We start from the raw sequence: 72,089 nt of genomic DNA on the forward strand, positions 1-72,089 counted from the left end.
TAACAACTGAAAAAAATCCTCAAAGGATGTGAATCTAAAAGACAAAAGAATAACTGTTTTTCAAATTACAAGGAAAGATAACACAATATTGATAAAATGAACATACTTGCTTGATCCATCTATTGTTTTTCCTGCTTCTATGAAAAACTCATAAGGACTTAAACAACTTTGGGTTCCTAAATCTTCTTAATTTTCACAGGTGATACGTGACGAACAATTCGATTCGGAATGGTATATCGACAGTGGCTGCTCACGTCACATGACTTGTAGGAAGGAGGAACTGCGAGATTATAGGGCATTAAAGGATGGAGGCAGAGTAAAGTTTGGAATAAACTCTCTTGGGGTAATCAAAGTTTTTGGAATGATCACGAATGGCGAATTCTATAACGCCCGTAGATCCGGGCTAGTCAATTTAAAGACGATAGGCGTCAAAAATGAATTTTTGATGAAAGATTATTTAGAATGAATAATCCTAACTAAGTTATAGTATATGTTACAAGGTTTCCGTGCATATATAGAATGCCGAAATCCTAGTTATAATGAAGAAGTTATGACCTGTCGAAGTTTCGCGACAGAACCGGCACGACGCAGAATGACGTAAAAAGTGAATTTACATTATAGTGATATCTAGCCATAGCAATCTAAACGAAATTCATAGAGTTAGTTAAAACATGAGCGTGTATAAAAAGAATGTCAAAATCTGACTTCGTATGAGGAAGTTATGATTTTTCGAAGTTTTGTGAAGATCTTCCAGATCTACCAAAGGATACTACTTCTACAAGTCGTAGTGCTGTCCGATCATCTTCTAATCAAGTGAGTGTGTGGTTACTTTCTTCTAACGCATAATTATGAAGTATTTTATACGAAATACGTGTTATGTGTATAATTTTGTTGCTATGTGTGTGAATGTATATTCACTTTCTTCTATCTCATAGATCTGATTTATTTTCTATGAAATACGTGTTATGTGGGTGTGCCTCATCTGTTATGTGGAATAGACATTGAATGAGAATGTTATATAGGTTGTTAACTATGTATAAAAATATATATTTTTATCTACTAATATGTTGGGTAGAACATGGGTAGATAGTTTATGTGTGATAAACAGATGAGAGGCCCCGATGTTGTTATTGTTGATCTAGTTATTCAGCGAGTATGGATTAGACCAAGAGGTTAGTTTTAGATCCGGGAGTATGGATCAGGTAAAGAGATAAAACTTGTTATTAGTCCGGGAATATGGATTAAGACTAAGTTAATTGTCCCTAGTCCGGGAGTATGGATTGGGCACAGTTATTGATCCGGGAGTATGGATCAGATCAGGATTAGGGTATAGTTAATTGTCCTTATTCCGGGAGTATGGATTGGGTACAATTATTGATCCGGGAGTATGGATCAGATCAGGAGGTTAGTTTTAGATCCGTGAGTATGGATCAAGGGGAAAAGGTTAGTTTTAGATCCGTGAGTATGGATCAGGTGTAAAGGTTAGTTTTAGATCTGTGAGTATGGATCGGGTGAAGATAATAGTTTTAGATCCGTGAGTAGGGATCGGGTAAAGAGGAAAATTTTAGATACGAGAGTTTAGATCGTGTCGTTGTGAGGATCGATGGGGTGGGATAAGAGTTGCCTTTATATGATGAAATTGTACAAGTTTGAATGTTCTATATTTATAAATATATGATATAACATTGTGGGATGAAAACCCTATATGCTCACCAGGCTCCCAAGCCTGACCCACTCAGTTTTCTTTGTATCACAGGTATTAATACGAAGACATATTTCACAGAGATTTAAAGGAGATATAAATCAATTGTGTAATTAAATGTAAGTTCTGTTTATGCTTATATGTCTGTATCGGAACATGACATCCCGAGGTTTTATTATTAAATGAAAATACATTCTCTTCGAGAAATTTTTTGATAAGTTATTATCATATCTTGTTTTGGGAACAAATTCCACAACTGTTTTCTTTAAAAGAGTACTCTGATTTTAAAAAGAAGCATAAACAAATCGGTCTTTTCTGGCCATGAAAATGGGGATGTCACAGTTGGTATCAGAGCATTAGTTTAAGAGAACTAGGAATTTGTAGGAAATTTATAGACTTAAACTTAGAATGCTAAGTAATGATTGTGAGCAATGTGTCTAAAATATGTTAGGTAGTACACCTAAATTGACACAAGCACTAGTTTATTTTAGGAATGATGCCTAAAATGCTTTTATTTGCTAAATGTTTTGTGTGATAGCTATATTGGTGCTATTATTTGTTTGGATCTATGGTCTGTTGCCGACCGGATCTAGAAACCTTGTGTGTTTAGGATTCTAAGCGTATGTCTATGATATTAGAACTAGCATGTAAACGTTTCGGAGTGATAAGGATGATTTGAATATCTATCGTGAATAAGGATCTAATTTCACCTTATTCGGTGTATAGATAAAAAATGGTGAGAACAAGAAGTGGAGTTGGAAATGCTGATGAAAACAGGAATCAACCACCAGTGATTGAGCAAATACATGTCATAGCAGCAACACCTGAGCCGATAACAATGGCCAGTGTACAATTGATGATTCAGATGATGTTGGATCGTCAGATGGATGAAACGAGACGTTTGCTTCAACAGAATCGTGAAGAACTTTTAATTCAAGTGGAAGATCCCGAAGTGAATGAAGGACACTCGGAAGGTGGAAAGTTTAGTGGATCTGTTGGTCAAGCCAACCCACCGATAGTTAGGCAAAACAACCAGAATGGAAGGAATGATGGAATGGGATGCAAGTATAAGGATTTTCTGACTTGCAAACCATCGACCTTCACTGGAAAGGAAGATCCGATCGGAGTTATGGATTGGATATCGGAAATGGAGCTAGACTTCATGACTTGTGGCTGCAGAGGCAGGTTGCAGACTATCTATGCAGTGCGTCAGTTCCGAGGTGGATCCGTTCGATGGTGGAACACTCTAGGGAAGATCCTAAGCCCTAACGATCCACTACAACTGTCTTGGGCAGAGTTCTTGGTGCAGTTCAAGCGCAAGTTCTGCTCGGCCCAAAACCTGCTAGAGTTAGAGAACAAACTTCTGATATTGAAGAAAGGCAGCATGTCAGTGGATGAATACACGAATACCTTCACAGACAAGATGGAGTTTGCTTTGCGCATCGTCCCAGACGAACTGACAAAAGTCGACCGGTACGCAAAGGGACTCCCTTGGGAGTATGCGGTGCCAGTGCGTCAGGCACCTACTCTAGAGGCAACTATTTGGGCTGCCAAGTCTGTTGAGAATATAATCAAGGGGAGGACTGACAGTAAGGTTGAAGTTGGCGAGAAGAGAAAGTTAGAAGGAACTTCAGGTTCTAATGAGAAAAGAAAATTTTCGAAGTCTGATTCGAAGAAGCTCGAAGAAGGAGCACAATGGTGTGACAAGTGCAAAAGGAAGCGCATTGGGGAATGCTCTAAAGATATGACCTGCTTCAAATGCGGGAAGACTAGTCATTACGCCAGCAAATGCCCAAACAAAAGAGAAGCCTGCTTTAAGTGTGGTGAAGAAGGACACTTCAAGCAAAACTGCCCAAGAAGAGAAGAGGCTATAAAGACAAATGCACCACCAAAGCCAAGAGCATTCCACATGATCCTCGGTGAAGCAGAAAACAATGCGAGGATTCAAGGATGAAGACTTCATGTCAATATATAAAGTCTGTATCAGGAAGTGTAGCCTACTAGAGGCGTAGTATAGGGTGAACTTGAACTTTTGTGTAATCGTTTCAAGGAATTAATATAAACCCTAGTTTTGCTAACTGATGTGTTGAATGATTGTCTGATTTTCTTGTATGGTGACTTGGTCGACTGCGGGACAATACTTGGGACGAGTATGAGTTGGTGTGAAAGGTAGTAGATGCATATACTACCGGAAGCACAGGACTCACACTTGATTCCACTTTATTCTAGTATGTCATTACCATTGTTTCGGTAATGACTAGTAATATGGTTCTTGTTCCGACCCTAGTGGTCATATTTAAATTTGAGTTCGACTACGAGGAGTATGTTACGTGGTCTAAAGGACCAAGTTAGATGTAACATCTGACTTAAGTCAGAAGGTTGAAGTTCATGCGATTGATAGTGTCGCGCTCGTTGTTCAAAGAAGTTTGCAGGTAGAAATGCTACATGCTGAAATGTGATTATATCACATTAGAATATGAAGAAAAGTATATTCCATTCTGGAATTTAACTTCATTAAAGACCGAGTCTAAGCGTCGCATCGTGCGATGAGAGGTCAATAGAGCACGACCCATCGATTTGTTACAATAGATAAATGAAAGTACTTATCCTGAGAAGAAGAAGGAGTCCACAATAAGGAATTATTTGGTAACTTTAAGGTTACGATTGAAAATACAACATAGTACGATAAGCAAATGCAAGATTGGGCATCTTCTGCCATCAAGAAAGCCATAGAGTTAAATACTCTTTCGAGGAAACATAGAAGTTACGGTTATTACCTTGGATGAATAAATAACGTGTGGAATCATTATGAAAGTCCTATTTCGTTGATGCTTCCGGGACGTAATCATCCTAAGGGGGAGATAATTGTAACGCCCGTACATCAGGGCTAGTCAATTTAGATACGATAGGCGTCAAAAATGAAATTTTGATGAAAGATTATTTAGAATGAATAATCTTAACTAAGTTATAGTATATGTTACAAGGTTTCCGTGCATATAAAGAACGCCGAAATCCGAGTTATAACGAAGAAGTTATGACCTGTCAAAGTTTCGCGACAGAACCGGCACGACGCAGAATGATGTAAAAAAGTGAATTTACATTAGAGTGATATTTAGCCTTAGCAATCTAAACGAAATTCGTATAGTTAGTTAAAACATGAGCGTGTATAAAAAGAACGTCCAAATCTGACTTCGTATGAGGAAGTTATGATTTTTCGAAGTTTCGACTTAGCAGTATGCAGCCCAAATACTCGATTTGAGATCGAACGGTTTTTTGCTGAAACAATATAAATGAGAATCGAAGATCTCATTAATTGTAGTAAAACGATAAAAAGATAGGCGAAAACGGACGTCGGATGAAGAAGTTATGACTTTATAACGGAATTTTCTTGTCCCGGCATACTAAAAATAATTAATAAAAATAAATTCAAAGTTAGCCGACAGAGTCTAAACGAACGTTGTACATCGTGGTCTCACCTAGGTGGGGATATAAAGAACGTCGAAAACGGAGCTCGTATGAGGAAGATATGAATTTTTGAAGTTTATTAAATAATTAAAGTATTTAAATTAAATAAAAATTCTGATATTATCCAAAGGGGGCGGGGAGTCACCGGGCTTATCCTCATTACGCCTAGTGTAATGTAGATTTACGCCCAGCGTAAATGAGCTTCCATCCCCGTATAAAAGGTTGTTGAGGGCAACCGACTTCTTTGCTCATTTCTTCCCCTTTTTTCGCGTTTTTGCATCGTTTTTCGTGCAATAATTATCCCGAAGCCCTGGTATCATTCCCGAGCCCTGAAGCAAGTCCCGAGGTCCCGATGATCCCGAGAAGTGCGATTCCCAAGACGAAGCTCTACCCGCGAGGAGCCCGGTTTTTGTGAAGATCTTCCAGATCTACCGAAGGATACTACTTGTACAAGTCGTAGTGCTATCCGATCATCTTCTAATCAAGTGAGTGTGTGGTTACTTTCTTCTAACGCATAATTAAGAAGTATTTTATATGAAATACGTGTTATGTGTATAATTTTGTTGCTATGTGTGTGAATGTATATTCACTTTCTTCTATCTCATAGATCTGATTTATTCTCTATGAAATATGTGTTATGTAGGTGTGCCTCATCTGTCATGTGGAATAGATATTGAATGAGAATGTTATACATGTTGTAAAGTATGTATAAAAATATATATTTTTATCTACTAATATGTTGGGTAGAACATGGGTAGATAGTTGATGTGTGATAAACACATGAGAGGCCCCGATGTTGTTGTTGTTGATTTAGTTATTCAGTGAGTATGGATTAGACCAAGAGGTTAGTTTTAGATCCGGGAGTATGGATCAGGTAAAGAGATAAAACTTGTTATTAGTCTGGGAGTATGGATTAAGACTAAGTTAATTGTCCCTAGTCCGGAAGTATGGATTGGGCACAGTTATTGATCTGGGAGTATGGATCAGATCAGGATTGTTAATTGTCCTTATTCCGGGAGTATGGATTGGGTACAAATATTGATCCGGGAGTATGGATCAGATCAGGAGGTTGGTTTTAGATCTGTGAGTATAGATCAAGGGGAAAAGGTTACTTTTAGATCTGTGAGTATGGATCAGGTGTAAAGGTTAGTTTTAGATCCGTGAGTATGGATCGGGTGAAGATAATAGTTTTAGATCCGTGAGTAGGGATCAGGTAAAGAGGAAAATTTTATATACGAGAGTTTAGATCGTGTCGTTGTGAGGATCGATGGGGTGGGATAAGATTTGCCTTTATATGATGCAATTGTACAAGTTTGAATGTTCTATATTTATAAATATATGATATAACATTGTGGGATGAAAACCCTTTATGCGGGCTCTCAAGTTGGACCCACTCAGTTTTCTTTGTATCACAGGTATTAATACGAAGACATATTTCACAGAGAGATTTAAAGGAGATATAAATTAATTGTGTAATTAAATGTAAGTTCTGTTTATGCTTATATGTCTGTATCGGAACATGACATCCCGAGGTTTTATTATTAAATGAAAATACATTCTCTTCGAGAAATGTTTTGATAAGTTATTATCATATCTTGTTTTGGGAACAAATTCCGCAACTGTTTTCTTTAAAAGAGTACTCTGATTTTAAAAAAAAGCATAAACAAATCGGTCTTTTCTGGCCGTGAAAATGGGGATGTCACAAATTCTCTATTCGCAAAGTGGTATACGTGGAAGGCTTTCAACACAACCTGATCAGTGTTTCACAACTAGTGATTGGAACATGATTGAAAGTATCATTTGATGATGATGGTTCTAAACTTATTGAGAAGAAAATGAAGAACATTCTCATAAGATCAAAATGAAAAAAGCGAGATGTTTCCTCTTGATTTAATGCCCATTACAGGGAAGCCAACCATTTGTCTATTTGCGGAAGCTTCTTCGGACAATAGCTGGTTATGGCATCGTAGACTTTTGCACTTGAACTTCAAAGACATCAACAAGCTAGTTCTTGATGACCATGTGCGAGGACTACCGCTTTTGAAGTACGATAACGAGCATCTTTGTGCGGCATGTGAGATGGGAAAACAGAGTAGGAAGAGTCATCCCACAATCATTAATATGAAAGTTTTTAAATCGCTTGAACTTTTGCATCAGTCTTTATGGTCCTTCGCAATCGAAGGTGTGGGTGGTAATAAATTTATTCTTGTTATAGTGGATGATTTTTCTAAATTCACATGGGTTCATTTTCTTAGACAAAAATTTGAAGCCACTCCCAAGCTCAAAGACTTCATAAGGTAGATAGAGCTACAACTACGAAAGCTGGTTCGCAATGTACACAATAATAATGGGTTGGAATTCGAAAACCAGGTGTTTGAAAAAATTCTGATTGCTAAAGGAGTTCCAGATAACTTTTCATCCCCTTATACTCCACAACAGAACAGAGTTGTTGAAAGGCGAAACCGGTCCTTATGTGAAGCTGCAAGGACCATGCTCTCATTCGCAAATCTGCCGCTCTACTTCTGGGCTGATGCAATTGCTTCCGATTTTTTAAAACAAAATCGCTCTATTCTCAACAAGCAATTCTCAGTTGCTCCTTATTAGATCTTGAACAAACTCAAACCCAACATTAATTTTTTCCACGTTTTTGGCACTCGTTTCTTTATTTTCAATTCTAAGGACTAGAGAAACAAATTCGAAGTTAAGGCTGATTACGGTATTTTCTTGGGATATTCGCTGACCTCCAAAGCATAGAGGGTTCTCAATAAGAAATCCAAAAGGAGTGAAGAAACCTATTATGACATCCCCAAAATCACGGCCAGAAAAGACCGGTTTTGTTTATACTTTATTTCAAAATCAGAGTAATCTTTTAATAAAAGAGTTGTGGAATTTGTCCCAAAACAATATTATGATAAAGATTTATCAAAAGCATTTCCATATAAATGTATTTCATTAAAAAGACTCGGGATGTCATGTTCGATACAGTACATAAGTATAAGCAATACAACATAGGCCTTACTGCATTATTCCGTATTTACAGGCCTAAAATCCATTAATCTCTTATCCCAAGACATCACATCTATGCTCATGCGCCACTACCTGTAATACAAGAAACTGAGTGGGTCATGATTGGGAGCCTGGTGAGCACATAGGGTTTTCAACCCACAATAAATAAGTTTATTAACTTTATCAAACCAAACAAACCCGATTACCCATTCCCGTTATCCTCACTTTACGTCCCTAAAACATCTAAAACAAGGGACCTAGTCTATGGATTATCATCGGGATGGACACTACTGCTAAGGGAATTCCTCAGCAATAAATGTCCTTAAGGCAACCATGTGGGGGATGGAGTATATCTGGTGAGCACACAGTTCAAATAAACACCTACAGGTTGCGAGCCTGCTAGTGTTCCACTGAACTGTCTAGAATAGTCCGTGGTCGTCATCTATACTCCGCTAGATGACTGGATCATCAATAACATCTATAACGAGGCCTCTCATTATTTTATTTTGTCACACATCAACTATTACATCTACCCATGTTTTACCCAACATATTTTGTAGATATAAAATCCATATACAGTTTAAATCATTGAAAACATGTATAAAACGTTCATCCAGCATAGATAGCAAGTATTCAGATAATATGCACACATAGCATGTAATTAATATAAAATACTTCATATCTATGTGTAAGCTGAAAGTAACTATGCACTCACCTGAGAAGGTGGTGACTCGGTACTCGGACAACGCTTCGTTTACTTTAAAATAATTTCCTTCGACGAAACATAGTATTATCACCACTAGATTTTAGTCTAATATTATCGTGACTAATTATTAGTCTTATTATTATTATTATTATTATTATTATTATTATTATTATTATTATTATTATTATTATTATTATTATATAAGCGTTTAAACAATGTTTTCCAACCACTATGTATAGACAGGGGCCAGACATAAAACACCGGAGGGTAGGACCAGTTTGGCGTATAGCACTTCTGAAATCCAACAACTCTATGCGGCCCTTTAAACCAAATTCTCCGTACCGCGAGTAGTTAAAAAGATATTATAACGACACTTACATAAGTCATAATAATAGGTCAAATATTTATTATAAATTTATAATAACAATACTAATTTTAAATATAAACTATATTTAAAATAGGGTAAGCATAACTTACTTACAAGGGGATTTTAGCTAGGAGTCGGGCTCTGCAGGGGCAGAACTTCATTACTGAATCTTTCTAAGAAAGATTCGTGCAGCGCTCACCTTATTATACTAAAACTACAGAAAGAGAAGTCGAATCACGAGGGACTGAAATGCTCGGGGGATAAGGAGAGAAAGACTCTTGAATCATGAGAATGGTGCAAGAAATATGAGAGCCCAAGCCTCTTATTTATAGTAATTAGATTTACAAAAACTACCCTCCATAATTACTTAATGACCTTATAGTTATATAAACAACTAAACACCCCTTCATAATACTATTTTAAATAGATTTAACGATATTTGCACTAAACTAATGTCGAAAGAACTCAACATTAGTCTTATAATGACCGCATCGTCGATACCTTTCTAATGATATATACATATATATATATATATATATATATATATATATATATATATATATATATATATGTACGTATATATGATTTATACTTTATTTTAATACGTAAATATGCTATTATAATTTGTAACTCGTTCATACGAACTTCGTTTTTGACGTTATCTATATCCACGCGTAGGTGGAGTCGTACTCTACAACTTTCGTTTAGACTCCGTCAGCTAATTTTGACTTTATTTTTAAAGTTATATTTTTAACAGGCCAGCACAGGATTGGTCCGTTAAAATCTCATAACTTCTTTATCCGATGTCCATTTTCGTCTATCTTTTTATCGTTATGCTACTAATAACGAGATCTTCGATTCTCGTTTAGGTTGTGTCGGCTAAAAACCGCTCGATCTAATACTCGAACTTCGGGCTGTACACCGCTAAGCTGAAACTTCGAAAAATCATAACTTCCTCATAAGAAGTCAGATTTGGGCGTTCTTTTTATGGACGCTCTTAGGTTAACATATTCTATGACTTTCATTTAGATTACTAAGGCTAAAAGAAGCTGTATCATAAATTCACTATTTACGTCTCCCGGTGTCGTGTCGGTTTTGCCGTAAAACTTCGACGGGCCATAACTTCTTCGTTATAACTCGGATTTCGACGCTCTTTATATGTACGGAAACCTTGTAACATATAATAAAACTTGGTTGAGATTATTTATTCATAATAATATTTTGTCGAAAAGTCATTTTCGACCCCTATTGCCTCTAAATTGACTAGTCCGGATCTACGGGCGTTACAATTATGTCCCTCTTAGGATGATTACGTCCACGAATCATCAACGAAACATGATTGTATAATGACTCCATACATTATCTCTTCATCCTAGGTAATAACTGTAACTTCTATGTCACTTTGAACGAGTATCTAACTCTTGGACTCCTTGACTGCAGGTACCTGCTCATTGGACTTTCAATCATGACCTTCATGTCACAACCTAATTCTTTATCAGAGACTCCTTCTTCTTCTTAACAAACTTAGGATAAGTTAATTTGATTACTAAAATTGACCGATGTGTCATATTGTAATGACCTATCATCGTATGTAGCACTGCTTAGACTCAGGTATCTTAGAGTCAAATTCCGGAATGGAATAAGTCTTCCTTCATCATCTAATGTGATATAATCACATTTTAACATGTAGCATTTCTAGCTACCAACTTATTTAACAACGAGCATGATACTTCTATTGATCGCTTTGATTTCAATCGTTTGGTTTAAGTCGGTGCTACATCAAACTTGGTTCTCTGAACCACATAACCTACTCATCATAGTCGGACTCAATGTGATATGACCACTAGGGTCGGGATAATAACAATCTTCTTAGTCATTACCGAAACAATGGTAATGACATACTTGAATAAAATCAATTACTAGTTTCTTGGTAACCTTGTGACTTTCCCTGATCCAAGTGTGAGTCCTATGCTTCCGGTAGTATAGGTCTCTACTACCTTTCACACCTACTCATACTCGTCCCAAGTATTGTCCCGTAGTTTTCCAAGTCACCACACAAGAAAATCACATAGAAACTTAACACATAAAATATCAAAACGAAGGTTTTATATTATTCCTTGAAACGATTACATGGGTGTTGAAGTTCACCCTAGATTATGCCTCTAATAGGCTACACCATATGACACTATCTACATGGCTTCTTCATAACTTGATCTCCATGTATCCATCCTCACTCCTGATTCCTTGCATCGTCAGCTGCTTCGTCTTGGATCATATGAAATGCTCTTGCCTTTGGTTTTGGCGGAATGTTTGGTCTTGCCACCTCTTTCTTTTTTGGGCAATCCTTAACAACATACCCTTCTTCACGACATTCATAACACACCCTTTTTCTGGCGGTGCACTCGTTGGCGTAATGTCTGGTCTTCCCGCACTTGTAGCAAGTCACTTTTTTGCTACATTTCCCAAAGTGATTCTTCTTGCACTTCTCTCACCATTTCACTTTGTTTCCTCCTCCGCTAAACTCCTTTGAACCAGACTTGATCTTCTCATTGGGCCTCGTAGACCCCTCAAACTTCCTCTTTTCGCCAACCTCAATCTTGTTGGCAGCTCTTCCCTTAATCATATCTTCCACAGACTTGGCAGCCCAGATAGCTGCCTCCAGAGTAGGTGCCTGATGTACCGGCACCCTGTACTCCCATGGAAGCCCCTTTGCGTACTTGTCGATTTTCGTCAGCTCATCCGGAACAAGGCACAAGGGGAACTCCATCTTCTCTGTGAAGTTGTTAGTGTATTCATCAATTGACATGCTTCCTTTCTTCAAGGTCAGGAACTGTTTCTCTAGCTCGAGTAAGTTTTGAGTTGAGCAGTACTTTCGTTTAAATTGCACCAGAAACTCTGCCCATGCCAGTTTCAGGGGCTCATTGGGGCTCAAAGTCTTCCCTAGGGTATTCCACCAGCGAACAACGCCTCCTCTGAATTGACGTACTGCAAACGTGGTTTGTCGCTTGCCTTTGCAACCACATGTCATGAAGGCCAATTCCATCTCTGAGATCTAATCCATGACCCCGATCGGATCTTCCTTCCCAGTGAAAGTCGATGGCTTGCAAGTTAGAAAATCTTTGTACTTTCATCCATTCCTCTCGACTCCTTCATCATGATTGTTCCTCCTAATCACCAGGGGATCAGCTTGACCAATGGTCCTGCTGTCGTTCCCTTCCTCAGATTGCCCGTCATTCAGCTCGGGCTGTTCAATAGACATCGTAATTTCCTCTCGAGCTTATTGAAGTAAACACCTTGTTTCCTCCATTTGACGATCCAACATCATCTGGATCAATGCTTGCACTCCGGCCATCGTGATTGGCTCGGGTGCAACTTCTACTACGACTGGTATTTGCTGTATCACTGGGGGCTGATCTCGGTTCCCATTTGCATTCACGTTTCCGCTACGGGTCCTTGCCATCTTGATCTATACACCGAATAAGGTGAATCCAGATCTTTATTTAGGATTGACGTTTAAATCATCCTTATCACTCCGAAACATTTATATGCTAGTTCTAATAACGTAGTTAAACGCTTAGAATTTTTAAACACATAAGGTTTCCAGATCCGGTTGGCAATAGACCATAGATCCGAACAAATAATAGCATCTCAGGAACAAAGCATTTAGCACATAAAAGCATTTTAGGCATAATTCCTAAAATAAGCTAGTGCTCACACCTCACAATCATCGCTTAGCATTCTAAGTTTAAGTCTAGAAATCCTACAAATTCCTAGTTCGCTTAAACTAATGCTCTGATACCAACTGTGACATCCCCAAAATCACAGCCAGAAAAGACCGGTTTTGTTTATACTTTATTTCAAAATCAAAGTAATCTTTTAATAAAAGAGTTGCGGAATTTGTCCCAAAACAATACTATGATAAAGATTTATCAAAAGCATTTCCATAGAAATGTATTTCATTAAAAAGACTCTAGATGTCATGTTCGATATAGTACATAAGTATAAGCAATACAACATAGGCCTTACTGCATTATTCCGTATTTACAGGCCTAAAATTCATTAATCTCTTATCCCAAGATATCACATCTATGCTCATGCGTCACTACCTGTAATACAAGAAACTGAGTGGGTTAGGCTTGGGAGCCTGGTGAGCACATAAGATTTTCAACCCACAATAAATAAGTTTATTAACTTTATCAAACCAAACAAACCCGATTACCCATTCCCGTTATCCTCACTTTACGTCCCTAAACCATCTAACACAAGGGACCTACTCTAAGGACTATCATCGGGATGGACACTACTGCTAAGGGGATTCCTCAGCAATAAATGTCCTTAAGGCAACCATGTGGGGGATGGAGTACATCTGGTGAGCACACAATTTAAATCAACACATAGTTCAAATAAACACCTACAGGTTGTGAGCCTGCTAGTGTTCCACTGGACTGTCTAGAATAGTCCGTGGTCGTCATCTATACTCCGCTAGATGACTGGATCATCAATAACATCTATAACGAGGCCTCTCATTATTTTATTTTGTCACACAACAACTATTACCTCTACCCATGTTTTACCCAACACATTTTGTAGATATAAAGTACATATACAGTTTAAATCATTAAAAACATGTATAAAACGTTCATCCAGCATAGTTAGCAAGTATTCAGATAATATGCACACATAGCAAGTAATTTATATAAAATACTTCATATCTATGTGTAAGCTGAAAGTAACTATGCACTCACCTGAGAAGGTGGTGACTCGGTACTCGGACAACGCTTCGTTTACTTTAAAATAATTTCCTTCGACGAAACCTAGTATTATCACCACTAGATTTTAGTCTAATATTACCGTGACTAATTATTAGTCTTATTATTATTATTATTATTATTATTATTATTATTATTATTATTATTATTATTATTATTATTATTATTATTATTATATAAGCGTTTAAACAATATTTTCCAACCACTATGTACAGACAGGGGCCAGACATAAAACACCGGAGGGCAGGACCATTTTGGCGTATAGCACTTCTGAAACCCAACAACTCTATGCGGCCCTTTAAACCAGATTCCCCGTACCGCGAGTAGTTAAAAAGATATTATAACGACACTTATATAAGTCATAATAATAGGTCAAATATTTATTATAAATTTATAATAACAATACTAATTTTCAGTATAAACTATATTTAAAATAGGGTAAGCATAACTTACTTACAAGGGGATTTTAGCTAGGAGTCAGGCTTTGCAGGGGCAGAACTTCGTCGCTGAATCTTTCTAAGAAAGATTCGTGCAGCGCTTCAGCGCTCACCTTATTATACTAAAACTCAGAAAGAGAAGTCGAATCACGAGGGACTGAAATGCTCGGGGGATATGGAGAGAAAGACTCTTGAATCTAGAGAATGGTGCAAGAAATATGAGAGCCCAAGCCTCTTATTTATAGTAATTGAATTTACAAAACTACCCTCCATAATTACTTAATGACCTTATAGTTATATAAACAACTAAACATCCCTTCATAATACTATTTTAAATAGATTTAACGATATTTGCACTAAACTAATATCGAAAGAACTCAACATTAGTCTTATAATGACCGCATCGTCGATACCTTTCTAATGATATATATATATATATATATATATATATATATATATGTACGTATATATGATTTATACTTTATTTTAATACGTAAATATGCTATTATAATTTGTAACTCGTTCATACGAACTTCGTTTTTGACGTTATCTATATCCACGCGTAGGTGGAGTCGTACTCTACAACTTTCGTTTAGACTCCGTCAGCTAATTTTGACTTTATTTTTAAAGTTATATTTTTAACAGGCCAGCACAGGATTGGTCCGTTAAAATCTCATAACTTCTTTATCCGATGTCCATTTTCGTCTATCTTTTTATCGTTATGCTACTAATAACGAGATCTTCGATTCTCGTTTAGGTTGTGTCGGCTAAAAACCGCTCGATCTAATACTCGAACTTCGGGCTGTACACCGCTAAGCTGAAACTTCGAAAAATCATAACTTCCTCATAAGAAGTCAGATTTGGGCGTTCTTTTTATGGACGCTCTTAGGTTAACATATTCTACGACTTTCATTTAGATTACTAAGGCTAAAAGAAGCTGTATCATAAATTCACTATTTACATCTCCCGGTGTCGTGTCGGTTTTGCTGTAAAACTTCGACGGGCCATAACTTCTTCGTTATAACTCGGATTTCGACGCTCTTTATATGTACAGAAACCTTTTAACATATACTAAAACTTGGTAGAGATTATTTATTCTGAATAATCATTTGTCGAAAAGTCGTTTTCGACCCTTATTGCCTCTAAATTGACTAGCCCGGATCTACGGGTGGTACACCTATAATGTTACGTTCGATGATACTTATCTAAAAAGGTATCAACACATTGTGAATCATTCAGAGGAGATCTTCCCACAAGAGAACCATCAACCAGTCCACTATCGAATCTCTACGAAGATTTCATGCTATTATTTGACGAGCCAGCGAAAGCAATATCATCAGAATCTCATGCAACAGACAACAAAGAGGATGAATTGAAGAAGATAATTGTTAAAGATATGAATGAATTGAACAAAGAGCCAAAAAATGTGAACGTGCCTCATGACACGCACGCTACATTTGAGGATGAGTTTTCTAAATTACCTTCCGGTACAACTTTTTAGGGGGAACTCTACTCCACAAGAAACCCACGAATGTCCGCCCCAGGGAGGGATTCAACACCTGAAGAAGAGAAACTCACATCATTCAAGGGGGAGAAAGACTATACGAATGATGATTTAGATTCACAATCTAAATTTAAAGATGTGAATGCTGAAATGGATCCTGCTTATGATCCAAATTATCCTCCATTGACTAAGTGTACCAAAGATCATCCGAAATCACAAGTCATTGGTGAGTCATCTGTAGGGGTTCTTACAAGATATCAACAAAAGCAAAACAAACAACATTATTCTCTAAAGTGTAATATTGCATGTTTAATTCGTTCGTTTCAAAAATTGAACCCAAAAAACTAAATGTTGCTCTCAATCACTCTGATTAGGTGAAAGAAATGCAAGATGAGCTCCATGAGTTCGAAAGAAATAAATTATGGAGATTGATTCCCACTCCACCGGATGCATCTGTTGTTGGTCTTAAGTGGGTGTTTCGTAACAAGTTAGACAAAGAAGGGAACGTAATAAGAAACAAAGTGCTACTTGTCATTAAGGGATATTGTCAGGAAGAGGGCATAGACTACAAAGATACCTTCGCACCCGTTGCAAGGTTGGAATCTATTCACATATTTCTAGCATACGCTGCACACAAAAACTTCGAAGTATGTCAAATGGACATTAAATGTGTATTCTTGAATGGGGAACTAGAGGAGATCGTGTACGTCGAGAAACTACCTGGATTTGTAATGAGAAGTATCGTAATCATTGCTACATCCTAGAAAAAGAAGTTTATGGTCTAAAGCAAGCTCCAAGAGCCTAGTATGAAACTCTCACTCGTTTCTTAAAAATGTCTAAATTTAAACAAGGCTCTGTTGAGCCAACATTTTTCGTAAGAAAGAGGGTGACCACTTAATGATCGTCCAAATTTATGTTGATGACATTATCTTTGGATCCACTAATCCCAGCCTAATAGCCGAATTCCGAGAGCTAATGGAATCAAATTTGAGATGAGTTCAATGGGTCCTATTAACTTTTTCCTTGGATTGAATATAAGATAGAGCCAGGAAGGTATTTTTTTAAATCAGGAGGAATATACGAAGACCATGCTCACCAGGTTTGGGATGTTAGGAGACTTAATGGTGAAGATTCTAATGGAATTCGGAACAAAACTAACTCCGTCTCTAGATAAACCGGCTATAGATATGACACTCTATCGTCAAATGATAGGTTCTTTAATGTACATAACTTCTAGTCGACCAGATATTATGTTTTCCATTTGTTCTTGTGCTAGGTTCCAAGCAAATCCTAGAGAACCACACATGGTAGCGGTCAAGAACATATTCTAGTACTTCAAGCGAACATATTCACTTGGAATATGGTATCCATTTAAGTCTGGTTTCTTTGTACAAGCATTTTCAGATGCTGATCTTGGAGGATGTGGACTAGATAGGAAAAGTACAACCACGGGATGCCAATTTTTGGATTGCAAGCTCGTAAGTTGGCAATCCAAAAAGGAAACTTGCGTTTCTTTGTCCACAGCTGAAGCCGAGTACATTGCTGTTGCTTTGTGTACTTCACATGACATATGTATTCAAATTCAACTTCATGACTATGGCCTAAACATGAAACGAATCCCACTATATTGTGACTCTGAAAGTGCCAGTCACATTTGTCACAACCCAGTGCAACACTGAAAGACGAAACACATAGCACTAAGGTATCACTTTATCAAGGATCATGAGGAAGATGGCAATGTTGAGATACATTTTGTATGATCTGCTGATTAGTTAGCTCACATATTCACGAAAGACTTACTAGAAACGACCTTTAATAGAATACTTCAAGGCCTAAGAATGATGGAAGTTGAGTCTGTTCCGAAACCACTTTCACATTCATAAACTTTGTCACTGCGAATTGGTGCGAACGCTCGCAGTGATTCGTAGTCAACTGCTTATTCGTGGTTTGGATCCTCTTATATCCTTTTGTATAACTTGTACATTATTTCCTTTTCTTGTTTTATTATTAATTTCTTTCCTTTTTATTCTTTTTCAGAAAAAAAAATACAAAAATATTTTTCTTTGATTTTTATTTTATTTTATTTTGTTTCTCAAAATTATAAAATTCCAAAAATATTAGATCATTGAGAAGCTCGCAAAAGGCACACATTCGTAGTCATTCTCAGTTCGTAAGAAGGGGCAGGTATACATTTCTTTACCTTTTTATTAGCTAAGTGTCCCTAAAAGCATGCTGCTGAATGTTATCCAAAGCCTCAAACGATTCTATTAATGAACCGATCGTACAAATCATTTCCTCCCAACCAGGCTGTTAAATTTACATTAGTCATGAGCTACCTCACTCTTCTCATTTTATGTTAAGAGTTATCTGCTTGGTCACTTTCGCATAGCATAGGTACATTCACTTCCTAGAACCACCTTCTTGCTTCTCCATTACCTTCACACTCATGAATGTAACCCTTGAGAGTCTTAACTGTTACCACTGAGGTTTATGGTTGGGTTTTGAGAAAAACATCAATCCTATGGTGTGCATGCAAACCCTAAAGCTTTGGATCTAGTTTGTGTAATGAACATGCAATAATCATCCAAAGCTCATAAACCCTAGATCTAACATATAATATTCGAATTAACATATGAATTAGGGTTTAGGTCTTACCTTGATTTTTATGTTGCAATAACAATCTCAAATCTTCTTGATCTTGACTCTTGAAAGATTAGTGCCTCAAATGTTGCACCTCTAATGGAATCACAAACACCATGAATAACAAGATGAACAAAGAGAAGTAGGAGAAGGCACAAAAACGTCCAAGAATCCTTAGGGATTCCTTAGCCACGTTTTTGGGGCCTTAGGGGTTTCTTATATAGTTAGGCTATTAGGGTTATCAAACAAGGAAACCCTAATTTGCCTGCTTAAGCTCTAAGCAGCCCATAGGCTCCCTCCTTAGAAGCCTTGGACGAATTCTTATAGGTTTCCCCATAGATTTCCTCCACTCTAACTTCTATGGAGTCCAGTAGCAAATTTATGCAATTGTCTTATAATTACAATATCATTCCCCTTTATTTAATTGATCGCTTTTAGCCATACAATTAATTTTTGACTAATATTAATTAAATAATATAATTTCTCCTTTAATAGATTATTCTTATAATATATTAATAAATCATAATTAATCCTCTTACTCCTTAATTCATCTTATCAGTTGATATGGTGAAGGAAACCCAAAAGGACCATTCTCATAATCGGGTCAAGTACATACCAAAATAGTTATGGCCTTAGACACCTAATCCAACAGTCTCCCACTTGGATAAGTCTAATAACTATTTTTCAAGTACGACTTCAGAACCTGATCAACAATCGTAGCTTTCAAAAGCCACTATCAACTCTGATCTTATCAATAACGCGTCCTTTAGATAAGGGATCATATATTCCTGCATTCTAGACTACAATTAAACACATCAACTTAGTCCCGACTTGGCCAAACTCTTAGGGTGTCATTACTAAATCATCAAGGGGACCACATATATCACTTTTATCCTACTTTGGTTAAAAGGAAAGGATAAAATTCGACTCAAATGTTCGCTTGTACCTACTCATCAAATCACACACAACAATATGTTTTATAACACCAAGTTACTGGTGCATTTACATATTATCAATGTGCAACCGACTTGCAAAACACAACTTACACGTCTCGGTTTCAAGAATATAAGATATTATCGTCTCACTAATCACCCGTGATAAAATTCATGAAGTAATTCAAGTGAGCGTGGGTTTAATCCAATACTCAAATCTTATTGAGCACTCATGAACACTACATCATACTTTTGCTATGTTTAAAACGCTTCAGACAATCTACAGTCAGATTCATGACAGTCGTCTTTCATACCTACTTCCAAAGCATAAGCGACTGTGGAGAGTTTGAATAATCTTATTATTCGGGAAGTCAAAACATGGAAAGTGAAACACAAGAATAATACTTAATCTTATATGGCCCCAAACTTTTGAGTATAAATAATACGCCTTTATTTAATCACCATATTGATTACTCATTATTCATTGTATAATGTTTTGAATAATCAACTTATTACTTGAATTATAACAACAGTTGTCCCATGCTCCAAGCATGAACAATATGTTTACCTATGGTCCTTACTTTGTGAAATAGATCAATTAATCAAACTTCCAATGATACTCATTTCACAACTCCTATTACTTATCATTAGTGTAAGAATACCAAATTCTTCCCACTATTAGAATATGTTAGATTCTAATATTTTATGCAATGATCCTTTTGTAATCTCATTGCACAAAAGTCACCAAGACTTCACCAATGAAATTACAAAGTGCTCTATTAGGGATTGTTACAAGACAATTCCATAGATGTGAAGTCTCATATTCAAAGTACATTCCTTTGAACATCGTTCTTGCGTAAAGTTTCTAATCTAGACATAAATTCTTAACGTCCAACTCCCAATCTAGAAAATTTTCCATATTTGCCATATGACAAATCATTATAAATAGAGTCTTATCTATTCATGATAATATCAATATGGTCCATCCATAACTATACTTCCAACTATCCAAAAGTGACCAATTCTAGGTGTACCTTAGATCATCCTTGACAGTTGTTTAATTATTTTAGTCAATTTTGGTTCCAGTCCTTTTTCCCTCTTAACGCCCTAGGAATTTGGAAAATTTAGAACGTTCAAATATTATAGCATATGCAATTGATCCTATACCCAAAGCGTATGGGACACGATTCATAACGAAAAACGTGATACTTTACCAGTTTCTTGCTATAGTATTTCCATATATAGAATTCCTTTATGTTGAATCTTTTCAGCATAACAACCATATATGTCCTTTGACTAAATTATATTAAAATTTATCGATCCAAGCTTTTAGATTTTGAAACAAATTATAATATTCTCTCCCTTAATTATCAAAAAACAATTTATCAGCCTTGCAACTTTGTAAAGTGAAACGAAGTGACGGAGAATTTTATTCCAGATTTTAACGAAACATTTGTTTATGTACCGGTTTTCGATACTCAAAATAATATTCTTTTCTTTTTTGTGATCTTGATCAAATGTTCGAAACCCACGACATTTGTTACCAAATAAAGTCCAAGTATAATTTTGTTTTGGAGAATATGATTTTAGTGTGAGTATCCTTCTCAATCTTAGTTACTTAATAAATTTGCCAATGCTTGCTTGACATTGACTACATTGGTCATATGGGTAATTTTGTTTACAATTTGTTACTCTTATGTTTATATGTACTTTGTAACAAAATTTGTTAGCTACTCACGAATCTTGAGAAAATAGGCCCTTCGATACTTCTTTATAAGTATTCGATTGTAATTCACGGGAAACCACAAAAGCTGTTAGTCATCTCTCTTGATGAATAATGAAGTTATCTTTCACATCACAGTATCCATTTTTTTTTATCTTGAATCTTATCTTTTTATTGGAACACTTATGCACTCATGAAATCCTTGAGGTTCTGAGTAATACTAACTCAGGATGATGATTTCAAAAGTCTGGCATATGACTTTGCTTGTCAACCCAAAAGTGAAACATCCCAACCTCCATACTGAAGGTTACTGACGGTTCTTATTCTATGGGGGCAAGTGAAACGTTTGACTGATGTGACGTTTTGGGTTCCAGTCCGATTTTCAAGGAAAAAGTGCACACCACTTTTTTAGGCATGGCTATTTTACTAGCGACATGTATGATTTTCAAGGAAATACGTCAACCTTATTTAATCCTAGAAACCGCTTCAAACTCAAATTCCAGTTACATATAAAAAGGGGTTTTGAGGTTCATTCGAATTTTATGCATACTAAAAATCCTCAATTTCAAACAACTCTTTGTATTCTTTATCGAGTCTTCAAACCCTAACCATGGCTGCTACACAAACTCAAACCACTGATGATGTTACATCATAACCGATCATGAAAATTTAGAGAAACAATTACCAAGTTCTTGCTGATGTTCAAGATTATCCAACGAGGTTATAGATGCTTATCTTTTCACTTCAACATTCAGTGTTTTCTATTGCAATGTTCAGTTCGTTTGCAGTTCCTCTTACTTGGTTGTCACTTGTTGGTTCTACTGCTACTTACAGCAAGACAATGAAGATTGTTACTTTTCAATTGATGAATGACAAGAAATTCAGGTTATCCAAGAAACTCTTTGCTAAAATCTTGTATTCCCCCGACGCTGAACCTTTTTACAAGGGTACGAATGCTCAGATTGTTCACATGTTTCATGAGATGGGACCTTAACTTATTCTTACCAAAATCAGTGATTTGAAGAAGTCCAGTTTACCATATGTGTGGAGTTCTTTATTTAGCATTTATCTTCGTTGTTTAACTGGAAGAATAGTTGGGTTGGACAAAGGTCGATTAAAGGTGTATGTTATAGTGGCTGGAGCTTACTATGATTTAAAAGTAGATTATGCCATTCAACTCTAGAATGAGTTTCTCAAAAGTATTGAAAACACGAATGCGATTGATGGGGTTTCGTGTGCTCGACACTGGAGCTTGATCCTACAGTTTGTTTATGAAAAAGAAGGAATTGAGGTTTCCGAAGAAGATGAACTTGTTGAATTTGCTACATAACATTATCCAAAGACTATGGTGGATGATATTGATGTTTTTCCAACTATGGATCGTATTCCTGATGCCATACTTCTAAAAGTTGATCCAACAAGTTCAATTTCAGTCGAATATTTGACAACAGTCAATCCTTCTGTTGAGACTGGAAAGTTGTTGGAGAAATTTATTGATGAATCCTCGAAACCACGTAGAGCATCCAATAAGAAGGTTTAGGCTAGTCCTTTACATGCTAGTCCTGAAAAAGTTGAAAAAGTCTCTAAGTCTCCTAAGAAAGCTGTTCAAGGATTTAAAGTTTCAAAGAAAAAGGGTTGATAGCCTTCGGTTGATGAAACAATTGTTCATGAAAAGGTGGTTGTTGCTACCAAGACCAGTGTTCTGAAACGATTGAAGAAAATGGCTCACAAATCAAGTCATTCATCTGATCTTCATTATAAACCTGAATTCAACAGGATGGTGGTTAGCTTTCGTGATGTTCTAACACTCGTTTCTCCAAAATTAAAGAAGAGGCATGTTGAAGACATGGCCAAGCACATTTCGAACAAACAAAATAAACATAAGAAGCTATGGAAATTGGTGTTACAAGAAGATTCAGATGATGAACAAGTGGTTCCTGAAACACCACTCACAAATGCTACACTGGGCAATTCGTTACCTGTGAGGGATTCCCTAGTTAAGTCGACTTACGAGGAGACTGGAAATCTTGATGGCAATTTGGAAACTTCTACAATGGACAAACCCATCAATCACAGTGAACAACCAACCATTTCTATTCTTGAGAAGGAAAATATCATACCACCTGAAGTTTTGAATACCGAGTCATTTAATGTGGAGGTTCGAACTTTAATCATCAATGCAAACTTATTTGATACGGATGTAAATGTTAATAAGGGTAAAAGAATATTTCATTACGAAGCCCAAGTTAATCCATCTTTCATTTTATCCTCATCTATCGAAACTTCTGTCATTGATACTACTGTTTCATTACCATCTTTTATTGTTCCAAATTCATCTCATATTCTTGCTTTCAATCATTCTCCTACTTTTGATACAATCATCCATTAACCTATTACTTCTTTATTTCCTTCCCAGTCTGTTCATGACGATGAAACTGATGATGGAGGGTTTGACGGTTCATTTGCTGAACTCTAGTTCAATTAAGAGGAAGAGAGTATTCCTAATCACATGTTGATGTCAGGAAAACAGTTTAAAATTCTAAACAGGAAGCTGAATTCCTTGCTTTAATTACAAGCAGATGGAGGTAGTAAACATTTTGTGTCCGGTCTTGAGGTTGATGTCATGTTAAAAGATCAAGAGCATTGACTAATGGATAATCACGATCGAATGGACAAGAATAATGACCTTAGGATTAAAGCTCAGTCTGAATCTTTCACTGGTGCTTTTCATGATTTGAAAGATAAAGCAAAGGATCGACATGTTCTATTTGTTCAAGATGTCAAAACCGTTTGAGAAAATTTCAATCTTAAAGTTCAAGAATTAAGGGAGGATATGACGAAGGAGATAGCTACCTTGGATCACAATTATTATGCTCTTCACAATAAGGTAGATATAATTTCTGATATTGTGACGAAAGCAAATGAATTGTATAATTCTTTAGTTTTGAAGGTTAATCAAAAGGCTGAGGTTGATGTTTCTAGCTTTGGAAAAGTGGATAAATTGCTGATGGAGTTAAAAGATCTTATGTGAAAGTATGATTCTTCAAAGTATTCAATCTTATCTCCTGAAAATTTCAATGAAAAATTTCATATGCTAGAGTCCACAATTCATAAAGAATTTGCGCGACATGCGAAGTTTGCCAACTTCATGCCAACAAATGCCCCACTTGTGATCACAAGGGTGAAAGGGGGAGAAAGGAGAAATATTCGTAGTGTGAGTGGATTTAAAGGCGAAGGTGGTTCTAGGAATGTAAGCAGTGATGCGAAAATTATTGGGAAAGTGCTGACTACTCAAATTCCAACACTTTAGCAAAAGCTTTTTTTGTTACATCAACAACAACAACAACAACAAGGCCTATCACAAATGGAATAGTTATTGGAACTGTTGGGTTTTAGGCATTCTAACACTCCTAAGTGTACATGCAACCCTAAAGATCTTGGATCTAGGTTTTCTCTATTATACATGCAAATATGAACTTTCCAAGGTATTCATCCTAACTAGCATAATAACATTGATTCAAATGAATATATCAAGTTAGAATTACATACCTCTTTGATGAAGATTATCTTCATGAAGCTTGAGTGCCTAGTGCGCCAAGTGTGACACCTCAAATGGTTCACACAACACCAAATACACTTGGAATAGATTGAGAGGACATACACACTTCATGAAATCGGCTATCCCTTCATTCTTACACATAGTGGCCGATTTCTTGAGCCATGAGATTCTTTTATATGGTGGCTAATAGGGTTACACCATGTAACTCATAACTTTACCCATTCCTTATGCTCCATGGATTTTAACCTCCATGGAGTATCCATGGGTCACCCCCTGGACTTAATCCAACATAAGGAATCTTGGATCACAAGCCTACATATATAAGAATTAATGATTTACACAATCAACCCATATATTAAATTAGTCTCCTTTTGATCACTTAATTAATTCCAAATTAATTCTTGATCAATACTAATTAAATAACCTTATTAATATATTAGAACTTATAATATATTAACAAACCTTAAGTTTTATTTCTCTCATTATAGTCTATCCAAATGCATGATGCCATGCAACCCAAATGGACCATGCTGGGTCGGGTCAAGTCTCACCAATTATAGTTATGGACTTAGATATTAATCCAAGAGTCTCCCACTTGGATAAGTCTAAAACTATTATTGCGTATGACTTCAAGAACCGACTGGCAATCGTAGCTCTCAAAAGCTTCTGTCGAACTCTGACCTTGTCGATGAACTCTGACATTCGTCAATGACTTGTCCATTAGATAAGGGATCATATATTTCTCCATTCTAGATATCATATGGACTGAGAAATGGATTATAATCATTCTCTCTGTCCATTTGTTGTTTCCCGATTTTCGATTTATGACGACTGACTAATTGAACAAATCAAATTAGTCCTGGCCTGACCGAGCACTTACATTTGTCATCACCAAATCATCGAGGGACGCACAGATATCACATTTATCCCGAAGGTAAAAGGAATGGATAAACTTTGACTCATATGGTTTGCTCTACTACTTGTTGAATCATACATAAAGGCACGTTTTATAACATCGAGTTACTGAATGCATTTTCGTGCAATCAATGTACAACCAACTCATAGTAACAACTCATATCTCTAGGTTTGAAGAATATAAGATATTAGCATCTCATGCTCACGTGATAAAATCCATGAAGTGATTCCAATGAGCGTGGGTTGAATCCAATACGCAGAACTTATGAGGACTCATGAGTGTTGTAGCCCTTTGTCCAACATCTTAGACCTCTACAAGCCAACCCATGACAATCTTAATTCATATCTACTTCCAACATATGACCGACTATGGATGGTTTGAATAACTTAGACATTCCGGAAGAATAACCTAGTTTATTCTGGAAGTCAAAACATTCAAAATGAAACACAAGAATAATTGAATCTAATATGGTATCAAAACCTGTGAACATAAATAAAACACCTTTTATTTATCACCATATGATTACACGTTATTCATTGTATACTGTTTCATCTATCAGCTTTATTCTTGAATTAAAACACTAGTTGTCCCATGCTCCAAGCATGTACACAATGTTTTCTAAACACTAGTCATGCCATACACCAAGTATGCATACTATGTTTGTCTATGATCTTTACTTTGTGAAATAGATCAATTGAACATAACTCCAATGATCCTCTTTTCACAGCCCTAAATCCTTACTGCAAATGCAAGAATTCCAAATTCATGCCATTTACTGAAATCTGTTAGATGCTAAACTTATATGCATTGATCCTCTTCTAATGATTATTCACAAAGTCAGAAAGACTTGACAACAACCATTACATAGCATTCCAAAGGAGATCAACTCCTTGGAAACATCCTTCTTGCATTAAGTTTCCTAATCTTACATAGATTGAATAATTTCTAACTTTGAGACATTTCCATATTCCATTTTGACTATCATTTCTGAACAAGAGTTGCCTCCTTACATATTTTGTCAATATGGTCCTTTCAGAATTATCACTATATTTCCAACAGTCCTTGAGCAGCCAATCTTTGGTAAACCTTAGATTGTCCTCGACAATTGTTTAATCCTTTTAGTCATATCCAATTCTAGACCTTTTCCCTTCTTAATGCCCCAGGCATTTGTAAAATTTTAGAAAGGATGAATATAGCACATGTAATCGATCCTATATCTGAAGCATATGGGACACGATTCATGACGTCTCACATAAAGACACCAGTATTTTGCTATATCATTTCCATTTCTATTTGCCAAGTTCTCATAATTTAGATTATGAAAAGGGATGCCGTAATCATAATCGAATTTTAGAACACAAATAATGGACCCATATACAAAATTTCCTTATGTTGAGCCATTACAACATGAAATTCATATACATATATATATATATATATATATATATATATATATATATATATATATATCCTTGACTAAATACAATTAAAACCTCAATCTAAGCTTTTAGATTTGAGATGAAGTATAATTTCCTCTCCCTTAATTATAGCAAAACAACTCTTTCCCAATTAAAACCTTTTATTTTCTATAATTAACATTGCTAACTTGCAACCTTTATCATAATTATCACGCTCCCACTAACATGATGATTATTAGCATAACACTTATGCTCGCACTAGCTTTGACATGTACTCAGAAATCAACTGGACTTTTAGAAATCAATACTTTATTTACTTTCTTACCAAAGTTCAGATTTCTAATACTAGATTGCTTTGATAATACTTTATCAATATCATACACCTTATCTTAGATAGCTCACAGGTGTGTCTTAACAATTTTAAGAACTATGAAAATGGATGTCGTAATCATAGTCTTGATTGTTTAGACCTTTGCCACTTCTCACAAGTCCATGTTAGTGTGCCGGTAAACCACACATGCTGCACTAACGACTTTAAGAATGAAAATATCACAATTGCTATCTAGCTAAAATCTACTTAGTGAAAGTGTTTCGTCACCATCATTTTCATGAATCAGAGAGAAAACTTATGACACTTAGATTTAATGGTGTATGTGTTCTTATCCATGTGAATTGTCAAAACCATAGTCACAAGACAAGGATAATGACAAATCCAAACTCATATGGACTGAACTCAATCTTAATTTCTTGCCATCTAGTAGCTCAAGGGCCTACCATTGCTTCCAAGTTGTTGTGCAACCAATTGAGAACTCTAAGAACTCATATGCAAAGCCAACTTTAATTGGAATGGGCACATAATATGTCAACACGATAGGTTATGAACCTCAAGTCATGTGCTAGTGAAGAACTTCAGGTTTTATTTTTGATTAGTTCTTGAGACTTTCAAGACCTTTAAGACTCCCACTGTCCTCTTGACATATAAGAATTTCTTGTCAGATATTCAAGAGATAGTGTGGATTCTAATCAAGACAAACACTTCACACAATTGTCCTTAGTTGGTCTTTGTTTTATCCAAAACATCACAACTTACCAATTTCAAATATACAAGAGTAGAAAACTTTTACTCTTACATTTGAAAAGTGTTTTAAACCTTCTTTAAGACATGTCACTCAAGTTACATTCGTAGAGTATAACTCTAAGAATTGTTTTTGGAACGAGGTATGAATCATCTTCTTGATTTAAACACTTCAACAATTCATAACTCCTCTTCTTAGCTATTAGAATTCACTTGGAGGATGAATTGTGATAAGGTATCTTAATCATTAAGATGATCATATAACATGATACTAAAGTACTCTCCTATCTTTTTAGATTTGAGAAACTTTTATCCTTCTGCCTAATTTGATTCTTCTTATTCGCTCTGCCATACATTGGAACCTTTTCCAATGTCTCAGAATTACACTTAAGCTTGTAAGTATAACCATATTTACTGAGCTTTAGTAAATTATGACGAATAATCTTATCGATCTTTTGTGGTGGACTTGACGAGTGCACAAGAATGTGTACTCGATCTCTTTGTCCTTTACTTGACTCGCATATACATGTGACCAAGGAACTAGTCTTAATTTTCCAAAGATGAAAAAATTATCATTCATCATGCTATATAACTTGCGTGATTCCTAGTTTTGGTCCAATTGAAACTTGGGTGATGGGGATCTTTCCTTATTTGGTAAATTTAGACACACTATTAGAAAAACAGCCTTTAATGACATGCAAACAATGACGCACAGTGATTTACGATACGCAAAAAAATGCGCCCTATAATAAATGCCATCTCTTATAAAATTTGAAAGATAGAGGACGCATATTTGTGCGTGCCCTGAAATTAGTGTTTGAAAAGAAAAAAAAATACGGAGGACGCCCATTGTAAAATTTGTGTCATGTAAGCATGTCGCTTTATATTTTTTTTTTTAATGAAACATGCGTTTTGAGACGGAGATGAAATCCCCAAAAATTAAAAACCCCCGTATGTGAAAAATTAAAACCCCCCCCCCCCCCCCCCCCCCCCGCTTCCAATCAGCAAGAAAGAAACCTAGGTCTTCGTCTTCCTGTCTCTTTCTCTAACCTAAAACCCAACCTGTGATTTCACAGAGATCTCCCAAGGCTTTGCATATCTCACTTAAATCATAATAACGATCAATCATTATCTTCACTTATTGACTCAACAACCATCGTCCAATGCCAGCTTTGCATCCTCAACCCATCACTGTATGAGCCACCACCTCAGTCGGTTGCTTCTTCACCCTCCACTGAATCCTCTCTTTTTCACATCTCATCAGTTTCCAAAAAATCCTTCACCAACACCGATGACTTTCCCTTCTCCGCTACTCTTTGGACATACTATCGCTTCCTCTTTAACCCTAAACAGTTCGTACGTTGCCCACCACCATCCTCTCCGACCTCTAACATTGCCTACCTATGCTAGTACTACTGTACCCAAATCCCAACGATGGAAGGAAACTCTCTATCACAGCAACACAAAGTCGGAGACTGTAATGGGAGAAAGAGAAATAGAAATCGGGAAATCGACTTTAGGTAGCCACAACTAATTGGTTTGGTTAAAGTGGGAGTGTCACACGCTGAAACCGATGACGCAAACGTTCAGGGGCGGAGGACGTCATGCGTAGTATCACAACCATTAGACATAGTAAGCATAGTAAACACAACCATTACATTACATAAGAATATTTACATTTGCTTGAAAGCTAAGAAATACATAATTTATATACATCATTATAACAAAAGTATAGATGAGACTTCTATATGCACTGTCTTCTCCAAAAGTAAGCGTGATACCTGTCTAACATGAGCCTGAGAATACAAGCAGTTTTAAAAATATCAGCATAAAGCTGGTGAGTTCATAAGTAGTTGATTTCTGGTGAAAGAAAATGTTCCTTTGATTTCATGAAAAGTTGTTATCCAAGAAAATCCCATATTTTCTTATAAAAGAAGTTTGGTTATCCATTTGTTTAACAGCCTGTTTATGAAAAGTTACGTTATCCCAGGAAAAAACCCTTATTTTCCTTAAAAGTCAATGGTTGGTTATCGATACGGAAATGAAGTGTACAAGTATCTACCATACTTGTATCGTTAGGTACAGTTTCTTTGAAAGCTCGGTTACTCTCGATGAGGTACGTTAGTTTTAATACACACATAAAACTAATAAGTAGGTAGTGAACTAATTCCTAAGGGTATTACTGTTACCCTCTAGTAATCAAAACAATTATTACTTTGAGGTTAGTTCACTAGGTTCATTATTACTGAAAGTAAATCTCCATTATCTAAGTTGCGAGTTCCATAACCATACAATATACTAGATATGGCTCGTAACGGGGGCCAGTATCATTTTATGACTTTGTCACCCGTGGACCTGTCGGTCCCACTGTACCTAGCAGCCAAGTGCGGGGTAGTCAGTACCATATAGATCTATACACACAAGTCACGTTCTCCCTCCAGGAGATTCTGGTTACAGGGTTAGTCCTACACTCTCGTATCCCTAGGGAGTGTTACCAAGGACGTGTCTCCAATCTTAAGAATAACAAATTTACAAGTAATAGCATGGAAAATCCCGTGTTATGATTGGCTTGAATCCTTTGTAAATTATAAAATATAACCTTTTATGATGAGATTCACAAGTTCCTTGTTTTGGTTTTGAAAACTAACTCTACAAGTTAATTTCTTAATCGGTTGGTAAAACGGTTTTCAGTGTCAAAAGCATGTTGAACATGTATGTATTTCATAAAAAATAATATGTTTTGAGTACAAGTACCCTTATACTTTTGCTTGTATTCCCCCATGAAAACATGAAAAACTCGGAAAAAGGTGTAGGGGTATGAACTCACCTGACGTGTGTGTGTCGGGTAGGATGCTAGGTGTGAATTTAGGACTTGAACACACGCGAGGATCCTATGTAACATGAAGTGATACATAATTGTATCTAATTAGTCATTAAACCACTAACTAAGCAAGTAAACACACTCTAATGCGTGGAAACACATTATTTCAAGTGTTAGGGATGATATGGGTTGCATCTAAGGAGTGTATGGGCTCATTAAGGAGTTTACTCTTCAAGTGTAAGCCCTTAGGGGTGTTTACAGTCCAAGAACCATATCCCCATGAGTTTATGGCCTTAAACTCATGGGAGTGGTGTTATTGAGTGCTCAAAGGTCTTATCTCACTCAAGGAAGGGTCCTAGGGTTGAATCAAGGGCTATGGAAGTGATTGGAACTTGAAATGACCCTTGAATGGAGTTTATGGTTCTTGAATGGTTACTTGGTTAGTTTACGGTCGTAAACACATGAGTCTACAGCCATAAACTCATGTTTGTCCATTTCTCATGTGTTTTGGTGGTTATAGGTTAAACATGCAAAGTTCTAGACCCAAATTTAAGCCACACAAGGTGTTAGGGGCACTTAAACACCCTTTGGAGGTGTTTACGATTTTGGGACATTCCCAAACCATAAAATCATGTTTACACTTCTATTTTCATGTTTTCGGGTTCTTAGATCATTCATGCAAGTCCCTAGGCCATTAGCTAAGCATTGGAAGGGTTTTGGGGCATCAAATCCCCCTTTTAGGGTGTTTACCATTTTGGGATGCTCCCAAACCGTATACACATGTTCTTGGGGGGTTTTTGGATGATTAAACCACGAATTTTCAAATATGTTAAGCTAAACAACAAGCTAGGAGGGTTTACATACTGTTATGAAGCTTGAAAGGGTGTTTTCTTGATCAAAATCCATCTTTTGTAGAGAGAGAGAGAGAGAGAGAGAGAGAGTAGAGAGAGAAAGTTCTAAGGGTGTGAAAAAGGTTCAAATGGTGACCACTCAACCATTATATAGGGTTGAGTTCACGGCCAGGTGGGGATCCACCTAATCCCGACATCAAACAAAGTTTACGATTTTACCCGATTAAATAGTCGTAACCAGACTTAGTCGTGAGTTAGAAATTTTTTCGAAAGAATTTCAGGGTATTTCACGTGATTTTATTGCTTTCAGTTGCATATGAAAAATACAACAATAACCCAAATGGATTTACCTAGCTCAAAAGTTAACAGAAAACATTAATAAGAATAACTTTTTATTAACGAAAGTGGGTTACATTGACGGAATAAATTTCGAGTTGTCATATCATCCCCCCGTTAGAGTAAATTTCGTTCCAAAATTTAGAATTAAGATACAAATCATGGATTTGGAAAGAGATGCGGATATTTTTGTTTCATTGAATCTTTGTGCTCCCAAGTGAATTCGGGTCCCCGCTTGGCATTCCAGTGAACCTTCACTATCGGGATGCGGCTTTGTTTCGTTCGTTTGATCTCACGATCCATGATTTCGATTGGTTCTTCCATGAAGTTCAGATTTTCGTTGATTTCGATCTCATCAAAGGGGATCACAAGAGTTTCATCGGATAGACATTTCTTAAGATTAGAGATGTGGAAGATAGGGTGGATGTTACTAAGCTCTTGATGTAATTAGAGTTTGTAGGCTACGGGACCGATCCTAGCAAGGATCTCAAAAGGTCCTATGTACCTTGGGTTCAATTTCCCGCGTTTTCCAAAGCATATCATGCCTTTCCAGGGAGAGACCTTCAACAAGACACGATCTCCAACTTAGAATTCCAAGGGTTTTCATCATTTATCGGCGTAGCTCTTTTGTCTATCTCGTGAAGCTTTCAGTTGTTCTTGGATTTGAATGATATTTTCGGTGGTATCACGGATGATTTGGGGACCAGTAAGAGTACTGTCGGGGACTCGACCCTTGGCTAGCTGCGTGTCCCCTACCTCGGCCCAGCACAGAGGGAATATGTACTTGCGACCATAGAGGGCTTCGAACGGGGAAACCTTAATACTGGTGTGGTAACTGTTGTTATAAGAGAATTCAACCAAGGGTAAATGAGTGTCCCACGACTTTCCGAAATCGATGACACATGCTCTCAACATGTCTTCCAGGGTCTGGATTGTTCTCTCACTCTGTCCGTCTGTTTGAGGATGACAAGCTGTGCTCATGTCTAGCTTAGTTCCAAGAGCTTTTCTGAAGGGACTGCCATCTTGAATGTTTCTTTAATCGGTAGGAAGTGAGCGGATTTTGTCAATCGATCGACAATTACCCAAATGGTATCGTACCCACTCAGAGATTTGGGTAATTTGGTAATGAAATCCATAGAAATCATCTCCCACTTCCACTCAGGTATCTCGGGCTGCTGGAGCAGACCTGAGGGTTTCTGATATTCGACGTTCATTTTGGCACAAGTCAGACACTACCCACGAAGGTAGCGATTTCGGCTTTCATGTTTGGCCACCAGTATAGTTTTCTTGAGATCCAGGTACATCTTATCCGAACCTAGGTGAACGGAGTATCTGGTCTTGTGAGCTTCGTTCATGACAACCCCCCTGAAACCTACGAACTTTAGGGTCCAGATCCGGTCCATGAAACAGTAAATTCCGTCTCCTCTAATCTCAAGATTTTTATCCATTCCCCTCAAGGCTTCATTCAACATGTTCTCTGGTTTTAGGGCTTCTAACTGAGCCTCTCGGATTTGTGCGGATAAGTGGGAATGGATGGTCATTGTCAGTGTCGTTGCCTTGTTGCCTGAGCTTTCCTTTCGGCTAAGGGCATCTGCCACCACATTAGCCTTGCTGGGATGGTAGCAAATTTCGCACTCATAGTCACTGAGCAACTCTACCCATCGCCATTGTCTCATGTTTAAGTCCTTCTAATCGAAGATGTGTTGTAGGCTTTTATGGTTAGTGAAGATCATGCACTTAGTCCCTTAAAGGTAATGTCTCCAAATCTTCAGTGTGAAGACCACTGCTCCTAACTCCAAGTCGTGAGTTGTATAGTTGACTTCATGTGCTTTCAGTTGTCTTGAGGCATAAGCAATAGATTTTCCTCGCTGCATAAATACAAAGCCTAAGCCCTGATTGGGCCCATCGCAGTAGACAACGAAGTCCTCCGTCCCTTCGGGCAGGGACAGGATAGGTGCGCTACACAAGGCTCGTTTTAATGTTCGGAATGCAACATCTTGCATTTCACTCCAACAAAAGGGATCACATTTTTAAGTCAGAGTAGTTAAAGGTTTGGCAATTCGGGAGAAATTCTGGATGAATCTACGATAGTAGCCAGCGAGACCCAAGAATTGACGGATTTCTGTGGGCATCTTCGTTGCTGACCAATTCTCTATCGCCTTGATTTTGGAAGGGTCCACGTGTATGCCTTCCTCTCTTACCACGTGACCTAGGAAGGTTAACTTCCAAATCCAGAATTCGCACTTGGAGAATTTCGCGTACAACTTCTCCAATCTAAGTGTTTCCAGTACAAATCTCAAGTGTTGCTTGTGATCTTCCTTGCTTTTGGAATAGACAAGTATATCGTCAATGAACACAATAACGAACTTGTAAAGAAAAGGACAACACACCCAGTTCATCAGGTCCATGAACACTGCCGGTGTGTTGGTTAGACCGAAGGGCATCACTACAAACTGGTAGTGTCCATATCGAGTCCTGAATGCTGTCTTGGAAACATCACTCTCATGAACTCGTAGCTGATGGTACCCCGATCTAAGATCTATTTTTGAGAAGTAATTAGCTCCTTGAATTTTTTCGAAGAGGTCATCTATTCGAGGAAGACGATAACGGTTTTTGATGGTCAGCTTGTTCAATTCACGGTAGTCTATACACATCCGAAAGGATCCATCTTTCTTCTTTACAAATAACACCAGGGCTCCCCAAGGTGAGGAACTCGGTCTGATGAACCCTTTGTTGAGTAGTTCATTAAGCTGACTGGATAACTCTTGCATTTCTACTGGCGCTAAGCGATATGGGGACTTGGCTACGAGGGTAGCTCTGGGAATTAGATCGATGCGAAACTCGACTTGGCGTTCGGGGGGAATTCCCAGGAGCTCTTCGGGAAAGACATCAGGAAAGTTGCAGACTTCGAGGATGTTGTCGAGGTCTTTAACTTCCTGTTTCTCGTTGATTACATGAGCTAGGAATGCATGGAACTCCTTTCGCAGAAGTTTTTGAGCCTTAATGCATGAAATGATGCGAAGATTGGAACTAAGTTTATCGTCGTAGATCATGAGAGTCTGGCTAGAGGGAAGATTGAGAGTGATTGCTTTTTTGTAACAAAGGATATCAGCATGATTAGGACTCAACCAATCCATGCGAATGATAACATCGAAGCTATTTATGGAAACTAGCATAAGGTCGATGAGAAAGGAATGATCGTTCACGGTAAGGGTGCAACCTATGAATATATCGTTAGCATTCTCTTTCTTGCCGTTAGCCATCTCGACGGTAAATGTTTCAGTTAGTGGTTGAGGATTATGTTTAAGAAGATGTTTGAATGCATGACTAACAAAACTTCTTTCAGCACCAGAATCGAAAAGGATGCATGCATAAGAGTTGTCGAGAGGGAACGTACCCGTGACAATGGTGGGATCGGCGACTGCCTCCTCTTGCCCCATAGTTAGAACTCTCCCGGTGTTGTTGGTTGTAGTTGCTTTGGGGCAGTTTCTCTTGTAATGCCCGACCTCACCACAACCATAGCAGGCTTGACTGACACCTGCTCCAGATGCTTGATTGGTTGGTTGGGCTGGTGTTTTACAGTTACGAGCAATGTGACCTTTCTTGCCATAATTGTTGTAGGGCATCTCACGGAATGGGCTAGAAGTGAGATGATGGTAGTTGCACTTATCGCACCTAGGGAGGTTACCGGCATACCTACTGGTAGGTGCTTAAGCTGTAGGAGCGGTGACAGGGGTAGTAGCAGCGTGGACTGCCACAGTTTGCTGCTTCTTTGAGGGCTCCTGCGAAGACTGGCCCTTCTTCTGTTTCCGTAATTTTCTTTTCTCACCACTCCCTTTAGTCGGTTTAGGAGTGGTGGTCACTTCATCATGATCGACTCCATGAGCGATCATAGTTTGCGCCAGGCACTTAGCGCTGTCAAAGGTGTTTGGCCTAGCAGCAAAGACGTTTCCCTTGGTTGGCTGGGTCAGCCCCCAAATGAATTTTTCAATCTTCTTGCTTTTTCGGGGTGACCATTCCCAAACAAAGTAGTGCTAGGTCTTGAAAGCTAGAAGTGTAGGCAAGGATATTGGAACCCTTCATCTTTAGGTTCCAGAGTTCGTGCTCCAGTTTCTGCATTTCGCCCCGCAAGCAGTATTCGGCAAGCATGAGCTCCTTCAAGCTCTCCCAACCCATAACATTTGCTACAAGCAGGGTTAAGGATTTGACTCAGCCATTCCACCATGTTAATGCTTTGTCGGTGAAAGTTCAGGAAGCGAATTTCACATTGTTGGCTTCCGAACAAGAACAAATTTCGAAGATAGACTCGATCTTTTCGAACCATTGAGTCAGGGTAATAACACCTCCAGTGCCATTGAAAGGTGTGGGTTTCGCGTTCATGAAATCTTTCTAGGAACACTCCTTCTGGTGTCCCTGACCACCTTCTTGGTTTTGGGACTGAGTACCACCTCCTGGCCCACCAGAGCCGTCGGGGTTCATCTGGGACATTACAGCAGCCACAGCAGCAGTAACAGCTGCTTGGAACATGGCGGGGTCAAACGGAGGTGGTGGTGGAGGAGGATTGTTGTTCCTTGAGCTGGGTCTTCTCTTTGGAGGCATCTTGATCTAAAATGATAAGGAAGAGATGATGCTAAGTCCTGTGGATATAATCAAGAGATGTCTCATTATGGCAGATAAAGTGTTCTACTAAGCGATATGACAGGAAAAAATTACTAAAGCAAATAAACTATCACTAAGGAAAGAATGAGTAGCAACACTTGGAATGAATTTATACAACGTATTCGGCTCTACTAAAACACTCCTATAGTATTTTATGGTTTGCTGCGACGAGGACTTGTTGTTTGGACATTTGGTAATTTTTAGGCATGCAGTACACCACAGTCACTCCTAAGCACATGTTGGTCGTGTCTCGAATTAATATAGTTGATCATGCTATATTGACCCTAGACACGACTACATAACTGCCCAGGTTTAACCGTAGTACCCAACACCAAATTAATTTTGTTTTGTTCTTCTTGTGGTTACTGTTTCTGATATTTAGGTATTCTTGTATACTTTTTGTAAAAATACTTGTATTTTAAAGTATACTTTTAGTTCAGACCCCTTAGTGTTTATAGTTGTATACCATGTAAGGTTCAGTATACTTAGTTCACAATAAACAAAAGCTCTGATACCAATCTGTCGCACCCCGAAACCGACGGCGGAAACGTTCCGGGGCAGAGGACGTCATGCGTAGTATCACAACCATTGGACATAGTAAGCATAGTAAACACAACCATTACATTACATAAGAATATTTACATTTGTTTGAAAGCTGAGAAATACATAGTTTGTATACATCAGTATAACAAAACAATAGATGAGACTTCTATATGCATTGTCTTCTCCAAAAGTAAGCGTGATACCTATCTAACGTGAACCTGAGAATACAAGCATATTTAAAAATATCAGTATAAAGCTGGTGAGTTCATAAGTAGTTTATTTCTGGTGAAAGAAAATGTTCCTTTGATTTCATGAGAAGTTGTTCAAAATAAGTTTGGTTATCCATTTGTTTAAAAACCTGTTTATGAAAAGTTACGTTATCCCAGGAAAAACCCTTATTTTCCTTAAAAGTCAATGGTTGGTTATCGATCCGGAAATGAAGTGTACAAGTATCTACCATACTTGTATCGGTAGGTACAGTTTCTTTGAAAGCTCGGTTACTCTCGATGAGGTACGTTTTTTTTAATACACACATAAAACTAATAAGTAGGTAGTGAATTAATTCATAAGGGTATTACTGTTACCCTCTAGTAATCAAAACAATTATTACTTTGAGGTTAGTTCACTAGGTTCATTATTACTAAAATTAAATCTCCATTATCTAAGTTGCGAGTTCCATAACCATACAATAAACTAGATATGGCTCATAACGGGGGCCAATATCATTTTATGACTTTGTCACCCGTGGACTTGTCGGTCCCATTGTAGCTAGCAGCCAGGTGTGGGGGTAGTCAGTCCCGTATAGATCTATACACACAAGTCACATTCTCCCTCCAGGAGATTCTGGTTAAAGGGTTAGTCCTACACTCTCGTATCTCTGGGGAGTGTTACCAAGGACGTGTCTCCAATGTTAAGAATAACGAATTTACAAGTAATAGTATGGAAAATCCTGTGTTATGATTGGCATGAATCCTTTGTAAATTATAAAATATAACCTTTTATAATGAGATTCACAAGTTCCTTGTTTTGGTTTTGAAAACTAATTCTACAAGTTAATTTCTTAATCGGTTGGTAAAATAGCTTTCAGTGTTAAAAGCGTGTTGAACATGTAAGTATTTCATACAAAATAATATGTTTTGAGTAGAAGTACCCTTATAATTTTTCTTGTATTCCCTCCCTGAAAACTTGAAAAACTCGGATAAAGGTGTAGAGGTATGAACTTGATGGGTTTTAGTCATAAGAACATCCTATGTGCTCATACAAACCCTGATGCTTGGATCTAGGTTTCTCTATTGTACATGCAATTTATCCAAGACTATAAACCCTAATTCTAGAATATGATAATCGATATTAACATAATAATGGGTTTAAGATATGACCTTGATTGTTATGTAGCAATAACAATCACTATTCCTTCTTGTAATGACATTAGAAAGCTTAGAGTCACAAATGTCACTCCTCTAATGGTTCACAAACACCAAGAGCAAGAGGATGAAGAGGAGAAGAGAAGGAGGCTGCCCAAAAAAGTCCAAAACCCTAGAGAACAAGTTTATCACGTTTTTGGGGGCTAAAGGGTGCTATTTATACATGTCGGATATTAGGATTTTAAACTAGGAAACCCTAATCTGACTGCTTAAGTCCTAAGCAGCCCATGGATTCCTTTCTTAAAGGCCTTGGATGATTTCTAATGGGTTTCCCATATAATTCGTCCAACCTTATAATATAAGGCAATCCATAGCCCAATTGCAATTATCTTATAATTACAATTCCAGTCCCTTAAGTTTAATTAATCTCTTTTAGCCATAAACTTAATTCTTATTAATTCTTGACTAATATTAATTAAACAATTTGATTTCTCCTTTAATATATTATTCCAATAATATATTAATAAATCACATTTAATCCTTTCTCTCCATAATTCATCCTATCAAGTTGCTTTGGTGAAGGCAACCCAAAAGGACCATGCACCATCGGGTCAAGTACATGCCAAAATAGTTATGGATTTAGACACTAATCCAATAGTCTCCCACTTGGATAAGTCTAATAAATATTCCGCGTATGACTTCAGATCCTGATCTGCAATCGTAGCTTTCCAAAGCCATTGTCAACTATGATCCTATTAGATACGCGTATCCTTTAGATAAGGGATCATATATTCCTCCATTCTAGATATCGTATAAGACATGATTTCTAATCATTCTCTCTGTACTATTTCCCGACTTCCGATTTATGATGACTGACTAATTAAACAAATCAAATTAGCCCTAGCCCGGCCGAGCATTTACGTTTGTGATGACTAAATCATCGAGGGGCCCAAAGATATCGCTTTTATCCTACTTTGGATAAAATGAACACATAAACTTTGACTCAATGTTCGCTTGCACTCACTTACCGAATCACACGCAACAATATGTTTTATAACACAAAGTTACTGGTGCGTTTACATATTATCAATGTGCAACCGATTCGCAAGATACAACTCACACATCTTGGTTTCAAGAATATAAGATATTATCGTCTCACCAATCACTCGTGATATAATCCATGTAGTAATCCAAGTGAGTGTGGGTTTAATCCAATGCTCAAATCATATTCATAAGCACTCATGAACGTTGCAGCAAACATTTGCTTATGTCTAATACTCCTTAGACAATCCACACACCAATTCACGATAGTCTTCATCCATACCTACTTCCAACATATGAACGACTGTGGCCGGTTTGAATAATATGACTGTTCTTAACCAATTAAATTATTCAGGAAGTCAAAACATGCAAGGTGAAACACAAGAATAATACTAATCCCCTATGGCCTCAAACCTTTGAGTATAAATAAAACACCTTTTATTCATCACCATATCGATTACTCATTATTTGTTGTTTCGGGTAATCAACTTCTTACTTGAATTACAACACTTGTCTCATGCTCTCAGCATACACACAATGTTTACCTATGGTTCTTACTTTGTGAAATAGATCAAATGAACACATTTCCAATCATACTCATTTCACAACTCCTAATCCTTTCTACAATTGATAGAATATCAAATTCTTGCTACTTATAGAATATGTTAGATTCTAACATTTTTATGCAGTGATCCTTTCGTAATGTCACTGCACTAAAGTCACAATGACCATTGCCAATGAAATTACAAAGTCCTCTATCGGGTATTGTTACAAGACAATTCTATAGATGTGATGTCTCTCACTCAAAGTACATTTCTTTGAACATCCATTTGCATAAAGTTTCTAATCTAGACATAGATTCTCAATATGTAACTCCCAATATGGAAACCTTTCCATACTTACCATATGACAACATATTCTTAATAGAATCTTATCTATTCATAATAATGTCGATATAGTCCATCCAATACTATACTTCCAACTACTCACAAGCGAGCAATCCTCGGCAAACTTTGGATTGTCCTTTGATAGTTGTTTAATTATCTTAGTCAAAACCGATTCTTGTCCTTTTTCCCTCTAAATGCGCTAGACATTTGGAAAATTTTAGAATGGTCAAATATTATAGTATTTGCAATCAATCCTATACCCGAAGCGTATAGGAAACGATTCATAATGTCTTACAAAAAGATTTGATACTTTATCAATCTTCTGCCATAATATTCTATGTACTATGTTCTCACAATTCGAATTATGAAGAGGAATCCCGTAATCATAATCGAAATTTAAGAACAAACTATGTATCCTTGACTAAATTTATTAACATTCCACAACCTAAGCCTTTAGTTTTAAAATGTAGCATAATATTCTCTCCCTTAATTATAGCAAAACAACTATTCAACCCTTACAAGTTTGCAAAGTACGACTCTTGTTTTCTATAATTAATATTGCTAACTTACAATACTTGCCTTAATAATCATACAATCATAACATTTATGCTCCCACTATCATGATGATTATTATAAACATAACACTTATGCTCCCACTAGCTTTGACATGTATTCATAAAACAACTTAACTTCTAGAAAGACAATACTTATTGAATTTCTTAAGTTCATGTTTCTAATACCTAATGCTATGATAATCCTTTATCAAGGCTTCTTAATCTCATATATCATTGTCTAAGATAGCTCATATGTGTGTCTAAACAATTAGACTAATTGCCAAATCTCACAATTCGAATCATGGAAAGGGATACCGTAACCATAATCGAATTCGAGAATTAAATTTCTCAATCACTATCTTCTTAAAATCTTTCTTAGTGAAAGAATTTCCTCACAGTCACTTTCATGAAGGAGGGAATCTTATGACACTTAGATTTTAATGGTGTATGTGTTCCTATCCACTTGAATTTGTCAAAACCAAAGTTTACGACAAATTCAAACTCATATGGACCGAACTTTATTAATCTTGATTTCTTGCCTTATGGTAGCACGGTTGCCCACCATGTCTTCCAAGTAGTTAAGCAACTCACCTTTTCCTATCAATGTACTTTTCATTGATCAAGGTCCTTGCCTTTTATGCATTCAAATGAAAACTCATAGGGCTCACATGCATAATTAACTCAATTGGAACGACACAGAAATAATATAGTGTTAACACGATAGGTTGTAAACCTCAACTTGTGTGCTAGTGATGATCGATAAAGTTTATTTTGATTTGTTCTTGAAACCTTTCAAGACCATTAAGACTCCCACTGATTCTTTGACATATAAGATTCACTTGTTAATAAACATTTCTTGACAAACAAATATTCAAGATTAGTGTAGCTTTTATCAAAACACTTCATAAATAGGTCCTAGTTGGTCTTTGTCTTATCCAAGACATCACAACTTTCCTCATTTGATGAATGTGATAAACCTTCTTAATACTTATTACTCAATGTCACAATCTTAACTCTAAGACTTGTTTTGGAACGAAGTATGATTGACTTCTTGATTTAACCATTTCTTCAATTCTTGATTCCTCTTCTTAGACATACAATTATACTTAATCTTATAAGTGTAATCATATTTTCTAAACTTTTAGTAAATCATGACGAATATCTTTGTTACTCTTGTGGTGGACTTGATCAACACATAACCTTGTGCACTCGATCTCCTAGTCCTTCACTTGACACTTTGTCAACGAATTAGTCTAATTTCCGAATGTGAAAGTTTATACATTCATCATACAATTCTTGTTGTACGATTCCAAATCTCTATCTGTAACAACCCGAAATTTCCGTACCACTTCTTGTAACTCCTTCGTAGTTCAATTCAAGCAACCAATCGTCGTTTCCAAATTCGATTCCGATTTTCTTGTTTAATTAAGTCATTAACTTGTACGTATCTAAAATGACTTAATAGGTGTCTTAATACATTTAAGAATCATTTTAACACCCCATATTAGTGATCGGAATATTTCTAGAATTCACCATATCGGGTTACGGCAACCTAATCGGGTACGACCAAAAGCCTCGCCTAACGCCGGTATCGGGTAGAATTCCACCGTGTCAAAAACTTAGACACTATAGAATGTGTTCTAAGCCTTCATTTGAAGCATTTGGCTTCATCTCACTACTCTCTCTCTCTCTCTCTCTAACCTCTCTCCTCACTCCAATTTAAGGTCCAAAAACAATAATTTAAGGCTCCAAATCAAAGAGGTAACATCCCTAACTTGTTATCTAACCTCTTTAGCCTTCAAATTGATGTTTAAATTAGGATTTCGGACGTGGAACATGTGTTCACGGCCAAGGATGAAGCTTGGGCCGTAAACACACAATAATGGGGGTTTTGAGCCATTTAACCCTTCCAAATCATAGTTAGGACTTAGATACGACCTTGAGGCTTACAAACCTGGACTTGGAACACATTAAACATACATTTTAAGGGACAAACAAGAGTTTATGGCCAAGGCATGTGTTTGGGCCATAAACTCCTCAAAAATGGGGATTAAACACCTTAAATCATGTCTAAATGCCTTGTAACTCAACCAATAGCCTTGTGGTAAATCCTGGATCCATCTAAAAATAGTTTGGGGTTTGTAGCATATCAAAAAGACACATATAGGAGTTTACGGCCTAGGCACATACCCTTTGGCCATAAACTCATAAAACCATGTCAAATGATGCCCCTAATTCACCCCAAAGGCTTGGAAAAATTTCTAGAATCACATGTGATTGTTTTAAGTGTCAAATATTAATTATTCATGAACATGGGAGAGTTTACGGCCATGGTATGTATACTTGGGTCGTAAACTCCCAATTTGATGCTAAATGGTGCCCAAAAGTGATACAAAACCTTGTAAAATTAATTAGAATCACATGTGATTGCTCCTTGTCCCTCAAATCAATTTTTCTTAACCCCAGGAGAGTTTACGGCCTTAAACTCCAAGTTTACAGCCGTGAACTCCTTCTTAAATGGTATTAATCCATTCAAACCATTCCAAGGCAGTTTAGTAAGTCATTCTAACAATCCCCAAGTCCAAATAAGCCATAAAACCCTCAAAACCACACCCACTTGAGTTCACGGCCGTGAACTCATGTATGTGGGTGTTATGTGGTTGTAAACTCACTTAAATGTTTACTCTTGGGGAGTAAACTCAAGTCCCAAGTCCCTAGTACCAATACACGTCCGTAGATATCACCCGGGTCACTCCAATCGCTCGTTTTGAGGTGTTTAACCTCAGTGGAGTGTAATGTTCCATATAATTAGTGAATGTATCCCTAATTAGATATATATGGACATTATTACATTTTACATAGGGACATCGTGAGTAATCAAGCCCCGAACCAATGTCTAGTGTCCGAAACCTTTGCAATTCCGAGTTTGGTGAGTTCATACCCCTACCCTTTTTCACTGTTTTCAGGGGGGGACACAAGCAAAGTACAAGGGATTTCTTGTACTCAAAACATGTTTTCAAATGTGTGTTTCACATTTCATATGCTTTTAACACCGATTACTACAACTGATAACCGTTTGAACATGCAGATCACGTAACATATATTTGTGAAATGGGTTTTAAACTGTTATGTTTTACATATATTTCACAAATGGCTTTCCACATTTTATCAGTTAAAAGCATGACATTAGAACATTAGAACATAATATATGTACACTGTTTGGTCCTCGGTAACACTCCACTTATATACGCGAGTGGAGGACTATCATATTATTACTAGTAAATTTGTTAATCCTGTATGATTGGAGACATGTCCTCGGCGAACACTCCACAGAGATACGCGAGTGGAGGACTACACCCGTAACCAGAATCTTTGGGATTTAGAGAGCTTGACTTGAGTGTATAGATCTATACGGGGCTGACTACCCCGCACCTGGCTGCTAGCTACTGCCGAACCGGAATGGTTCAAGGGTGACGAAAGTCATAAGTATGTGGACTACTTATTGCCACAGGTTTAGTCTATTGTATCGTTATGGAACTCGCAATTAGGATAACAGAGATTTACTCATGGTAATAATGAACAACCTTATACAATTCACAAGATAACCAGGATTCAGAATACATCTTTTACATAAGGTAACCAACATTCAGGAAAGTACGAGACTTTCCTGGGGAAACATTGAACATAACCACGTATTCGGAAAACATCTTTTACATATAGTAATTGACATTCAGGAATGTGTGGGACTTACCTGGGAAAGCGTGTACATAACCAAGTCTAACAAGAATACATCATTTACATACGGTAACCAAGATTCAGGAAAGTATGGAACTTTCCTGGGAAAACGTTTACATAACCAGAAAGGATAACAAACCGGATAACTGTACATATTTAACAATTGATAACATACAAATCAGGAAAGTATGGGACTTTCTTGGGAATACATTGGTACATAACCAGAATAGTATGTCAATTCAGATAACCTAACTATACATCTTTGCAAGAGAAAACATGTTTTTCAGTGTACAACTTTACTTTACATGTTGACAAATGACAACCAACCTTTTCAAGAAAATATGAGATTTTCTTGGTGTGCATAACATTTCAGAAACAGAAAGGAAACAGAAAGGAAACAGAAAGGATAACAAACCGGATAACTGTACATCTTTAACAATTGATAACATACAAATCAGGAAAGTATGGGACTTTCTTGGGAATACATTGGTACATAACCAGAATAGTATGTCAATTCAGATAACCTACTATACATCTTTGCAAGAGAAAACATGTTTTTCAGTGTACAACTTTACTTTACATGTTGACAAACGACAACCAACCTTTTCAAGAAAATATGAGATTTTCTTGGTGTGCATAACATTTCAGAAACAGAAAGGAAACTGAATAATTTCACAAACCGCTTTTGAACTCACAAGCGTTATGCTGATTTTCAAACCGCTGGTGTTCTCGGGTCAGCGTTAGAACAGGTACCCGAAGATCCTTTTTTCTTGAAGACGGAGTACTTAGAAGACCCATTTCATTTTGTTCATATATATATATATATATATATATATATATATATATATATATATATATATATATATATATATATATATATATTATGTATCACAATTGTACAGACTTTACTTTTGAAACAACTGTAAAACTTTTCTTATGTAATGTAATGGTTGTTTTACTTTACTTACTATGTGCATTGGATTTGATACTCAACGTGGAGTCAACCCCGGAAATGTTTCTGCCTTCGGTTTTCGGGGTGTGATAGATTGGTATCAGAGCCCTTGTTTATAGTGAATGAAGTATACCAAACCTTACATGGTATAAAACTATAAACACTAAAGGGCCTAAGTGCTCTGAATTAAAAGTATCTTCAAACTACAAGTATTTTCAAAAGTATACAAGTATACAGAATCGTCGTGATCCGTAACCACAAGTAGAACAGAACATAAGTAAATTGGGTGTTGTGTACTACGGTTAAACCTGGGCAGTTATGTAATCGTGTCTAGGGTCAATATAGCCTGGCCAACTATATTCATTCGAGACACAGCCAACATGTGTTTGGGAGTGACTGTGGTGTGCGGCATGCCTAAAACTTACCCTAATATCCCAAACATCGAACCAATGTCGTAATCAAATGATGAAATACTATGGGAGTATTTCTCGATCCAATCCTCTGTAGAAATCCTCACTCTAGTGGCGTTCTATGATCATTCTTAGCGATAAATTATCTGTTTTGATAACTCTTTCCTGCTTTATCACTTATTCGGAACATATAACTGCTATGTCTATCGATTCAATGTAGAGGACTTATCATCCTATCTCTTTCTTAATCTTATTAGATCAAGATGCCTCCTAGAAAGAGACCCAGCTCAAAGAACAACAATCCTTCTTCGCCACCACCTCCTCCTCAATTTGACCTTGCATCGCTCCAAACAGTTCTGACTGCTGCAATGGTGACAGCCATGTCACAAGTGAACCCTGGTGGCTCAGGAGGTGGCCCCCAATCCCAGAACCCCAAAGTTAGCCAGGGACACCAAAAGGGGGTTCCTATAAGGATTTCATGAACACAAAACCAACATCCTTCAATGGCGCTGGAGGTGTCATTTCCTTGTCCCGATGGTTCGGGAAAATCAAATCCATCTTCGAAATATGTGCCTGTGCGGAGTCCGATAAAGTCAAATTTGCAGCTTGTACCTTTGTTGATAAATCCTTGACTTGGTGGAATGGCCGAGTCAAATCTCTGACCCTACCCGTAGCCAATGCCATGGGCTGTGAAGCCATGAAAGAACTCCTCATTGTTGAGTACTGTCCCCGTGGTGAAATGCAGAAACTAGAGCACAAGCTCTGGAACCTAAAGATGAAAGGTTCCGACATTGCTGCATACACTTCCCGATTCGATGATATCTCACTTCTCTGCCCAGGATTAGTCACTCCTGAAAACAAAAAGATCAAAAGGTTCATTTGGGGGTTATCCCAACCGACAAAGAGTCATGTTTTGGCTGCCCGTCCGGATACCTATGATAGTGCCAAGACTTTAGCCCAAACCCTGATTGATCACAACGATGATGTTAAGGAAATCACTACCACTTCTGAGCCGACTCAAAGGAGTGGTGAGAAGAGAAAATTCTGGAAGAAGAAGAAGGGTCAATCTTCTCAAGGATCTTCCAAGAAACAACTGACTGTAGCAGTCCATGCTGGTACTACCCCCGTTGCTGCTGCTTCTGTTGTGGGATCCACAACTCCAACTCCTACCAATAGATATGTTGGTAATCTTCCTCTGTGTGACAAGTGCAAATACCATCACAATCCTGGTCCCTGCCGAGAACTATCCTGTACCAACTGTGGTAAGAAAGGGCACACAGTTCGATTCTGCAAAACTCCAACCCAATCGGCCAACCAATCATCTGGAGTTGGCGTTAGTCAAGCTTGCTACAACCGTGGAGAGGTTAGGCACTTTAAAAGGAACTGTCCCAAGAAGTCAACTGTTGATAACACCGGAAGGGTTCTAACCATGGGACGGGAGGAAGCAGTCGCCGATCCCACTGTTGTTTCGGGTACGTTCCTTTTCGACAACTCATATGCTAGTATTCTTTTCGATTCGGGTGCTGAAAGGAGTTTTGTTAGTCATGCATTCAAACATAACCTAAAACATAATCCTCAACCACTAACTGAAACGTTTACCGTCGAGATGGCTAATGGTGAGAAAGAAAGTGCTAGTGATGTATTCATAGGTTATACGCTTACCCTAAATGATCACTCATTTCCTATAGATCTTATGCCAGTCTCCATTAAGAGCTTTGATGTTATCATTGGCATGGATTGGTTGAGTCCCAATCATGCTGATATCCTTTGTTACGAAAAAGCCATCCGTCTCAACCTTCCCTCGGATCAAACTCTCGTAATCTATAGCGATAAACCCAGTTCCAATCTTCATATCATTTCTTGCATCAAAGCTCGAAAGCTCCTACGAAAGGAGTGCATTGCATTCTTAGCCCATGTAATCAACGAGAAACAACAAGTTAAAGACGTCACGAGCATCCCCGAAGTCTGTAACTTTCCTGATGTGTTTCCCAAAGAGCTTCCAGGAACTACTCCTGAGCGTCAGGTCGAGTTCTGTATTGACCTAATTCCTGGAGCTACTCCCGTAGCGAAGTCTCCGTATCGCTTAGCTCCAGCAGAAATGCAGGAGTTATCCAGTCAACTTAATGAGTTGCTTAGTAAAGGATTCATTAGACCGAGTTCCTCACCCTGGGGAGCTCCAGTACTATTTGTCAAGAAGAAAGATGGATCCTTTCGGATGTGTATCGACTACCGTGAGCTGAACAAGTTGAACGTTAAGAACCGATACCCTCTTCCACGAATAGATGACCTCTTCGATCAACTCCAGGGAGCAAGCTACTTCTCAAAGATAGACCTTCGGTCAGGGTACCATCAGTTACGAGTTCAGGAAAATGATGTTTCTAAAACAGCTTTCAGGACTCAGTATGGACACTATGAGTTTGTAGTGATGCCCTTCGGTCTAACCAATGCACTGGCTGTGTTCATGGATCTGATGAACCAGGTTTGTCCTCCTTTCCTAGAGAAGTTCGTCATCGTGTTCATTGACGACATCCTCATCTACTCCAGGAGCGAAGAAGACCACAAACAACACTTGAGGTTAGTGTTGGAAACCCTTAGATCCAAGAAGCTATACGCGAAATTCTCCAAGTGCGAATTCTGGATACGGAAGGTAACTTTCCTCGGCCACATGGTAAGCGAGGAGGGTATGCACGTGGATCCTTCCAAGATTAAAGCGATAGAGAATTGGTCGGCACCGAAGACACCCACATAAATTCGTCAATTTTTGGGTCTCGCTGGCTATTATCGGAGATTCATTCAGAATTTTTCCAAAATCGCCAAACCCTTAACCACTCTAACACAGAAAGTTGTACCCTTTTGTTGGAGTGATAAACAAGAAACTACATTCCAAACATTGAAGAAAGCCTTATGCAGCACGCCTGTTCCGTCCCTGCCCAAAGGGACAGAGGACTTCGATGTCTACTGCGATGCGTCTAATCAAGGCTTAGGCTGTGTGCTTATGCAAAGAGGAAAAGTGATTGCTTATGCCTCAAGACAGTTGAAAGCACACGAGGTCAACTATACCACACATGACTTGGAACTAGGAGCCGTAATCTTTTCATTGAAAATTTGGAGTCATTATCTCTACGGAACCAAGTGCACAATCTTCACTGATCACAAGAGCCTGCAGCACATCTTTGATCAGAAAGACTTGAACATGAGGCAACGACGATGGGTAGAACTACTCGGTGATTATGAGTGTGAAATCCGTTATCACCCCAGCAAGGCCAATGTGGTAGCAGATCCCTTAGCCGAAAGGAAAGTGCATGCCACAAAGTGAAGAACCAGACGATGACTATCCGTTCCAACTTACCCATGCAAATCCGAGAAGCCCAATTAAAAGCCCTCAAACCCGATAACATGTTGATCGAAACCTTGAGAGGAATGGAAAAGAAACTTGAGATCAGAGGTGACGGAGTCTATTGTTTCATGGATCGGATCTGGATTCCAAAGTCCGGAGGATTCAGGGAAATTGTCATGGGGGAAGCACACAAAACCAAATACTCCGTTCACCCAGGTTTGGACAAGATGTACCTGGATCTCAAGAAACAATATTGGTGGCTAAACATGAAAGCTGAGATAGCTACATTCATGGGCAAGTGTCTGACTTGCGCCAAAGTCAAAGTTGAACACCAGAAACCCTCAAGTCTGCTCCAACAGCCCGAGATCCCCGAATGGAAATGGGAGATGATTACCATGGATTTCATCACCAAACTGCCCAAGTGTTCTAGTGGGTACGATACCATTTGGGTAATTGCCGACCGTTTGACAAAATCCGTTCACTTCATTCCGATCAAAGAAGCATGCAAGATGGAAAGACTCGCGCGAATCTACATCCAGGAGGTAGTTCGACTACATGGTGTACCTGCATCCATTATCCTTGATCGAGATAGCAGGTTTACCTCCAGATTCTGGCAGTCCCTTCAGAAATCCATTGGAACCAAACTAGATATGAGCACGACGTATCATCCTCAGACCGATGGACAGAGTGAGAGAACAATCCAAACCCTGGAGGACATGCTTAGGGCATGTGTCATTGACTTTGGAAAGTCGTGGGAAACACATCTATCCTTGATCGAATTCTCATAAAACAACAGTTACCACACCAGCATAAGGGTTGCTCCGTTTGAAGCCCTATACGGTCGTAAGTGCAGATTCCCTCTGTGCTGGGTCGAGGTGGGGGATACACAGTTAACCAGGAGTCGAGTCCCCGACAGTGCTCTCACTTGTCCTGAAATCATCCGTGAAACCACCGAAATGATCATTCAAATCCATAACCGATTGAAAGCTTCACGAGATCGCCAAAAGAGTTACGCTGATAACCGTCGGAAACCACTGGAATTCCAGGTTGGAGACCGTGTCCTGTTGAAGGTCTCACCCTCGAAAGGCACTGTACGCTTTTGTAAGTGTGGGAAACTTAATCCGAGGTACATTGGACCCTTCGAGATCCTCTCCAGGATCGGTCTGGTTGCCTATAAACTTCGTTTACCTCACGAACTCAGTAACATTCATCCTGTCTTCCAAGTTTCAAATCTCAAAAAGTGCCTATCCGATGAAACCCTAGCGATTCCCATAGACGAGATCGAGAACAATGAAAACCTCAACTTTGTGGAGGAACCGATCGAAATCATGGATCGAGAAGTGAAACGTACAAAGCTAAGTCGCATCCCGTTAGTGAAGGTTCGCTGGAATGCCAAGCGGGGACCAGAATTCACTTAGGAGCGGGAAGACTCAATGAAATAGAAGTATCCACAACTCTTTCCAGATCCATGATTTGTATCTTGTCTCGTGTTTTAACTTTGAATTTCAGGATGAAATTCCCTCTAATGGGGGGATAATGTAACAACCCGAAATTTCCGTACAACTTCTTGTAACTCCTTCGTAGTTCAATTCAAGCAACCAATCGTCGTTTCCAAATTTGATTCCGATTTTCTTGTTTAATTAAGTCATTAACTTGTACGTATATAAAATGAATTAATGGGTGTCTTAATACATTTAAGAATCATTTTAACACCCCATATTAGTGATCGGAATATTTCTAGAATTCACCATATCGGGTTACGGCAACCTAATCGGGTACGACCAAAAGCCTCGCCTAACGCCGTATCGGGTAGAATTCCACTGTGTCCAAAACTTAGACACTATATAATGTGTTCTAAGCCTTCATTTGAAGCTTTTGGCTTCATCTCACTACTCTCTCTCTAACCTCTCTCCTCACTCCAATTTAAGGTCCAAAAACAAAGATTTAAGGCTCCAAATCAAAGAGGTAACATCCCTAACTTGTTATCTAACCTCTTTAGCCTTCAAATTGATGTTTAAATTAGGATTTCGGACGTGGAACATGTGTTCACAGCCAAGGATGAAGCTTGGGCCGTAAACACACAATAATGGGGTTTTTGAGCCATTTAACCCTTCCAAATCATAGTTAGGACTTAGATACGACCTTGAGGCTTACAAACCTGGACTTGGAACACATTAAACATACATTTTGAGGGACAAACAAGAGTTTATGGCCAAGGCATGTGCTTGGGTCATAAACTCCTCAAAAATGGCGATTAAACACCTTAAATCATGTCTAAATGCCTTGTAGCTCAACCAATAGCCTTGTGGTAAATCCTGGATCCATCTAAAAATAGTTTGGGGTTTGTAGCATATCAAAAAGACACATATAGGAGTTTACGGCCTAGGCACATACCCTTTGGCCGTAAACTCATAAAACCATGTCAAATGATGCCCCTAATTCACCCCAAAGGCTTGGAAAAATTTCTAGAATCACATGTGATTGTTTTAAGTGTCAAATATTAATTATTCATGAACATGGGAGAGTTTACGGCCATGGTATGTATACTTGGGTCGTAAACTCCCAATTTGATGCTAAATGGTGCCCAAAAGTGATACAAAACCTTGGAAAATTAATTAGAATCACATGTGATTGCTCCTTGTCCCTCAAATCAATTTTTCTTAACCCCAGGAGAGTTTACGGCCTTAAACTCCAAGTTTACAACTGTGAACTCCTTCTTAAATGGTATTAATCCATTCAAACCATTCCAAGGCAGTTTAGTAAGTCATTCCAACAATCCCCAAGTCCAAATAAGCCATAAAACCCTCAAAACCACACCCACTTGAGTTCACGGCCGTGAACTCATGTATGTGGGTGTTATGTGGTTGTAAACTCACTTAAATGTTTACTCTTGGGGAGTAAACTCAAGCCCCAAGTCCCTAGTACCAATACACGTCCGTAGATGTCACCCGGGTCACTCCAATCGCTCGTTTTGAGGTGTTTAACCTCGTTGGAGTGTAATGTTCCATATAATTAGTGAATGTATCCCTAATTAGATATATATGGACATTATTACATTTTACATAGGGACATCGTGAGTAATCAAGCCCCGAACCAATCTCTAGTGTCCGAAACCTTTGCAATTCCGAGTTTGGTGAGTTCATACCCCTACCCTTTTTCACTGTTTTCAGGGGGGAACACAAGCAAAGTACAAGGGATTTCTTGTACTCAAAACATGTTTTCAAATGTGTGTTTCACATTTCATATGCTTTTAACACCGATTACTACAACTGATAACCGTTTGAACATGCAGATCACGTAACATATATTTGTGAAATGGGTTTTAAACTGTTATGTTTTACATATATTTCACAAATGGCTTTCCACATTTTATCAGTTAAAAGCATGACATTAGAACATTTGAACATAATATATGTACACTGTTTGGTCCTCGGTAACACTCCACTTATATACGCGAGTGGAGGACTATCATATTATTACTAGTAAATTTGTTAATCCTGTATGATTGGAGACACGTACTCGGCGAACACTCCACAGAGATACGTGAGTGGAGGACTACACCCGTAACCAGAATCTCTAGGATTTAGAGAGCATGACTTGAGTGTATAGATCTATACGGGGTTGACTACCCCACACCTGGCTGCTAGCTACAGCCGAACCGGAATGGTTCAAGGGTGACGAAAGTCATAAGTATGTGGACTACTTATTGCCACAGGTTTAGTCTATTGTATCGTTATGGAACTCACAATTAGGATAACATAGATTTACTCATGGTAATAATGAACAACCTTATACATTTCACAAGATAACCAGGATTCAGAATACATCTTTTACATAAGGTAACCAACATTCAGGAAAGTACGGGACTTTCCTGGGAAAACATTAAACATAACCACGTATTCGGAAAACATCTTTTACATATAGTAATTGACATTCAGGAAAGTATGGGACTTTCTTGGGAAAGCTTGTACATAACCAAGTCTAACAAGAATACATCATTTACATACGGTAACCAACATTCAGGAAAGTATAGGATTTTTCTGGGAAAACGTTTACATAACCAGAAAGGATAACAAACCGGATAATGGTACATCTTTACAATTCATAACATACAAATCAGGAAAGTATGGGACTTTCCTGGGAATACATTGGTACATAACCAGAACAGTATGTCAATTCAGATAACCTAACTATACATCTTTGCAAGAGAAAACATGCTTTTCAGTGTACAACTTTACTTTACATGTTGACAAACGATAACCAACCTTTTTAAGAAAATATGGGATTTTCTTGGTGTGCATAACATTTCAGAAACAGAAAGGAAACTGAATAATTTCACAAAAAAAAAACACTTATGAACTCACTAGCATTATGCTGATTTTCAAACCGCTTGTGTTCTCAGGTCAGCGTTAGAACAGGTACCCGAAGATCCTTTTTGCTTGAAGACGGAGTACTCAGAAGACCCGTTTCATTTTGTTCATATATATATTATGTATCACAACTGTACAAACTTTACTTTTGAAACAACTGTAAAACTTTTCTTATGTAATGTAATGGTTGTTTTACTTTACTTACTATGTGTATTGGATTTGATACTCAACGTGGAGTCAACCCCAAAAATGTTTCCACCTTCTGTTTTCGGGGTGTGATACTATCCAATAGAAACTTGGGTGATAAGAAACTTTCCCTATTTGGTAAATTCTCGATATTTCCACAAACAACATAATCAAGAATCACATCCATTTGTTGTAAATATACGAACATCAATTCTTCATAACGATTTCATTGCAAGGAAATAAACAAAATTTATTTTATTTATAAAAGCAGCGGAAAACATTTGTCCTTACAATGCAAAATCAACCGAAAAACTATGTAATAAATATTCCTAACAACTCTATCTAAGCTCAAAATCTAATCTACGAATCCATGTCTTCGTGATTAGATTCATCTTGCTATTTCATCAAGCTTCCTCTCTTTTCATCGATCCTGCAAAACATTCAAATGCAATCTTATCACATTATGTATTAAGAATCAACGAATAGGAACTTAATCGAGTTAGATAGTGGATTTTACCTGAAGTACAACCATACTCTTTGACTCTCCCATCTTCTGGACTCTTTAGGTTCTTAGGGAAAACTTGTATCCAACGCCCTTTCTCTTGGCAGAAAACGCAGGTCGGTTCTCCAAGAATGTCCTCAGAAGCATGGTTGGTTGACTTTCCCAACAAATATGCTCCATTGCTTTGCCAAATCATTTCTGATTCAGCAGCAATGAGCATGTAAGTTAGGTCAATGAGACTTTCGTCATGATCCATCATATAATACTTTCGTAGGAACTCATTATATGATTCAGGAAGTGACTGTAGGACGCAGCCTATAGCCAACTCATCAGGGAATGATGCACCCAACATTATCAACCTATCGATGTGTGATTTCATTCCTAGAATGTCGGTACACACGGGTTTACCATCTTCATGTTTCATTTCCAATAGGGCTTTAGTGACATTGAACCTTTCAATTCTTCGATCTTGTGGGTTAGGGAGAACAACGGGAGGAGGAGGAGCAAGTGAAGCATGATTTCTTATTCCTCGATCAAATCGTGGAATATCATCTTCATGTGGAATGCTTATTCCACGGGACTTGGGAAGACCATAGTTGTCGAACTTTGACATCTACAAAACGGGAGAAAACATAAATCAAGTTAGTTGATAGATTGAGTCCTTAGTAAATCACCCAAATGAGATACTAAGGCTAGGACCCAACACAATACGCTACAACCTAGAAAAGGGATGCCGTAATCTAGTTGCAAAATATTTGAAGGTAAGTGAATGACGATTCATTAATTCTCCACCATGAAAAACGAAAAAGAAATTTAAGTTTTTAAATCTATGAAAACTCTTAGATCCTTTGAGATTCATTGAACTTTTCAATGGCATGTTTAAATCTCGATATGCCCCTCTAGTTTGTGACTACGATGTCGAGGATCACAAAGCGGGTGTGAATAACCATGCAAACTTACATGGTTCCCTCACACGTTACGGTCACCTATTCGATGTGCCGGTAAACCACACACGCTCCACCAAATTATGACAAACATTGAGTCACCCTTTGCTACCTTTTCTTAGAACCATTTAGTGTGCCGGTAAACCACACACGCTCCACTAACGTCTTTGCAAGGGCACAAAGTGTAATTTCATGGAATTGCATTAATTCACTTTTTCCTAAGTAACTAAGATTGGGAATTTGTAAAACATTTAGTTACTTTTGTACTTCATTATACTTATAATGGAAGGTTTTTTTTCCTATCCTACCCGTTCGGCTAACGACCCTCCACTAATCAAGAGTGCGGTGCGTAAGAGTGGATACCCATTCAATCGCCATTTTATATGCAATTTCCTTAAACACCCCTTATAGACCAGCTTCGTGAATGAGGCCTACTAACAATAAGACTGACTTTTACTCATACATACATATATATATATATATATATATATATATATATATATATATATATAATGTTAGACTTTTAATGTTATATATAGTATAGGGTGTATTTTACACTTTTAAAATACTAGGTGGTCAAATTCAACGATTATACTTTTAATTCAATTAAATGTAAACCAAAACTTTTATGGATTTATTAAGCCTCTTTTAATTATACGCCTTAATTAATTAATAAAACCATAAGGGTGTGATTTGAACTTTTTAAAATAATACTAGGGTTTTAGAATTTAACACTCCTAAATTAGACTTTTAATCAACTTTTAAATTCCAATACTTGAGGGAAAGTTTTGAAACATTTCAAAACATTAGGGTTTAGAATTTAAATATACATCAAAATTAAACTTTTAATCAAAATTTAAGTTCCAAAACTTGAGGGCAAGTTTTGAAACCTTTTCAAAACATTAGGGTTTCAACTATTTAAATTTCAAAACTAAACCTTTGAGTTCAAATTTAAACTATAAAACCTAAAGGGGAAATTGAAATTTTTCATAACACAAGGATCAAATAACAAATAATATAAATTAAACAATTAATTTCATCATTATCTATATTTGACCTAATTTCAATTTCTTGCAAAATAAGTTACCCAATTAATACAAATAATCAACTTTAACCATATAAGGAAGTTATTATCTAATCAATTGGTAATTATCTTGTGTTTTGGCAAGGATATTCTTCAAGAAACAATAAAATTCGTATTTTATAGGTTTAAAACGAGTATGATAATTATCCTTAAGCAAAACAACAACAAAATCTGAAATTTCCACTGTCTGACGCTCCGACTCGCCGAGTCACACTCTGAAACTCACCGAGTAGGGCTGACTCGCCGAGTCCAGGTAGTGACTCATCGAGTCAGGTCGAACAGAAGGCCAGAAAATGATTTTCAGCTACATAATGCATCAATACAATAGAAACCAATCTAGGCTCTGATACCACTGATGTTTAGTCATAAGAACATCCTATGTGCTCATACAAACCATAATGCTTGGATCTAGGTTTCTATATTGTACATGCAATTTATCCAAGACTATAAACCCTAATTCTAGCATATGATAATCGATATTAACATAATAACGGGTTTAAGATATTACCTTGATTGTTATGTAGCAATAACAATCACAATTCCTTCTTGTAATGAATTTAGAAAGCTTAGACTCACAAATGTCACTCCTCTAATGGTTCACAAACACCAAGAACAAGAGGATGAAGAGGAGAAGAGAAGGAGGCTGCCCAAAAAATGTCCAAAACCCTAGAGAACAAGTTCATCACGTTTTTGGGGCTAAAGGGTTCTATTTATACATGTAGGCTATTAGGGTTTTAAACTAGGAAACCCTAATTTGACTGCTTAAGCCCTAAGCAGCCCATGGATTCCTTTCTTAAAGGCATTGGACGATTTCTAATGGGTTTCCCATAGAATTCATCCAACCTTATAATATAAGGCAATCTATAGCCGAATTGCAATTATCTTATAACTACAATTCCAGTCCCTTAAGTTTAATTAATCTCTTTTAGCCATAAACTTAATTCTTATTAATTCTTGACTAGTATTAATTAAACAATATGATTTATCATTTAATATATTATTCCCGTAATATATTAATAAATCACATTTAATCCTTTCTCTCCATAATTCATCCTATCAAGTTGCTTTGGTGAAGGCAACCCAAAAGGACCATGCACCATCGGGTCAAGTACATACCAAAATAGTTATGGACTTAGACACTAATCCAACAGAACTCACCTGACGTGTGTGTGTGACGGGTAGGATGCTAGGTGTCAATTTAGGACTTGAACACACACGAGGATCCTATGTAACATGAAGTGATACATAATTGTATATAATTAGTCATTAAACCATGAATTAAGCATGTAAACACACTCTAATGCATGGAAACACTTTATTTCAAGTGTTAGGGATGATACGAGTCGCATCTAAGGAGTGTATGGCCTCGTTAAGGAGTTTACTCTTCAAGTGTAAGCCCTTAGGGGTGTTTACGGTCCAAAGACCATATCCACATGAGTTTACAGCTGTAAACTCATGGGAGTGGTGTTATTGGGTGCTCAAAGGTCTCATCTCACTCAAGGAATGTCCTAGGGTTGAATCAAGGGCTATGGAAGTGATTGGAACTTGAAATGACCCTTGAATGGAGTTTACGGTTCTTGAATGGTTCCTTGGTGAGTTTATGGTCGTAAACACATGATTTTACGGCCGTAACTCATGTTTTTCCATTTTTCATGTGTTTTGGTGGTTGTAGGTTAAGCATGCAAAGTTCTAGACCCAAATTTAAGCCATACATGGTGTTAGGGGCACTTAAACACCCTTTGGAGGTGTTAACGGTTTTGGAACATTCCCAAACCGTAAACTCATGTTTGCACTTCTATTTTCATGTTTTGGGGTTCTTAGATCATTCATGCAAGTCCCTAGGCCATTAGCTAAGCATTGGAAGAGTTTTGGGGCATCAAAACCCCCTGTTAGGGTGTTTACGGTTTTGGGATGCTCCCAAACCGTAAACATATGTTCTTAGGGTTTTTGGATGATTAAACCATGAATTTGCAAGTATGATAAGCTAAACAACAAGCTATCAGGGTTTACTTGCTGTTATGAAGCTTGAAAGGGTGTTTTCTTGATCAAAATCCAACTTTGGTAGAGAGAGAGAGTAGAGAGAGAGAAAGTTCTAAGGGTTTGAAAAAGGTTCAAATGGTGACCACTCAACCCTTATATAGGGTTGAGTTCACGACCAGGTGGGGATCCACCCAATCCCGACATCAAATGAAGTTTATGATTTTACCCGATTAAATGGCCGTAACCCGACTTAGTCGTGAGTTAGAAATTTTTCCGAAAGAATTCGAGGGTATTTCATGTGATTTTATTACTTTCAGTCACATATGAAAAATACAACAATAACCCAAATGGATTTACCTAGCTCAAAAGTTAACGGAAAACTTTAATAAAAATAACTTTTTATAAACGGAAGTGGGTTACATTGACGGAATAAATTTCGAGTTCTCACCAGGAGGAACAATCTGACACCAATTCACATACTTTTGCCACCATGATGTGTGCATCTGCATTACTGGAATTGATTTTGTGACAATCCGAAAATTTTCCATCACGGTAACCCGTTCCCGTCAGTAAAACCCATTTGTCTTTCAATTTTTCCGTTAACATTTTGGATTAAGTCATTGAATTTAAGACTTTTATTTTGACCTCATGAGTGTCCAAACCCATTAGAAATGTGTGAAAATACCCTCATTATTTAATTGGAAAATTTTTAGTTTCAACCACGTCGGGTTACGACAACTGAATCAGGTACGACCATAAGCCTCGTTTAACGTTAGTATCGAGTAGATTTCCACCGAGCCTCAAACTCAAACCCTATATAAGGGTGAGTGGACTTCATTTGAAGCTTTTTCACTCTCTCTCTACAATCCATACTTTGATCCAAAAAAAAAACCACCCTTTCAAACTCCAATTTGGTAAGTAATCCATCCTAGCTCATAGTTTAGCATTTTTAGCTTTCATATTTGTGTTTAAATCATTCAAAATGACCAATAACATGTGTTTATGGCCCAGGAACAATCTCAAGCCGTAAACACCCTTAAATGGGGTTTTGGAGCCCCAAAACCCTTCCAAACCACTTCTAGTGCTTAGCAATGACTTACGGGACTTACATGAATGGACTTAGAACACCAAAATCTTAACATTTAGGGAGTAAACATGAGTTTACGGCCCAAGAACATGCTTGGATTGTAAACACCCATTCAAGGACCTTAAACACCAATTAAGGTGTTAAAATGCCCCTTAAATGCCTCCTAAGCCTTGGAACAATGTCTAGAACCAACCACCATTGTGTTAGGGACCTTAAACATGAAAGAAACCACCCCATTAGGAGATTACGACCTTAAACCCCCCAAGGAATGGTTCCTGGGCCGTAAACTTCTATAAAGTGGTCAAATGGTGCCCTAACTTCCTTCCATGGCTTGTACTTTGGACTAGAACCACTCATGCTTATCCTAGGATCACCAAAACACAAAAAGAAAGGGTACATGAGAGTTTACGGCTGTAAACTCCTAGTTTACAGCCGTAAACTCCTTAAATGGTCCATATGTTGATCAAATCCCTTCCATAGCCTTAGAACTGAACCTAGCCTCATCCCACAAGTGTTGTAAGACCATTAAGCAACCAAGGACACACCACCCATGAGTTTACGGCCGTAAACTAATGAGGATATGGCCATAGGAACATAATCTCCCTTAGGATTTTACTCTTGAAGAGAAAAATCCATAATCTCCTAACACTTGAAATGAAGTGTTTTCGCGGCTCGGAGTGTATGTAACATCCCCATTTTCACGGCCAGAAAAGACCGATTTTGTTTACGCTTTATAAAAATCAGAGTACTTCTTTTCATAAAAATGTTGCGGAATTTGTTCCCAGAAAAACATGATAAATATGTTATTAAAACATTTTCGAAGAAACGTATTTTATTCATTTCAAAATGTTTGGGATGTCATCGTTAATACAAAAACATAAGCATACACAGAACTTACATTTATTTACACTAGTGATCTACATCTCTTTAAATCTCTCAGTGTAAAGTGACTTCGTATCAACACCTGTGATATAAATAAACTGAGTGGATCAGGTTGGGAAACCTGGTGAGTACATAGGGTTCTCAACCCACAATAATATAATCATTATGTTTAAATAATCAAACAATCAATCAATTACCCATCCCCATTATCTTCTTTATTCTTAAGGGTCTACCCTAAGAATCAGCTATTTCTCATTCATTCATTCCTAAGGATCATCCAAAGGAAACAACATGAAGTCCATAGTTGCCAATGACACATTAGTCAAGCGCAGCTACTAATCTTGTCACTTAGGCACAGCTGCCAGAATTGGGACATTTTCTATGAGGCGCTTCTGCCGGTATTGACCTTTAAACGCTACTGTCATGGTCATAAGGCTCCCTATTAGGCGCAGCTGCCTATACTGTCCTTAGAGCACAGCTGCTAGGACGTTTACCGTAGATCTGAAACATCTACTGGTTGTGGCGCAACTGCCAGTGCTCATCTATAGGGAACTAGGTCCACTGCTGCCAATGTATACCTATAGGGCACTAGGTCCATGCTACTAATGTTCCTCTATTTCAGCTTTTATCCCTCATCATTCATCTACCCATGTTTTACCCAACATATTTTGTAGATATAAAATACTTTATACAGTTTACAGCATTTAAAAAAAGTTTTCACCATCATAGACAACAAGTATTCAGACAATATGCGCACATAGCACGTAATTTATAATAAAATACTTCATATCTATGTGTAAGATGAAAGGGAACTATGCACTCACTTGAAAGGTGGTGACTCAACACTCGGACAGCGCTTCGATACTCTCAAAACAACTTTCCTTCGATAAAACCTAGTATCAACACCACTAGGGTTTCGTCTACCGATATCCGCAACAAATTAATAGTCTGACTATTATTATTATTATATAATCGCTAAATAAAACTCAATATAACTCATAATAATAGCCCAAATAATTATTTTCAGGTCCTAATAATGTTACTATAATTAATTACAAGCTATATTAAAAATAGCGTAGGCGTAGCTCACTTACAGCGGGTTTTTCGCAAAACCGGGCTTCGCTGGAGCAGCGTTTCCCTAGCCAAAAGGCTCTTTTCTCGTAGCCTTCGGGCGCTCCGGGGCTTCCGCCTCGTGCTAGGGAGTTACCCTAGGCTTTAGGGGGTTAGGGAGGCTTAGAGAGAGAGTTTAGAGAGAGAAAGAAGGTTTGGGAGGTGTGAAGAAGAGGCTAGACCTGGCACCTCTATTTATAGTGCAAAAATATGATGGACTCGCCGAGTAGGGGGGACCTACTCGCCGAGTTGGTCCATGTGGTGGCCTTCTGGTGGTGCCACGTGTCCAATTCTGGTGGTGCCACGTCACCCCCTATCGCGTATTAGCCTTCAAACTTAGAAAAATCATAACTTTCGCATACGAGCTCCGTTTTCAACGTTCTTTATATCCACGCGTAGGTAAAATCAAGATCTACAACTTTTGTTTAGACTCCGTCGGCGAATTCTCGACCGATCTCAAATTTAACAGTAGGAGGCGTTTAGACTGTTAAATGACTGGGAAGAATTCATAACTCCTTCATACGGACTCCGTTTTCGTCTGTCTTTTTACCGTTGAGTTTCTATTAATGAGATCTTCAACTCTCATTTAGGTCACATAAGCCAAAAACCGCTCGAACTAAAATTCAAGTTTCGGGCTGTACACTACTAAGCCGAATCTTAGAAAAATCATAACTTCTTCATACGAAGTCAGATTTGGGCGTTCTTTTTATGAATTTTCTCGGTTTAACATATTCTCCGACTTTCGTTTAGATCACTAAGGCTAAAAAGTCCTCCATCATAAATTCACTATTTACGCTTCCCGGTGTCGTGCCGGTTCCGTCGCGAAACTTCGACGGGCCATAACTTCTTCATTATAACTCGGATTTCGGCGTTCTTTATATGTACGGAAACCTTGTGACATATTCTAAAACTTGGTTAAGATTATTTATTCTAAATAATCTTTTGTCGAAAGGTTATTTTCGACCCCTATTACCTCTAAATTGACTAGCCCGGATCTGCGGGCGTTACAATTATCTCCCCCTTAGGATGATTACGTCCCGGAATCATCAACAAAACAAGGATCGTATAATGACTCCATACTTCATCTCTTCATCCTAGGTAATAATTATAACTTCTTTATTCCTTCAAGTCTATCTCTTTGACTTATTGACTATAAGCAGTACTTGATCGTGCACCTACTCTCTACCTCAGATTAGACTCCAAATTATGACCTATCATCATGTGATGCATGTTTAGACTCAGGTCTCTTAAATTCTAAAACAGACTAAGCCTTCCTTCATGTTCTAATGTGATATAATCGTACTTTAACATGTAGCATTTCTAGCTACCAACGAGCGCGATACGTCTATTGATCGCTTTGATTTTAATCGTTTGGTTTAAGTCGGACGCTATATCAAATTTGGTTCTTTGAACCAGGTAACCTACTCATTGTAGTCGGACTCAATGTGATATGACCACTAGGTTCGGGATAACAACAATGTTCTTAGTCATTACCGAAACAATGGTAACGACATACTTGAATAAAACGAAATCAATTACTGGCCTCTTGTTAACCTTGTGACTTTCCATGATCCAAGTGTGAGTCCTGTGCTTCCGGTAGTATAGGCCTCTACTACCATTCACACCTACTCATACTCGTCCCAAGTATTGTCCCGCAGTTTCCCAAGTCACCATGCAGCAAATCACACAATCATTCAACACATCAGATAACAAAACGAAGGTTTTATTTTATTACTTGAAACGATTACATGGGTGTTCAAGTTCACCCTAGATTATGCCTCTAATAGGCTACATCATGTGACACTATCTATATGGCTTCTTCATAACTCGATCTCTATATATCCATCCTTACTCCTGATTCCTTGCATCGTCAATTGCTTCGTCAAGGATCATTTGTAATGCTCTTGCCTTTGGTTTTGGCGGCACATTTGGCTTTGTAGCCCCTACTCTCTTTGGGCAATCTTACTTGAAGTGCCCTTCCTCGTTACATTCGTAACACACCCTTTTGTTGAATTTACACTCGTTGGCATAATGCCCATGCTTCCCACACTTGAAACAAGTCACCTCCTCACCGCATTTTCCAGAGTGTTTCTTTTTGCACTTCTCGCACCATCTTTCTTCACTCCCTCCTCCTCTAAACTTCCTTGTACTGGACCTGCTTTTCTCAACGGGCTTCGCAGACCCCTCAAACTTTCTCTTTGCGCCAACCTCGGTCTTGTTGGCGGCTCTTCCCTTGATCATCTCCTCAACCGACTTGGCAGCCCAGATAGTTGCCTCCAAAGTAGGTGCCTGACGCACTGGCACCGCGTACTCCCATGGAAGTCCTTTTGCATACTTGTTAACTTTCGTCAGCTCATCTGGAACAAGACGTAATGTAAACTCCATCTTCTCTTTGAAGTTGTTGGTGTATTCATCAACAGACATGCTTCCTTTCTTCAAGGTAAGGAATTGGTTTTCTAGCTCGACCAGATTTTGGGCTGAGCAGTACCTACGTTTGAATTGCACCAGAAATTCTGCCCATGTCAGTTGCAGGGGCTCATTGGGGCTCAGAGTCTTCCCCAAGGTATTCCACCAACGTACAACGCCTCCTCGAAACTGACGCACTGCAAATGTGGTCTGCTGTTTTCCCTTGCAACCGCACGTCATGAAAGCTAATTCCATCTCCGAGATCCAATCCATGACCCCGATCGGATCCTCCTTTCCAGTGAAAGTCGATGGCTTGCAAGTCAGAAAATCCTTGTACTTGCATCCATTCCTCTCGACTTCGTCGTCGTGGTTGTTTTGTCGAACTATTGGTGGGTTGACTTGACCAAGAGTTCCACTGTAGTCTCCTTCCTCAGTCTGCCCTTCGTTCAACTCGGGCTGTTCAATCTGAATAGTGGCTTCCTCTCGATTTTGCTGGAGCAAGCATCTAGTTTCCTCCATTTGACGATCCAACATCGCTTGGATCATCGCTTGCACTCCGGCCATTGTGACTGGCTCAGCGGCGGCTTCCATCACCGGTATTTGCTCAATCACTGGGGGGTTGGTTTATGTTCCCATTTGCATTCATGTTTCCGCTACGGGTTGTTGCCATCTTGATCTATACACCGAATAAGGTGAATCTAGATCTTTACTTAGGATTGATGGTTAAATCATCCTTATCACTCCGAAACGTTTATATGCTAGTTCTAATATCGTAGTCGTACGTTTAGAATCCTAAACACATAAGGTTTCCAGATCAGGTCAGCAACAGACCATAGATCCGAACAACTAACACCATATCAGGCACAACTATTTAGCACATAAAAGCATTTGAGGCAAAATTCCTTAAATAATCTAGTGCTCACACCTCACAATCATCGCTTAGCATTCTAAGTTTAAGTCTAGAAATAAATCCATATTCCTAGTTCGCTTAAACTAATGCTCTGATACCAACTGTGACATCCCCATTTTCACGGCCAGAAAAGACCAATTTTGCTTATGCCTTATAAAAATCAGAGTACTTCTTTTCATAAAAATGTTGCGGAATTTGTTCCCAGAAAAACATGATAAATATGTTATTAAAACATTTTCGAAGAAACGTATTTTATTCATTTCAAAATGTTTGGGATGTCATCGTTAATACAGAAACATAAGCATAAACAGAACTTACATTTATTTACACTAGTGATCTACATCTCTTTAAATCTCTCAGTGTAAAGTGACTTCGTATCAACACCTGTGATATAAATAAACTGAGTGGGTTAGGTTGGGAAACCTGGTGAGTACATAGGGTTCTCAACCCACAATAATATAATCATTATGTTTAAATAATCAAACAATCAACCCAATTACCCATCCCCATTATCTTCTTTATTCTTAATGGTCTACCCTAAGAATCAGCTATTTCTCATTCATTCATTCATAAGATTCATTCTAAGGAAACAACATGAAGTCCATAGTTGCCAATGACACATTAGTCAAGCGCAGCTGCTAATCTTGTCACTTAGGCGCAGCTGTCTGAATTGGGACATTTTCTATGAGGCGCTTCTGCTGGTATTGACCTTTAAACGCTACTGTCATGGTCATAAGGCTCCCTATTAGGCGCAGCTGCCTATACTGTCCTTAGAGCGCAGCTGCTAGGACGTTTACCGTAGATCTGAAACATCTACTGGTTGTGGCGCAACTGCCAGTGCTCATCTATAGGGTACTAGGTCCACTGCTACCAATGTATACCTATAGGGCACTAGGTCCATGCTACTAATGTTCCTCTATTTCAGCTTTTATCCCTCATCATTCATCTACCCATGCTTTACCCAACATATTTTGTAGATATAAAATACTTTATACAGTTTATAGCATTAAAAAAAAGTTTTCACCAGCATAGACAACAAGTATTCAGACAATATGCGCACATAGCACGTAATTTATAATAAAATACTTCATATCTATGTGTAAGATGAAAGGGAACTATGCACTCACTTGAAAGGTGGTGACTCAACACTCGGACAGCGCTTCGATACTCTCAAAACAACTTTCCTTCGATAAAACCTAGTATCAACACCACTAGGGTTTAGTCTACCGATATCCGCGACAAATTAATAGTTTGACTATTATTATTATTATATAAGCGTTAAATAACACTCAATATAACTCATAATAATAGCCCAAATAATTATTTTCAAGTCCTAATAATGTTACTATAATTAATTACAAGCTATATTAAAACTAGCGTAGGCGTAGCTCACTTACAGCGGGTTTTTCGCAAAATCGGGCTTCGCTGGAGCAGCGTTTCCCGAGCCGAAAGGCTCATTTCTCGGAGCCGCTGGGTGCTCTGGGGCTTCCGCCTCGTGCTAGGGAGTTACCCTAGGCTTTAGGGGGTTAGGGAGGCTTAGAGAGAGAGTTTAGAGAGAGAAAGAAGGTTTGGGAGGTGTGAAGAAGAGGCTAGACCCGACACCTTTATTTATAGTGCAAAAATATGATGGACTCGCCGAGTAGGGGGGACCTACTCGCCGAGTTGGTCCATGTGGTGGCCTTCTGGTGGTGCCACGTGTCCAATTCTGGTGGTGCCACGTCACCCCCTATCGTGTATCAGCCTTCAAACTTAGAAAAATCATAAATTTCGCATACGAGCTCCGTTTTTGACGTTCTTTATATCCACGCGTAGGTAAAATCAAGATCTACAACTTCGTTTAGACTCCGTCGGCTAATTCTCGACCGATCTCAAATTTAACAGTAGGAGGCGTTTAGATTGTTAAATGACCGCGAAGAATTCATAACTCCTTCATACGAACTCCGTTTTCGTCTGTCTTTTTACCGTTGAGTTTCTATTAATGAGATCTTCAACTCTCATTTAGGTCACGTAAGCCAAAAACCGCTCAAACTAAAATTCGAGTTTCGGGTTGTACACTACTAAGCCGAATCTTAGAAAAATCATAACTTCTTCATACGAAGTCAGATTTGGGCGTTCTTTTTATGAATTTTCTCGGTTTAACATATTCTACGACTTTCATTTAGATCACTAAGGCTAAAAAGTCCTCCATCGTAAATTCACTATTTACGCTTCCCGGTGTCGTGCCGGTTCCGTCGCGAAACTTCGACGGGCCATAACTTCTTCGTTATAACTCGGATTTCGGCGTTCTTTATATGTACAGAAACATTGTGACATATTCTACAACTTGGTTAAGATTATTTATTCTAAATAATCTTTTGTCGAAAGGTCATTCTCGACCCCTATTGCCTCTAAATTGACTAGCCCGGATCTGCGGGTGTTACAGTGTATTATCTCAATTAATTAGTAGTTAAAAGTCTAATTAGATACAATTATGTATCTCCTCAATTTACATTGGAACCTCGCACGTGTTCAAGCCCTGAATTGACATTTAGCATCCTAGCCGACACATTTCTCGACCAGTGAGTTCATACCCCTACACATTTATCCATGTTTTTCAATGTTTTCGGGGGGGGGGGGGGGGGGGGGGGGGGAATACAAGCAAAAGTACAAGAATACCTTGTACTCAAACTTATTATTTCATTTGAAATGTTTCATATTTTGTATGCTTTTAACAATTGAAACCGTATTAACCAACTGTTTGACTTGCAGAGCTAGTTTTCAAACTGATTGTAAATATTATTATATAGTGTTATATTATACATTTCACGAATGATTTTCCACTTCATTACTGTTAAAAATCATTAATCTTAGAACTTTAGATGTCCTCTGTAACACTCCACAGAGATACGCGAGTGGAGGACCACCTTTATAATTAGAACTTAAAACAGGATTTTCCGCATTATTACTTGTATAGATCTATACGGGGCTGACTACCCCGCACCTTGCTGCTAGCTACAGTGGGACCGGCAGGTCTACGGGTGACAAAAGTCATAAATGATACTGGCCTTCCATTGCCATATCTAGTTTATCGTATGGTTATAGAACTCGCAAACTTAAATAACGGAGATTTACCTTTAAGTAATAAAGAACTTAGTAAATTAATAACGTTATAAATTAGTTTACTATTTTGATAGTTTTATATACGTGTTAAAACTAACATACCTTTCAAGGATAACCAGGCTTTCAGGAAACTTCACACAAACACTACAAGTATGGTAGATTCATGTACATTTCATTCAGATTCGATAACCAACCACAAACTTTTAAGGAAAATAAGGGGTTTTCCTAGGATAACAGAACTTGTTTTTAACTAGATCGTGTAATAACCAGATAACAAAATGTTCTTAACCAAACTATGTAACAAATGGATAACTAAACTTTACTTATTAGAAAATATGGGATATTCTTGGATAACAACTTTTTCAGAAAACCAAAGAAAGCTTATTCTTTTACAGAAACAAACCGCTTATGAACTCACCAACTTTATGCTGATAATTTCAAAACTGCTTGTATTCTCAAGTTCTCCTTAGATAGGTATCCCACGTTTATTTGCATAAGACGGAGCATATGGAAGTCAGGTCTTTACTTTTGTGCAAACTAATGTATCTATAAAACATGTATTACTTTCTTTTTACTTTTAAACAAATGTAATTATTCCTATGTAATGTAATGTTTTGTGTTTACTATGATTACTATGTACATTGGTTGTGATACTTTACATGACGTCCTCCGCCGCGGAACGTTTCCGCCATCGGTTTCAGGGTGTGACAGATTTTTCCAGGACAAGAATTACACGCTTGTGCTATAAAAATGGGTGTAAGTCATGATATCTTCGTATCATGTGCACTAATCGACATGTACAACAAGTGTGGAAGCATCAAGGATTCCCAACGTGTGTTCGATGAAATGCCTGAGAAAACAACAGTGGGTTGGAATACAATCATTGCAGGGTACGCCCTTCATGGATACAATGAAGAAGCTTTAGATCTCAACTACGAGATGCAAGATGCTGCTATTAAAATAGACCACTTCACTTTCTCAATGATCGTAAGAGTGTGTACACGATTAGCTTCATTAGAACACGCCAAACAAGCTCATGCAGGCCTCATCCGCCATGGTCTTAATCTAGACATAGTTGCCAACACTGCACTTGTTGACTTATACAGTAAATGGGGAAGAATTGATGATGCACGCAACGTGTTTGATAAAATGCCTCATCCTCCATGGTCTTAATATACTAGTCTCTCTCTCTCTCTCTCTCTCTCTACCCCATACTACTCGACAACCACCGAGGCACCCACCACCCTTCATCTTCTCTCTGGTTCACCACACTTCTCCTTCCCATGTTTGTTAGATTTGTAATCTGATTGGCGAGTTTTCTGTAAAAAATGAGCTTTTCGTTTCATATTTTATGGATACCTCAATCTTCTGTGATACTTATGAATGTAGTCATAGATTACTCGCTTCACTATCGTTTTCAATCATTTTAGGGCATGGAGAGGTAATTTTTCTAGTCGGGGAGGGTTTCAATTATATACCTACTATATATATTTCTAACTTTTTTACAGATGATCGTTATGATTTAGGTTTCATTTTAGAGGCTTGCAGATGTTATCACTTGTTGGATCAAAAATAACAGACGGTGCTGATGAGGTACTTATTGTCTCTTTGTTTCTCTTTAAGCTTGTATCTATATAGATTATATAAAAAATTTATAACCATATTGATTACATGTTTTTGTGTCAAGGTGGACATTCATGTGCATACCACATGCTATCTTAGGAATGGATGTCATCTGTCAAGCCAAGTCTGGAATGGGGAAAACTGATGTTTTTGTTCTCTCTACACTACAATAAATCGATCCTATAGCAGGTGAAGTTGCTGCACTTGTCCTTTGCCACACCAGAGAACTAGCTTATCATGTCAGATTTTCATTTGTAACCCTGCAACAATTTGAAAATGTTAATTTTCACCCATGTCTTACTCTTTGTGTCTTAGGTGAGATTTGTTGCAGAGAACTAGCTTATCAGGTCAGATTTTTATTTGAACTTGCTTTCTCATTTCTATAAATTATACAAGACTGTACCTCATGCAAAATATTTATAATGTCTCTATTTTTTATTGTTGAACAAAGGAAGGATACCCTTCAATATGATGTCCCTGTTTAAATAATTGAGATTTATAACGAGCATGTTCGGGATACCCTTCAATATGATATTCTTTTGATTTAATAAATTTTTTCATCTTATTAAATAAAATCTTTGCACCGAATCTTCTTGTTTGGTTTGCGGTTGATCAAAATAATTTTTCGTTCTTCATACTGCTGATTTTGATCCTAGTCAAGACAATTGGGTAATGAGTTTCATTAGAGTTTTTTTACAAATTCTCTTTTCATGAATATGCCTCCAACAAAGCCACTTAGTGAAATGATGCCATTCTAGTACGATGTAAATCTTGAAGAAGCTAAGTGTTACTTTTTCTCTTTGAGGGAATACTAATATTCACTGATATTATGATATATGATGTTGTCTTCTTAGGAATTAAAGTTAATGTAAGTCAAAACATTAGAAATATATAAGATCTATAGGAAAAACTTACTGATAGATGTGTCTGGATGGCTTCATCAATATATAAGGGTAAAGAAGAAGGTGATGTGATGATTAACTGATTACTAAAACTTTTAACATTCTTTTAACAGAAAGTGCTAATACATTTTGGGTGCTATTTGGTGAATCTTTGTTAGGCATGTGCTATATCAACTGATGAAAAATATGTTAATTTATATCTCCATCATTATACAGGTAAGATTGGTCAAAAATAGGGACAACAATGAAATCAAGGTTTTTGTATTAATTTGTAGCATTCAGGCATCCATTTAATCCATTCACGAATCTCTTGCTGAGGCGTTGGTTAAATTGATAGAGGAGGTTGAGTTTCCTTTTTTTCATTATGTTATACATTTTGGATGATAAATGTCTATATTACCCTTTGATCTCATATGCTTTTTTTGGTGCAGTGTGAAAAATTATGGTCAAAAGTGTATGTTGTCTGGCTTAAAAGCAGAACTAGAAGCATTAAGACGAAGGCACTCTGATGTACTGCAGTTGATGGGTGAAAGAGATGAGGAGGTAAAATTACCTTTTCACCCTTGATTGATTAAGGGTAGTTTTGGTATTTTCATATAACTAGTACCATCTTGGTAGTTATATCTTATTTTGTTTGTTTACTTATTTTATTATTACTAGTTTGTTTTATCTTACTAACAAACGGAATAACTGGTTGGTTTCATGGTAATTTTGCATGTATGTTGCTGGGAGAGCTTTGTGCTGATATTGTAGACCTGAAGGAGATGTACAGAGAACAAGTAAACATGCTTGTAAATAAGGTAAAACAATATATATTTTATAAATTTAGTAAAACGAAATTGATAAAAAAAAAAAGTATACTTTATAAAAATCAATAGCTACATGATAGTTTGGTGGCTAAATTCAAAAAAAAATTGAGTATACATTGTTTTTTCCTATATATAACCTTTTCCAAAATCAGGTAAACCAAATAAAATAATGTTTTTTTAACCATCATAAAACATATAATTGTTCGATCACTACAGAAAATACCTAAGTGGCTAAAACAATAAAAAATGAAGAATCTCTATTCTATTTATGTTATTAAATGTTTGTATCTGCATAATGCTGCTTCATAGGGAGATCCCTTTTCAGGGTAGTTTCTTACAAATGAATTTCAATCAATGGTACATGGTGTAGTATATGGTGGGTAATACATTATAACATTAAGATTTTTTTTATGTTTATTTCGATCTTCTTAATGCATATACGTATAAATACCTGAAAGATTTGACACACTAAATTATTAACTAGAA

This window comes from Lactuca saligna, chromosome 5, assembly GCF_052625555.1.
Source record: "Lactuca saligna cultivar CGN05327 chromosome 5, ASM5262555v1, whole genome shotgun sequence".
Classification (NCBI taxonomy): Eukaryota; Viridiplantae; Streptophyta; class Magnoliopsida; order Asterales; family Asteraceae; genus Lactuca; species Lactuca saligna.